This window comes from Triticum dicoccoides, chromosome 1A (genome assembly GCF_002162155.2).
Source record: "Triticum dicoccoides isolate Atlit2015 ecotype Zavitan chromosome 1A, WEW_v2.0, whole genome shotgun sequence".
In the NCBI taxonomy this organism is placed as follows: Eukaryota; Viridiplantae; Streptophyta; class Magnoliopsida; order Poales; family Poaceae; genus Triticum; species Triticum dicoccoides.
In genome coordinates, this window is record NC_041380.1 from 563328410 (window position 1) to 563395465 (window position 67056).

General features: G+C 45.2%; 3 protein-coding genes and 3 non-coding genes across 6 annotated transcripts; 1 reads left to right on the forward strand and 5 right to left on the reverse strand.

Annotated features, from left to right (window-relative positions):
* The first annotated feature begins 14729 nt into the window (after positions 1-14729).
* Positions 14730-25289, forward strand: LOC119290597 (general transcription factor 3C polypeptide 5-like). The gene is made up of 14 exons (XM_037569227.1): positions 14730-15094; positions 15186-15375; positions 15641-15739; positions 15829-15919; positions 16627-16693; positions 17827-17869; positions 19401-19572; positions 19682-19780; positions 21061-21126; positions 22726-22861; positions 23222-23417; positions 24161-24285; positions 24360-24396; positions 24905-25289. Exons 1-14 carry the CDS (start codon positions 14912-14914, stop codon positions 25078-25080), a joined length of 1680 nt encoding a protein of 559 aa, XP_037425124.1. The 5' UTR covers positions 14730-14911; the 3' UTR covers positions 25081-25289.
* A 744-nt stretch (positions 25290-26033) lies between these two features.
* TRNAH-GUG lies at positions 26034-26105 on the reverse strand. Its single transcript has one exon. It is a non-coding gene; the product is annotated as a tRNA-His (tRNA).
* A 2235-nt stretch (positions 26106-28340) lies between these two features.
* On the reverse strand, positions 28341-28412 carry TRNAH-GUG. Its single transcript has one exon. It is a non-coding gene; the product is annotated as a tRNA-His (tRNA).
* A 2764-nt stretch (positions 28413-31176) lies between these two features.
* On the reverse strand, positions 31177-31248 carry TRNAH-GUG. The gene has a single exon. It is a non-coding gene; the product is annotated as a tRNA-His (tRNA).
* Positions 31249-38314: 7066 nt separating this feature from the next.
* On the reverse strand, positions 38315-39653 carry LOC119290613 (beta-1,3-galactosyltransferase pvg3-like). Its single transcript, XM_037569231.1, has one exon. It carries the CDS (start codon positions 39467-39469, stop codon positions 38459-38461), a length of 1011 nt encoding a protein of 336 aa, XP_037425128.1. The 5' UTR covers positions 39470-39653; the 3' UTR covers positions 38315-38458.
* Positions 39654-40162: 509 nt separating this feature from the next.
* LOC119290623 (guanine nucleotide-binding protein subunit beta-like protein A) lies at positions 40163-42510 on the reverse strand. Its single transcript, XM_037569243.1, has 2 exons — positions 41541-42510; positions 40163-40499 (listed from the first exon to the last, which is right to left on the reverse strand). Exons 1-2 carry the CDS (start codon positions 42429-42431, stop codon positions 40383-40385), a joined length of 1008 nt encoding a protein of 335 aa, XP_037425140.1. The 5' UTR covers positions 42432-42510; the 3' UTR covers positions 40163-40382.
* Positions 42511-67056: the final 24546 nt, after the last annotated feature.

Genomic DNA, 67056 nt, shown 5'->3' on the forward strand with positions numbered 1-67056 from the left:
TAACCGCTGGCGAAGGTATCAACGATTCAGTAAAAACAGGCAGCCGGCAATGGTGGAAGTGAGGTTGACCAAACGATTGAATAATGAGATTCACCGATCGGCTGGAAGTTATAGGGAGCCAGGTCATCTAGCATCTGTTAAAGGGGAAGAAATTGGAAACCTAGCTTTAGGTTGAAAACAAAGACCGTTCCAAGTTGAAGCACCTAGTGGATCGTGCTTAGTGTTGAAGTAATTGAAGAAAGTTGCAAGAGAAAATTGTTGTAGTTGACTCTTTGATATAAAGAGATATCCAGGGCTCAACCTTTATGAAAATGATACTATTTGTGTAAGCAACAATTATTCCTATCAGAGGGAAAAGCTAGGGCTGTTGGTTCCAAAAAGACAAACATGAGATATAGTCTCGTTGATACTTAAACAAACAATTTCATGCGTAAAGATTAAGCCAAAGACAGCAAGTTTACTTGACTAGATGCTGCTGCTGATAGCAATAGCCAATAGGAGAGCTGATCAAGCTCAAAGGGCAGTGGTAGCTGGGTGTGAGCTGCTACGTGTTTATCTGATAAGTCAGGATCATTTACACAAAATGCAGCACTCCCTTCGTTCTCAAATTCATGCCATTTTAGCTTTAAATATTTGGTCCTACATATACATATCATTCTATGATTTTGAGATAAGCTCTGCACCACTTGTTCCATTATATACTCATCCCTCTTCTTTATTTATATTCCACATTGCAGAATTTACAGCTCCAGCTCACTACCGAGAAGCAGAAACTCGTCTGACATCAAAATGTTGTGGAGATTTCACAAAATCTGCTATATATTCCAACAAATCTGGGCTGACATCAAAATGTTGTGGACCCTTCACAACCATCAGTAATTATACCTAAGTAAGAAAGCAACAGGTGGTGTAAAAACAAGAGCACTACTGGAAGACTGAAGTGGACCACAGTGTCAAAATCAGGTGGGTTAAACTATGAGTTGTGAACATCATGTTAAGTGAGTCGGATGAAAAGGTGTAATAGCATAATTATATGGCAATGCTAAGCGGCACCCGGCTGATCCCCAGCAAGGATTAGCAGGCTTGCGAGCCGTCCGACTTTGAGACGTATGTGATGCTCGATCAACCTTAAATGTCCCACGGTTTCCACCGGCATGCGACATGTGGACACTCCAGAAAATCCATCTTTCAAGCGCCCTTGGTAGTAGTAATTGCAACCATCCCGCCACGCAGCGCAGAAAACAAAAGAAACCCATCTACTAGCCGGTTTCTTTGAGCCGATTATGAAGAATCTGGGTCTGGTGGATTTGAGTTGCTGCGGGTTCATCTTTTCCTCCCTCGCTCAAGGAAATCAAGTTTTTTCTCCAGCAAGAGAGATCGAGTTTTATTCCGGTGAGGTTGGATCCAGGCGTAGGGCAACACCTACGTCAACCAATGCAAGGAGTCCTACTAGGACATTCATTTCGAGCACCGGGACAAGCACACACAGGATGTTTTAGTTTTTTCATTCATGTGCATCTTTTCGCAAAACATAATTCGTATTTTATTAATAATTAAATCCTGTCGGAGTTGACTCAAAATATGAGGAGATCCACAAAATATTCAAAACGCCACTTTGTTAATCGTTTTCATATAAATACATTTGTGAAAAACTATAGTGTATTTACTTCTACAATTATATAGTATAAGTTATTTTTCACGGCAAACCGGGTATGTAATTATTACTCTGTATCAAACTTTTAGGACCACGCTACGCGTCGACCGAACGATCTTTTGCAAAGATCGGCCTGTTAGTGTTAGATTTACTGTGTGATAATCGCCCGATGCAGCAGGCGGATGTGTGCAACATGAACAATGTTGTGCTCAAAGGTTTACAACATCACTCATGTTTTTTTTTGGAACGAAGGCTCAAGAAGAGCCTGGCTTTGAATTAACAAAGCCATCAACCGGTCAAGAGTACAAGACTGCAACTCATAACAAAAAAAAAGAAAGCGGAAAGAAAAAGATACAATGTGCTCAGCAGAACAACTCGAAGGCAAAGCGCACACACCACTCTTGCCATCGGACGACGCCAAGCCAAAAACTAGCTAACCTACGAAGGCACCAGGAGGAGGGCACCACCATTCATGATGTGTGTCGCTGGCTACCACCCGAGGGATCAGACAGGGCAAACATGATTTGACTCCGCCGCTGCAAAGGGCCCCTACCCTACCACTCGGGTTTGACGGGTGCCGCACCGGCAGTCGACGGAGTGATTCACCCTAGAATCCAAATTAGAGTGCCCCGACTGCCAAAGGAGAGGCACAAGGGACAGACCCACATGAAACGGAGAACCGACCACCAAAACACCGTCGTCGGCAGCAGCAAGGCAAAACACCGAACATGAGTTATCGGACGCAGACCCTAAAACCTCAGAGAAGGCCAAAAAGGATGCGACACCAAGCCCCTGGTCAAGGATAGGAATCGCCACGCCGAAGGCCTACCACCGGCATGGAGGCAGGGACCCCAATCCCCTCGAACCAGCGGCTGGAACCCTTCGCACCTGGACCAGAGAAGGATGCCGTTGATGAAATCAGGCCACCACATGCCACCCTCGAACCACACCCAACTCCACCACCACTCGAGCCATCCCCGGACGACACCCTCAAGAAGGAACACGCTACCAAAATGTCGTTGTCGCCAGGAAAAGGGGGCCTGAGGCTTTCACCTGAGCTCTTGGACGGGATGGGAGGAGGAGGAGTCCCACCGAAGCCTCCAACAAGGTAAACGACGCACAAGGTGCCGCCTTCGGTGTGGCCGCCGCGCCGGCTAGGGGTTTCCCCTGGATCCGCCCCCAAGCACCAGATTCGCGCACCCGACGCCGAGATCCGGCGACCAGAGCCGCCAGAGGCCGAGATCGGCACGAATCAGAGTAGATCGAGGTTGAAGACGCCACTTCTCTAGGTCGCAAAACGACTGGCGAGGAGTCGCCGCAGCAGCCGTCGTCCGCCGCCTCCGCGCCACCCTCATGGCCAGGGAGGCGGCCCACCTGCACCCGCTGACGCCACCCGCCGCACAGACCATGTCGCACGCCGCCGTCCGGGGCCGCCGCCCCAGAAGCCGAGGCCCTCCACACAGGGTGAAGCCGCCGAGATCCCCGCCGCCACCTTCATCAGAGCATCGCGGGCTCACCGAGGTGCTCCTCTAGCGGCAGCGGAGGGGGAAGGGAGGGGAGGGGGCTAAAGGGTGGCGGCTAGGGTTGGCCCCCGAGTCGCCTCGGAGGAGAAGATGCGGGGGGGAAGCTTTCTGGATCACTCATGTTGCGCTTGGAGATTTGTAAAGACGAGTGTCTCGCAACATGACGAGGCGAGGGTGTCCCGATCTTTCGATGAGATGATAACTATCGATTTGGTGGAGATGACTTTGACGATCTGACTACAAACGTGCACGACGTTGCGCCTTAGCAATCGCTAAACCAATCTCCTGAGGTTACTGACGATGCCGGAAGCACGGTCAGCCTGACCACGAAGGTCTATTCCTGCAAGCAATCGAAGAACGAGCAAGAATATGATAAAGCAATCTGAATATTGCAAATATATATAAGGTATTGGTAATGGTGGGGATCCGTAAGCGGTCTTGGTCTGGTCGTTGGACACAAACGAAGTACACGAAGTTGCGTTGGCTAACTTTTAACTAAACAAATCCCAAGGAAAAGCTACTAGATGGATCTACTTATATAGTAGCAAGGGGTGGCGGCCAAGGAGGTGGGAGGACGTCCCAAGGCAGCCTAAAACTAAATCTAGGTCGTACAAGGCCAATGGGCCCAAGTGGAGGTGATGTAACACCTTTGGACTTGTAGTTTGACTCGGATTCTGCTGCAGCATCAGATTGTTTCGTCCACAACTCAACGCTCCGGACGAATTTGAAGGTGATTCCAATTGGCTTGGAAAGTGCACGAAATCTAGTTTCCAACAAAAAAAGAATCACCCAATTCGGAGTCCGTATGAAAAACTTGTGTGTGTTTTGAGTCAGGTATGTCTGTGCAGTCCGAATCTGAATCCAGAACGTGAGAGACTTGGACTCTATCTTCTCTTGGGCCAAAAGTGACGTGAGAGAACTTTTTGAACAGCAAATAAACATCTCTTTCTTCCTTATCTTCATATGTGAATTGTACAAATGTCCCATACACCTGCAATTAGACAAAACACAAAAGTGTGTGAAGTATTTTTGTTCTGGATAACATAAATGGATTATTGAATAGTTTGCACTAGAAATCACCTGACAAATATGCATATATGCAATATTTTTGGTCATATCCAAGGTAGTCATGTCCTCATCATCCTCCCCTTCTTGAAAATAAAGCCGTCCTCGGTGTTGTTTAATCTGAAATGTGGCTAACAAAAGAGACAAGGTGTACATGTTGTATATGTATATGTCATCCATTTTTACTTCCCTTGATTTTTGCATATATGACACATGAATAGATGAGTAACTTGCATAGTTCATAAAATCTAAAGTCAAAAAATTAGCACAAGAAGTAGAAGGCATGAAAATATTGCAACTCAGTTTGCACATATAAGTGAAGCTCTTATTCATTTCAAAAGATTGACAATGTTCATCATTAAACCATCCCAACATTGGTGAATAAACCTTACTTGCATCAAATTTACATGCTACAACATGCTTAAATAAGCAAACATGCAATAAGTCATTCAACACAGAATCATCACCAAGATTAGAGGTCATATCAAAATGATTAAACATTGGTTCTTTTGCATCAATAGTTAATTCAATGGGTGCACTCAAAATTGTTGGTATTTCAGTTGTTTGATCACATGGCAAAGTCAAATTATCAACGTAGTCCTCTAAAATAGGTGGTGTGATCAAAGTAGTGGATAGCTCATCAGATGGTGCATTCAAATTGACAAGGCATTCATCATTCTCATGTGAAGTTATATCATCAAGACCTTTACTGTTACCTCGCAGAGATGTAGCTGATGTAGGTACGGACATTGACAATGTACCATACTCTTGAGATGATATGGCGCTCACAATCCGAGGTGGGGCTGCTCTAGTAGGTGCAATAGTGGAGTAACCAACCGGCGGTGGTGAGCATGACCCATGTTGCGCTCGGGTTCGCAGCATGACCCATGTTGCAATGAGCTGCTGTTGTGAGAGAAGAAAAAAGAAGTTACGTAAATGAAGGATGTTTCGGAAATAAATACGGGAAACTCCATAAGCTCTGTCCCGTCTGTTCCCGTCCTCTTTCCCCAATCCTCGAATTGCACCGAGGTCCCAAACCGGCGGAGCCATGGAGGTGGGCGGCGAGCGCACGCCCCAGATCAGCGACGACGAAGACGAGATCGTCATCTACTGCGCGTTCTCCGAGCCCGGGTCCAACTCCGACGCGCCCCGCCCCAGGCCCGACTACAACAAGCCCATCCCGTGCGTCCCCGCTCGCACGGTGTTCCAGGAGCCGGACGGAGAGATGAAGCAGGCGATGGAGCGCGCACACGCGCAGGCGGAGCGCCGCCGCCAGCGTCAGTATGCTTCCCCCGTCTCTATGCTTCTAACAAGAAGCGCCTGCCAGATCAACCCAGTGCTCTCTGAATTATTTTCGGACGTGCCATGTCTAAGTACCTCGCTCGAATCAAGTGTTTATCTGTATGCATCTATGACTATATATGAATATGTATCTCGTCAGAAGTCCTACTTGTTTACGCCCCTTCGCGTACCAGGGAACCTTAGGACTCGTCCGGGCAGCAGCGTTGTTGTCGTCGCGTTCCTTCTTAAAGGTGTTGCTTGGTATGCGGAGGTGTGAGGTGCTTCGAGCAAGATGGAAACTCTTCGATGGGCGCGGCGGTTGCGGGTCATCATCGTTTTCGTCGACTCGACGCTATTGACATTAGTTTCTTTGTTCTTTTCTTTTGGCATGCTTGTGTTGTTTGTCCGAGTATTGAACTCATTGTTGTATCGGATGGTTGCTATATCTTTACTCCTAATGTCACAGTACGTAGGTCGTGGTTTGTTTTTGTTCATTTCTCCCACCTCCCCCCATCGATATGTCCTTCGATCCCCTCGCACGATCACCTCCCCTCCGTTTTTTTGGCCCAACCGGCCAGTCTCCAGTCCAGCCTACTCAACAACACAAAACGGAAAAACCAGCCCACCCCTTCGGTTCCTCCTCCCCTCTCCTATATCTTTCAAAGTCCTCACTCCACACATAGCTTCATCACTAGATTCATTGACAAGCTTGATATGATAAAGGTCAAACCACCACAGGGGACTGGTGTTGGTGTGGCGACCAGGAGCGGTAGGCCGATAGCTCCTCCTCAAGGCCACGCAAAGATTAATGTGGATGCTGGCGTCCGCAAGGGTAGTAGGGGGACAGCATCGGCGGTATGCAGAGATGGAAATGGCGCCTACCTTGGCAGCTCGTCCCTGGTGATTGCAGGACTTGATGATCCCGTAGCTTTGGAAACGATCGCTTGCCGAGAGGGACTGGCGTTGGCGGCCGACCTCCAACTACACCATTTTGTGATCTCCTCCAACTCCAAGCAAGTTATCAGCGACATCAACAAGGGTAGTAGGGGCAGCACTGTGTCTGTCATTAGTGAGATAAAAACTCTAGCAAACTCTTTTCAATGTAATTTCATTTTTGAGTCTCGTGCATCCAATATGGAGGCACATAGTCTAGCCAAGTCATCCCTTTCACTGGGTCCGGGACGCCACGTTCGGTTTGGCCAACCTTATGACCTAAGATGTATCCCACAGTTTGTGGTCTTTGATAAATAAAACTTGGTTACTCCCTAAAAAAACATGCGCGCAGAACCATCTAGGGTAAAAACCACACGCGTACATGCCACTGCCGCCGTCGCCCCATCCTCCCCCCTGGCCCTCCATCTCCAGCCAAGTCCTCTCTTCCGTGCCAGGGGCCTCATCCGGTCTGATGCATCACTATGGGACGAGTCGTGGCGACAGTGACGGCGGCCGGCATGCCGTGGGGCTGCCTAGTGGGGACGGCAGTGCTTGACCGCTCGTGGCGGGGCGCGCGGACTGTGCTTGCGACAACCGCTGATGGTAGAGCACAAGACCTGCAGTGGGTAACCAGCTGCAAGATCAACATGATCGTTCACGTGACTGTCGCCGTCGCGAGATTCGTTATCAAGGTCCATGTCGTCCCATCTGATTCCGGCTTCACCCTCTCCCATTCCTCTTCGAATTCGTGTGTTGATTGAACAAGAAATTAAGTTTCTCTATTTCTGAATTCCTAATGTTTGTCTCTTGAGTTCACGTGTAATGCAATATTTTATTTATAAGTTCTGAACCTGAATTTTGTGCATATATCTGCATACTTGCATATACTGCAGTGAACCACACACATGACTGGGAGAGGAGGGGAAGAAGAGAATGCATCCCGAAGACAGAGGTTGAGAAGCTTGCGGAGGCACGGAGATCGGGTACAAGGTGAGAATCTCTATAAACCCGTGTTCGCCGTCATCTTGGCACGCCTTGCCCCTCACTGCTCCATCGCCAGGGCCTCCAACTTCCTAGATCCCGCCGTTCCGTGATGAACATATAATATCAGTAATGTTGTAGGGTGTTTTCTAATAGCAATTGTTGTACGTACATTATCACTGAAAGATTCTAAGATACTCCCTCCGTTCCTAAATACTTGTCTTTTTAGGCATTTCAACAAATGACTACATACGGAGCAAAATGAATGAATCTACACTTTAAAATATGTCTACATACATCCGTATGTAGTAGTCATTTGAAATGTCTAGAAAGACAAATATTTAGGAACGGAGGGAGTAGTTAATATTTTCTTTTGGCAGCTGCTACAAATCATCCGACAATCAGTCGGGTCGGTGGCCATCCGATCCATCCTACATAAGCTGTTGGATGGGTCAACGCTTAGTCGCTTCCTTCCTCCCCCGAGTTAGTCGGCCCGTCGCTTTCTTCTTCCCGAGCACACGCAACAGTTCGCTGCTACGTCGCCAACAGTAGCAAACGCCAGTGAGGGCTGCATCATAGCACAGGCGGCCTGCGACGGATGTTGCATCTCAATGCAGGCGGCCAGCGACGTATGTTGCATCGCAGCGCGCGGCGGCCAGCCATGGCGGATGTTTCGACGCACACGGTGATGACGGCGGAAGCTACGACGCAGTGTGGGGGATGCTGCGTTGCAGCGCCGAAGACAACAGCGGATGTTGTGATGCAGCGCCGGCGGCGACAGGTGTTCCGACGCAGTGTGCGACGACCCATAGCGGAAGCTGCGACGAATCATGGTGGATCGTGTGATGCAGTGCCGACCGCGATAACTGTGGCGACGCAACGCGCGGTGGCCCATGGCAGAAGCTGCGATGCAGCGCCAGCGAAGACAGGTGCTGTGATGGAGCACGTGACGGCCATGGCGGAAGCTGCAATGCAACGTGCGGCGCGACGGCGACCAGAAGCTGCTATGCGGCGTGCGGCGGCGACGGCGAACGGCGACGGCGGAAGCTGCCATGCAGCGCCGGCGAAGACAGGTGCTGCGACGGAGCACGTGACGGCCATGGCGGAAGCTGCAATGCAACGTGCGGCGGCGACGGCGACCGGAAGCTGCTATGCAGCGTGCGGCGGCGACTGCGACAGCGGAAGCTGCTATGCGGGGAAGCAACGATGCAGCTCCGGCAACGGCCATGGCAGAAGCTACGAACGCAGCGCGGCGACGACGATGAAAGCTGCTATGTAGCGTGCGGCGACGATGACGGAAGCTGCTATGCAGCTCCGGCGGCTCTACGATGCAACCACGGCGGAGCTTCGATGCAGCCATTGCCGACGGGTAGTCCCTCTCCTCCACTGCGGTGGCGTTGGTTGTATGCTGTCTCTCTGCTGCCTGACGAACGAGAAGAGGAAAAGAAGCTGACGAACGAGAAGAGGAAAAGAAGCTGGTGGACAATGGACTTCGTGGAGAAGATAAGGTGGAGGGGAAGCAAGCGGTAGGGTGGGCCTAGGGACACGTGGTGCGCGGAGAGAGAGGTTTACAGGAGAGAGATTTCATCCGGCTGAATCTAAACGTTTTTCTTTTCTTTTGATAGATAATATTTTGTAGTTAGATAATATTTCATTGATATTTTCATACTTCTGTCCGTTTTGCAGATTGCGGAGGTTTTAAAATTAATTATTTGATGGATTGGCTTTTGATACTTTGTTTCTATATCATCTTCTAGATAGCCAGACTGAATCTCTCTGCAGACTAGCGGATCCACTAAATTGGTGCACTGGATGCTAATTTCCAAGGCAACACCAATATGAGCATAAGGACCATCAAATATATCGCGTATGATTTGTTCAAAGAATACTGGACTATCCTCCCCGCAGAAAGGACTATCAGAGGTTTCATGTTGCATTGTTGCGAGACGGCAAGTCGGACCAATTGTTGAGATCTATGTGAATAACCATTATGGTAAGAAGTTCACGCAGAGGGTGACAAAAGGGTTAGGTCAAAAAAATTACATGTATTATTAATTAGATGATTAATCAATAGCAAAAAATTGGATCCCAGGTGTTCAGATTCCATGGAGGTTATTCTTTTTAATGGGCAACATGAAAAGCTAGAAATGATGAAAGACATTGCAAACCAAGGTTGATTCCAGGTTCTTCAAGTGTCTTAATTTCTATAATTTACCTTTCTCTAGTCTTATGATTTTGTCAGTTAAGCTAGACCTTTTCACTTGTTCATTTGATAGAATCCCTTTCATTGGCAGCCGTCCAGGACCATGCCGACATCTGGTTCAAGACCTGCCCAACCGCGGCCCTTCCCAACCACCCGATGTTGTGTTCTTCCCTAACTGTTCCATCTTCTGGTCGAAGTTGTGTTGAGTGTTGTCTTCTATTCACCCTGAGAAGCACAAGTATTGCTCATTCGTGATCATAAATTGATACTATATGTCATTATTGACTACATTTGTAGTTGGTTGCAAATTTACCTTTCTCTAGTCTTATTCGTATGAGTGGGTTGCTCAACGATGGCCGTCGGCAGCCACAGAGTCATGTCCCCCCGGTCAACTGGGATTGGTGGGATTGCAGACGTGGGCGCCCCGACGATGGTGGCGCTGACCCTGGCTCGATGGCTGATGCCGGGCTTCTCCTGCCGCGGTTTGCGCATTTTGAAGCGGGCGGTGGGCAATGTCTCGTGGCTTGGATGTCGGGGCGGCGGTCCTGGAAGGTCGTCCGCTTGGTTGGCTCTTCGGCGGGCGCCATGGCGGCGGTGGTGGCTATACATCTTGGTCGTGTGGGCGGCAAGGGGTGTAGCGGTGGGTGGCTCAGGCGAACCATTTGTCTTTGGCAGTGGCGGCGCCCCGATCTGGATCTGGGGATTTGGACTCGCCACACGCTCTCTTGAAGACCTCATGGTGGCATCAGGGAGCTGCCGAGCGAAAGCTCTGCGCTTTGTCGCCGGCTATGGCAACGCTCGTGGGCGCCGTTATCTTTTTGGAAGTTCGTCATCGTGGTGCTCCTCTTTGTGCCTAAGTTCCGGGTGAAAACTCTTGTCCTTTGGACTCAACAGCGGCGACTCATGGCGCCGTTCCCCCTCAGGGTGTTGTCGTGGAGCCTAGGTGTTCTAGGGTGTAGTGTAGCGGTGTTCTCAGGTCTTCCTGTGTTATCTTCTGGTTTCGTAGTCTCCTGCGGTCTGCGTTCCCGATTATCCTGAGATCGGTTTTATAAGAGGGTTACCTCACCACTTTGTATTGTTCGGCCGTGTACTTTGTATAATTGTTGCTTTATTTATAAAGCGAGGTGAAAGCCTGTTTCGAGAACAATTGTATATGCCTTAATCATTTCTTTGATCATTTATATGCATCGCAGGCCTGTAGCAACGCACAGGCGTTCTACTAGTCTATATAACAGAGCGAAGCCTATTTCGTCAGTTTTTGTGAAGGCGAGTGTTTGGCAACATATTTCGCAGAGTAAAGGGTCCTGAATCAGGACCGGTTATGTACAAAAGGATGTTTCGGAAATAAACGAGGGAAAACTCCATAAGCTCCTCTTTCTTTCCCCAATCGTCGAATCACACGGAAGTCCCCCAAACCCTAGCCGGCGGAGCCATGGAGGTGGGCGGCGACTCTCAGGCCCGCGGCGAGCGCACGCCCCAGATCAGCGACGACGAAGACGAGATCGTTATCTACTGCGCGTTCTCCGAGCCCGAGTCAGACTCCGACGCGCCCCGCCCCAGGCCCGACTACGACAAGCCCATCCCGTTCGTCCGCGCTCGCATGGTGTTCCAGGAGCCGAACGGAGAGATGAAGCAGGTGCTGGAGCGGGCGCACGCGAAGGCCGAGCGCCGCCGCCAGCGTGAGTTGGCCGCCGCGGCGGAGGGGAGGGTCGTCAAGCGGCCCAAGATCACCATCCGCCGTGCCTTCGCCGGGGCTCCGCGCCTCAAGGGACCCCAGATCCCCCGTCTCTACGGTCGTATCAAGAAGCACCTGCCAGATGAATCCAGTGCTCTCTGAATTACTTTCAGACGTGCCATGTCTTGCGTGAAGAAGACCTACAACCGAACTTAGTCAGGATTCAGGTAGCTAGCTCTGAAGGACAGGCGTAGCTGTCGATTCAGCCGTTTATCAGGTACTCCAGTTATTGTTGTTGGATGATGATAGTATGGCACATTGTCTGATATTTCCTTGCGCAGAGTGGGACGATTCATCGGAATATATATTTTGGAAATCTGATTTTGATACAATATTAATGCAGAACTCCAACTTGGAATATAAATTGTGGAACTTGATTTTGGTACAATTCATAACTCCAATGCATTCATCATGTATGTAATCTACTATAAAGAAAAAGTGTTCACGTGCTTTTGTTAGTACGTCTGTTATCTTTACTATGATTGCTACTCGTAGATGTTACGTATTTTGTAGCTTGACCGTCATGCGCCTGGTTTCATGAAACTTATCATACAGTTCTGAGTGATGCATGGAGGCCAATGGTAGCTGCATATCAAGTCATTCTTATATCTGACAAAAGCAAATAGTAATATGTTGCCTCCTTGCGTGACCACCGTGGACTTCATGTACTGATCTTTTGGGTAAGCATCCGTGGGGAGGCCCAATCATCGAGCCCGCGCCCTGGCTCACGCCATCTCTTCTTCTAGTGTGGTCACAGTTGTTGGTGCAGCTTGCATTCCATCGTTCAGGTTGAGCGGCTACTCTTTTTGACTTCCGATGCAGGGTAGTAATTGATCGGCGGTCGGCGGATCTTGTGGCTTCATGGCTTCGCTGTCCAGTCAGATCTTTCCAGACGGTAGTAGCATTGTTGATGTTGTATCCTCTTCCATCATTTACTTTCACGTGTCCTCAATGCCCCGAGGATTTAGAGCATCTACGGCCGCATCTAGAGTTTCTTCAAATGTCTGATGATTATCATTGCTATTGACAACATTGTTGCCAATTTTTTTTAAGTGCCTAAATTATTTTGTTAGGATTTTTTTTTGACATGAAATTATTTTGTTAGGATTTGGCATAAATGAGAGGGGTCTCACCCCGCGTGTTTGGGCGAGAGATTGATGTTTGTGTTCTTTTCTCGTAGATTCATTTTTCCAAAACAATTTATCTCTCGTATCATGCCCCCAAATCATGAACAGTTTACACTATTGCATTTCTCGAGTTAAGGTTTTTGAAAGTAGATCGCATGTTGATAGGTTTCGACAAACCTATTTTAGTCAAATATGTGCTCCCAACCAGTAGTAATTGTGCTTACAGTGTTGTACCCTCAACTAGGACTAAATTGTGCTTTCACAAGAAGAAACACAACTTTATTCCCGCGAGAAAGCACACTTGTGCTCCTCGCGGGAGTGCTCCCGTGGTGGTGAAGCAAAATAGTGTTCCCAACGTAAAGTAAATTGTGCCCCCAATGCAAAGTAAATTGTGCTTGGTGAGGAAACACACCTATGCTCCCATGCAAAGCATACTTGTGATCCCATGGGGATGAAGCACAACGATGCTTCGGGTGGAAGCACATTCTGTTTCACGCTGAAGCACAACACGTCGACGCTTCTGATAGACAAAAACCAAAAAAATGGAGAAACAAAAAAGAAAAGAAAAAGAAAAACCTTGAAAGCCGAGAAAAAACAAGAAAAAAAACAATGTGCCTAACTGGGAAGCGTTTAGCGTGCAACATGTGGCGGCGATAGGACACACCACCTAAAGCCGCTGGAGCGCTTCCGTGCGCAGAGACTGACCCCGCACGTGCACCCCCATTGTTTAGAAAGTGGTACACATTTTTTTACAACAATAGAACTTTATTCATCAAATAGCAAATGGTCATTTACAAGCATAGATGAAAAAGGAAACCCAATTAATTGCTCCCAGGGTATGATGATTGCCGTCGCCAAGTGAATATCAAACGGGGGCACCTAATCAGGGGTGCCCCTGGAAGGCTCCCACAACGGACGTTTTGGTGGACTGCGAGCGCTTCAAGTGGTGCGCCCATCCACAACCAAGTGCCGCACGCCGGGCGCACCAGCGGGAGCATACTATTTTCATGGCTTTTTGGTTTCTGGATTTTGCATCCTTTTCTATATTTTTTCATGTTTTTTTGGTTTACATGTGCTTTCCGTGTGTGTACAATGCAATTTCGGTAGTCATTTTTCATTTCAGTTGGAAAATGAAGCTGGATGTTTGGGATACTATAAGTGATCAAGGGGTGGCAACTCATATTACAGGGGAAAACTTTGCATAGAGTTTCATTACGATTAATGGGTGGCTTCGCCATTGTATACGTCATTAGTCCGATTCTTCGTAGGAACTACCCTCGCGTGAAAAGCATGGTCATGCTTCACATGAAGCGCATTTGCGATTTTGTGCCTCCCATAAGTGAAGCACGGATATGCTCCCGCGTTGTGCTTCATAAAAAAGTGAAGCATGATGTGCATTTGCATCTTTTTGGTTTCTTGTTTTTTGGTTTTTTCGATTCTGTTTTCTTCATTTCCCCTTTTTTGTCTTTATTTTTTACTGATTCCTGATTTTTTGGTTTATGTTTTTTCTTTTGATTTTTTGCCTGTGGATTTTTTCTCCTTTTTTTTTAGTTTTTTGGGGGTCTTCTGGTCTTCTGGTTTCTTGGTCCTCATTTTTCTATTTCCGCATGAAAGCGCAATTGTGTTCCTCGCTTGTAAGCTCCAACCACGCTTCCTCAAAAAAGTGAAGCACGCCCTTGGCAAAAAGCACAAATTAGTTTACTTGGAAGTACGTGTTAGTACAGTTTGTAAGCACAAGTTACTACTAGTTGAGAGCATAGATATGCATAAAAATGTTTATCAACATAAGATCTAGTTTCAGAAATCTCGATGCGAGAAATGCAATGATGAAGACAGTTCATGATTTAAACACACGATTCAAAATATAAAACATTTTGAAAAAAGAAATCTACGAATAAAAACACAAACAAAATCACCGTGTCTCTCGTGCCCGGGAGAAATCCCACCAAAAATCCTTTGAAGGGGTACTGAAAGTCAAATCTGAAAAGAGAAAAGGAAAACAACGAAAAATAAAAAAACCGTAACAAAAAACACACACAGAAAACCCCCCCCGAAAGAAACAGGAAGGAGGGAACGGACGCGCACGCTGCCTCCTGGGCCGGCTCATTTCCCCCCAGGCTTTTAGATGACAGCCCACCTTTCTCAGGCCCACAGCCTAATGAGGCACTCCTGAATGGGCCAAATAAGTGGGTTCGACGAGAGAAGCCAGCCCAAGAGGCCCCGGACACCCTCGTCCTCCACCGGACCACCGCGGCGCCACTCCCCTTCGTCGGCCGCCACCCTCTCCGCCGGTCCCCTGCCTTCGCCTCCACTCCGTCCGCGAGCCCGGCAGGCGACGCCGGAGGCCAAACCCCACCGCCCGCCCCTCCCTCCGCCCTATCAAACACCCCCTCTAACTTTGCCTCCCAGATGGTCTCCTCCAGCCCCGCCCCCACGGGGGCGGCGGTGCTCGAGTCACCGTCCACCATCACGGACGGAGCCGTCAGCGGCACACTCCCGCGGACGGAGGCCTTGGCCGTGCACTACCCCGGATACCCCTCCTCTCCCGCTCGCGCCACCCATACCCTCGGCGGCCTCCCCGCCATCGCCAAGGTACGCACACCTAGAACCCTCACCCCTCTCGCTTCCATCAGGCAGCGCAAGCGGAGTGACCTACTTCCGCTTGTTCTCCGATCCCCCGCAGGTCCGGAGTTCCGACCCCGGCTCCCGCCTCGAGCTCCGCTTCCGCCCGGAGGACCCCGATTGCCACCCGACCTTCGGCGAGCCCCGCGCCTCCACCGGCCTGCTCCTCCGCCTCTCAAGGCCCAAGGGAGGCTCCGCGCCACCGCGTGCTGAGGTGGTGGCGCGCGTCCGGACCGCCTACCATTTCGATGGTGAGCGCTTGGCCACAACCTGTTCGATGAAATGCCTTGGTCTTTATTACGCTTTGGAACGGCTGTCATGTTCCAAGGCTCGCCTCTTTTGACCAGTTGGAGCAACTCTAGCTAGTAGCTAATAGATTATGATATGGTGTTTACCAGTATGATACACTATGTTGGACTATGGATGTTACAAATATAAGATTTTATTTGGAGGCAATGATGTGTTTGAATGCAGAATTTTGTACACGCAAATTTGCTCATACACAAGTTTATGCAGGCATGGCAGATTTTCAGCATGTCGTCCCAGTTCATGCTGCTCATGTGAGAAAAAGAAAACGGTTAGATTGTCCCAATGTTAAAGATGATTTGGGCACTGGTAGAATACCTTCGGACTTTCTCTACTTTGATGATGCAATGGCTTAATGTTGCCATTTCTGATCACTCCTTTCCCCTTCTGCATGGCAGATAAGGCAGGAGGTCTAGACATGGATGATGGAGATGTCATGATGTTGGTACCACCGCTCTTCGCAATAAAGGATAATCCAACAAACATAGCGTAAGTGCTCCTAGTTTCACAGTTTACAATGACGTTGAATTTGGGTGGGTGGTGTGTGTGTGTGTGAGTATTTATCAGTATCTGATTTGCTGCTGGTACCTCAAATATCTGCTGGATATATATAAATAACCATGACTATATCTGTGGCTTGAAATATTTGAAGTCAATGCTAACCTAAACAAGCTTTGTAAATTTGTTGTGTTCATCTTCTAGTTGAACAACTCAATTGTTGAAAGTCCTTTTTTTTTCTCAAATCATCTCCAGTGACGAGTCTCTTTTGCTTTGTGCAATCATCATGTTTTTTTTCTTCGTCACCTGTAAAGGAATGACAGTAGGTTCGGTTTCCTATAAGTGCCGCACGATTTTTTGCCGACAAATGCCTTTCATCAGCACACTCATTCACATGGTCAACGTTGTAGCACCAGTTGTGTGGGCACATGAATCTTCACTAAGGCACCGACAATAATTTCAGAATTGATCAGAATGCTCCCAAATATTATTTTTATCTAGATAAAAACATGTTATTCTTACTTTCTCACCCTTGGAAAAGTGGAGCTAAGTTGTCTGCGTAGCTTCCGGGATTAGCTCCACTAGCTTTTAAAATTTTATTTCACCATTATATATATATATATATATATATATATATATATATGACAAATAATATATCATTAAAATATTGCTTAATAATATTTACTGCAATTTTTTAGGCTTCTACCATCGACCAATGCACTATCCAAGAGCATGCAAAGGGGAGTTGTGCGGCATCGGTGGGAGGTTGATCCTCCTTGCATGGACCTTTTCTGTTGCTTATCTGTTGCAGTGATTCTAGGTTCTCATGAATGTCTACTAAATATAATTGTGACATTTTTCTCAGTTTACTCTTTTGGGTAAACTGTACTCGGCCCTACATTGCTAACCAACACTCTAAATAGCAGTAAGCGGTAAGAGACATGCCGCTCGGTCTGAAAGCGGTTTAGCAGTTATAGATATGACTATTTATGTGCAGTCAGGCTTTACTTAAAAGGTGGAGTTGGTGAGCGGTGGTACTCTCAGCATCTCTCCTTCTACCTTCCTTAAATATATGATATCTACAGGAGTTACAACTGGGATATATGATTTCTATTTATCCATAGCAACGCATGGAAATACGGCTAGTCATAGAAAACACACAACTGAACATTGAGTTCTGAATTTTTGTACTGTTTCACCTGAGGGCATTGCTAAGGGTTTACTCTACATCATCTGTCTTAAGTGGTGCTGTCAAACCTGCTTCCTTAATAGTTTCTTGAGGAAGCGCTCATGAATCTTAGTGAGGATGCCTCAAAAGAGCAAGTAATCCTTCTACATGCTATGTGTATAGCGTGAAGATAGACCTGTGGCTAACTCATAGTAGCTGCTATCATCGTCGCAAAGGCTGTTATTTAGAACAATGTTACTCCCCTGTCTTGATTTACCCTATATTTTGTTGTATTGCACTACATTATTTGCTGAATATGTACATATGTTACACTTTGCAATAAGTTCAGCTATATTTGTTGCTGTAACATTTATCCCTTCGAAAGCGGCTAATTAGTTACTAAGTCTCTATCATATCTTTGCTGCTTTATGTTGATAGTTTTGTGAGGTATGATCAGTTGTTGTGAGATAGGCTGCTTCCCACCCATCATTTTCAGAGGAAAATGGGAGCAGCCTTCATAGCACAACTTTTTGCCATATGTAGACATTCCACTCAAGTTTTTTATATTGCTCTCATTGCACCTTTGGTTACCACGCTTACTTGAATAGCGGTTAGGACATTTTTTTCTGCTACCTCATTCAATGCCTTCTCTTGGGAGATGTGTCCATTGTAGTTGGTGTGAAATAGCTTATTGACTGCATTGGTGATGACTGTTTTTCTTTGCTTGCAGATGGATATTGAACCAACCCTTGCACTTCCTTTCAACATTGAAGATATCCTTTGTTTAGTGTTATACCATCAACTTTGTGTACTTTCTTAATAAACATAGGACAACATCTTACATGTTACTCTGTTTTATAAAATGTTTGGATCTGTCACCTGACTTCACGTATTGTATTGAGATTGCCATCAGAAGCATCCGTAACTAGTGTTAAGTGCCACTTTCAACATTTGAGGATAGAAAGGGACCAAAATGCATTTGATGGTGGAGCTTGGTCTCAGGTCAGGTCCCATGGGCAGGGGCAGGTAAGGCACATGACATGGCCGGGTTGTAGGTGAGCTCGGCCTTAGGTAGGGGCATTGCCGCTGTCCTCAAATCAAGTCATGGTCAGCACTATGTAATCATCGAATATGGGTATTCTGAGCGCTGACCATTGGAAGTGAATCACAACACTGGTGACATCTGTTTCATGTGCGCCACTGCAAAATACGCAAGCATAGGTGGCAGATCCAACATCTTTCTTGCACACTTCAAGTGGCATATAAGATATATTGCCATTTGCGTGTATGATATTAAAGCAGTTGGAGCTTATGGTTTTGAGCCAAAATGAAGGAATATTGAAGTAAGCTAACAAGGAGTGAGAAAATCAAGAGCTAAAAAATAATTTAGAGCTAGGCAAAAGAACGGAAGAGACCAAAAACAGGAAAAGAGAGAACATTTTGCACGAGGAGGTTAGTATGTTTATTTAGGTTCCATCAAGAGACGTACTAGAGTCTTGACTTTGTGTTGAGGGGCAGAGTTCTATATGCTTCTTGGGAAAAAAATTCTTTTGTTTTCACAGTTTATCTGCCTTGCATTAACATTTTACTCTTATCTCAACTCATATTAGCAACTGCCATGGTGTAATTAAGGAATTTATATTATTATTTCTGCATAATTTATGGGAATCCTTTTTTTAATCTTTCTGAATTATATCCATTTTTTATTCCGGCGTGTCAGTATCCTCATAAATCCACAACCTTGATGTTTAGCTTCCCAACTGGTAGTCGGTTCCCTTTCTCCCGGATCAATGAAGAAGGGAGAAGTCAATTGATTCTTCCAAAAACCCGGAAGCGAAGTGCTATGCTGGGGTGAGGGTGTTGGTTATTTCAGAAGTTGGAATGACAAGCAACCCAGTAATAGCACTCCTTTATATTTCTCCAATATAAATAATTGTGCTCCCTGTCAATGCATTTATTTTACACATAAGTGCCTCTCGTACAGTACTGTGGTAAAAGAGAACACCAGCAATAACAATGACACCACCCATATTTTCTGATAATTTTATGTATCCTTTTGTATTTGGAGATAGAACAATGCAGTGGTGACATGCGATGGTAGTATAATTTTTTTGCCATAAATGACCCTTTATGTTTAAAACTTGGTGTTCCATTATGACCTATACTCTGTTATTCTGACGTGGCTATCCATGAATTTTCCTCGTAAGAGGATGTCTTTGCAAAATCTTAGATAGTGCTCCGAGGAAGGAAATTATCTTCCTCATTTCCTCAAGCATATCCTTGTTTACCTTAATTGCCATTTACCTGTCCCCAAGAAGGTTAACTGGGAAGACCACATACCAAGGAATTCGTCAGAGTGGAATTCGCAGATGGCTGTGTGCAAATTATTTGACGAGCGTCCTGTGTGGCCAAGACAGTCACTTTATGAACGTTTGATTGATGATGGTGTGCATGTGTCAACAAGCCAGTTCAAAAGGTATCGTTGTTTCTTTAACTCCTGAATCATTTAGGCCTTTCAATATGTCTTAACATCTTCCAACTATCATCTCTTCATTCATTTTGTTTCTTTTTGTGTGCTTGCTCAGCCTTTTGTTTAAAGCTGGATACTACTTCTCTACTGGACCCTTTGGTAAATTCTGGATCAAAAAAGAATATGATCCTCGTAAAGATCCTGAGTCACGAATGTAAGCACTGCTTTGTTGAACTATTTGCTTATTTGACATTCATTAAATATTCTTTTGAGAGCAGAGCCTATTACTTAAATTGTAAGGAATGCTTCTGATGTTTCTTTTTTCAGCTGCAAATATCAATGACCATAAAGTTGTCATATCAGAACCTATGAAATATGAGCTACCCTAAAAAAAATATTTGAAATGCGAACTCCATTATCAAACATTGACAAGTCTTATCTTTCTGAACTACACTACATTAGCCAAATGGTTTTTCCTTTACAGTTGAATCATTAGACTACTGCTAAATTTAAGAGAAGAGTGCAAATGCAATTCTTTTAGTATATGGATAATGCGGTGATGGGCTACTTAATGAGAAAGCGAGATGAGAATGAAAAATATATATTACTAGATTGCTTCTCGGTAAAAGTATGTAACTGAAATACATCCTCTAGAACTTATAAGGGTTACATCTGCTGTCTGGGTGTTGGATTGTTGGATAGGTCTGGGTTGGTTTGGAATTCAGATCAGCATATCTCTATCTCCTGTTGACCTGTTGTCCTGGCCCCACAACTTCTCTATTCCAAGGTTAGTAACATTGTTAGCAATCATATTATAACGCTACAACCAAGGTTAAATTGTAGAAAAAAACAATCCAATCAAGTAACATCGATGAGGATGGGCTGGATGCCGGTTCTGGGCACCGACCTTATTGATTGGTGATCTTCTCGGGAATGTGAGGGCCAACTCTCAAGGGACGTGAGAACTGCGATCCTGCTCATCTTCTGGACACTTTGAAGGCACTGAACGGAAAAAGCCTAGCCAGCCACCAGCTTCACGCCTCCCCCTGTATCTCGCCCAGAACCATTTCTCTCGCAATGTAGCCAGAAAAGGTCAAACAGGAGATCTTGGCCTTTATTCCCTGCTACTATGTGTCCGTCTGGATGTATCCTTGAAAAAAAAAGTAACATCGATGATCAAATCTACTTCCAAAAGAATAGTTCATCTAACTAGAGACAACATCCATCATATTCTCAGAAACCTTCTTTGAGGAGTTCCTATCCTGAAAATGTAACTTCTTCCATGTATGAGGAGAAGAAACTTTATGACAATCATGCTTTAGCTTTGCAGTCAAATGTTAAAATAACCCGGAGTAACAAACTTGTAGAAAGGAGAATCTCTTAGCTACATTTCTTGCGACCACAATCTTTCTTTACCTATGCATTTCATTCTTGTCTTGGAACTCTATTTCTTGGCTATCTTAGAATCTTTTAAAAATGATGTTCTTGTGCTAGATATCAGCGAATTGATTTTCGCATGCCTCCTGAGCTAAGGAATCTTCAAACGAAAAGGCACAATGGGTGAGTCATATATTTCTTTTTGCTTGCATTTCGAGCCACTGTTATATCATTGCATTATTTAAAAGATCTGTCTCTCAACTTCCCCGTTGTTTCCTATATTAGTGTCTCGTTGTTAAAAATACTTCGTAATACTATATAGTTACTAGCCTTTTATTACTGGCGAAAGAACTTGGTGATCAAAAGATGCACACTCTACTCCGTGCCCATGCCCAAAACGGGATACACCTAGTAAATGTAATACCTTTTTTAAACCTCATCATGAATTCCTGCCACACCTCGTGTGAATCCAATGGACGCCAGTGCCCACTGTATAAGATTTTAGTTGAATATAAGATACTGATTTGTTTGCAATTCAACTAAAACGTTTGTGTCCATTTTTCAGTACCCAAAACAGTGAATGTATGTGCCAATTCTTAACATTAGCCTGCTGATTTGAGCAATAATAAGCATGTTTCTGTTACGTAGATTTCTCAGAAGTACGTAGTATTTCTTCACTGAAATAGATAAATATATTAATTTAGCTTGATTGTGGGAAAAGGTGAACATGGTAATAGTAGGAGCTGTTCTGGAGTTAAGTTAGGTACTTGTTATGGTGCGTCAAACTTCACGCTGCAAAGTTTTGTCATAGTGATAGTGACCATAATTGATTCCACCTTCTAACTGCAATTGGGTGGGACTTTGTAGAGGACTTGATTGTGATTAAATAGTGAAACTTCCGTAATGAGAATTTAGGTCATACATCCAGGTGCAATTCTCAAACACTACATGTGCATAAAGTGTTGAAGCTTCATTACTGATAGGAAAATAAAATTGGCTTTGGCATATTCTAGTTCTCCACTAAGGGTTTCTATCAAAATACTTTTGAACTGTAGATGTAGTAATGCATGTTCCACTATGAGTGTTTTCAAGGTTTTCTGTTGAACTACTGGGTCACTGGGAAGAACTAATCCTATATACCTAAATAATTGATCCCCACTAACTCTAATTCTCTCAACATACAACTATGCCAAGTCACCATGCCACCATGCATGGGAAAAGACCCACGCTAGCATACACCATGCATGCTACTCATATTCAATAAATATTCTACAACTATATAATAATTAAATAAAATAAAAAAATTGATAAACTTCTTCTCCTTTATTCATAATGTTAATATAAATACTAATGTTTCAATTCCATAATGTTAATATAAATACTAATGTTTCATACTATCAGATCTCATTGAAATAATTGCATCCAGTTTCCACAGCAACACACGGGCATCATCTCTAGTATGAGCACAACACGAACCATGTAATAATCCTGACAGTTTCCCGATATGGTGAACAAATGCTTAGCTCTTCACTTTTATTTGTGTCAATCCAGTTGAACATTTATGGGGGCAAATCTGCCGTAACATATTTAGTTCCTCACTTCATATCTCCAGATGATTGTGTTCTCTGGTGCCTGGTGGTGTCATTGTCTGTTCACAAATAAACTTGGGTTATGAATGGCTTTGTTTAAATGCTGCTCTCTTTGAATAAGAAGGCCTTTACATTTGCTGCTTGTTCTTCTCCCTCCTGCTTATACATTTTTTCTTTTCTTTTGACATGTAAGATCTGAGAAGTGGTCAGAGATGTGCAAGCTTGAAAGGATGCCATCGAAAAGTTTCATCTTCCTGCAATTATTTGAACTGAAAGATGACTTCATTCAAGCCGAAATTAGAAAACCTTCTCATCAATCAACTTGCTCAGTGAGTAACTAAATATTTGTTTTGATGCTTTTTTGGATAGAAAGAACATAAACATTGTATGGGCATAACATATCAACTGTTACTTATCTACTCGTGTATCTGACATGAATTAACTTTTGTGGCATTTTGCTGGCCTTCAGAAATCTCACTGTACAATCATTGTAAGTGTCTTGTTGAGGGAAAGTGTCAGACTACGTAGTTTTTCTGTTGCAAGCAGCTCTGCTTGTGTACCTTCATCGACCACTTTTAATCATACCAAGTTCTCCCAAATTTGCTGTGATCATAATCTGTGTAATAATCTTGATTCATTGCTTGTAACAACATTTCTTTGCATGCATAAACTAACTAATCCCTATGTAGCATTCGACAGGTTGGTTTTCTAAGCCAATGATTAAAAGTTTGAGGTTACAACTATGCATAAGGTTCCTCTCATTATGTCCTAATGAAGATGCCAAAACCCTTTTGAGAAGTTCCCATCAACTTCTTGAAAGGTCCAAAAAGCAGGAAGCTATTTGCAGATCTGAGCAACTGAAGGAAAGAAAAGATGTTGATGAAGGTTTAGTCTCATCTACTAGTCAAATGCATATTTGTTTAATACTTATGGGCTCTGGCCGCTGGGTACCCTGCAGACATAGTGTATGTTTCGCTTTTCGTGATTTGTAGACCTCTTACTGAGCAGTATGAACTTGCTGCGTACCTGCATCGTTCAAAACAATTTTCATTGAGCTAATTATATACTGCTTCGATGGCTTTATTAATCTAATTTTGTGAACCAAGATTCATTTGGAGCTATTTTAGGTTTGACTACTTATGAGCTCACGAGAAATTCCCAAAAGGTTTATAGTACTAGAACATGATAGAAAACTTGACCTGTGAGTACAATATTCTCTTTGTTTGCACTGGACATATTATCCACATTCTAACTTTTTCTAGCACTATGCTATCTTTAAGGAAATTCGTAGAAAATACCCAAGTGCACTATCTAGCTTAAAAATGCTTATGAACAAGGTTCATGTTTCTATATCCCATTTTCGTGCATGCTAGGTTTGTACTTCTGTTTGTATGGGCTTTGATACAAGTTCAGGTCAATTGGTAGCTCGTGTGTTCGATGAACAAATGTTTGTTCTTCTTCCTAGAGAGATACTTAAGCACATCCATAAAAAAAAAGGGCAGCCCGGTGCATGTAGCTCCCGCTTGCGCAGGGTCCGGGGAAGGGTCCGACCACTTTGGGTCTATAGTACGCAGCCTTCCCCTACATTTCTGTAAGAGACTGCTTGTTAAATCCTATTTATTCTGCAGAAGCTCCTGCTGAACATGTTGGATCTGAGGATCAGATGGACACTAACAACTCTGATAGTGAAGATGCTGATGACGAGGAAGAGGAAGATAAAGAGGAATCAGATGGTTATGATTCTCCAGCCATGGTATGTGTCACTACTTGCACCTTTGGCCCTATAATATGCTCTACAGTAACTAATTGTTTACTATATCTATGTAGGCCGAGGATGTTCCTGATTTCGCCTTACATGAGTCCTGTATCCTTAATACAATTCATTTTATGAAATTTGATTTCTCATGGGGAAAAAGTACCAGGCTGTTGCAACTTTGTGCCCATTCCTCTCTGTGCCTGACACTCATCTTTTTCCTGTAAGGAAGGTAGCAGTAAAAATATTACAATATGTTGGTTAACAAAGAGTACAAACACAACAAGTTGGGCTACGGTTTCACTCATTTTCTGCAGCAGTTAATTCATGACCTGGGGAGAAGGGAACTGGGCTAGTTCTGGTTGCTTAGTGTAAACTTGGTGATTTCCCTTTCTTGCAAATATTTCAAATGAGTTACCAGATTTTACATTTTTGAGGTTGGAGTAACAAGAAGCAGTACTTAAGGTTGCGATTACTAACCAAAGTTTCTTTTCTCAATCCTTGAGTCGGCTTTTACATGGTTAAAGAACCTTTGCATTGCATTAATTTTTTCCCTTTCTCTTTTAATATATGAGTGTTGGAAGTTGTGTTGCTGGTGTTTTCCTATAAGATGTATCAGACACACTTGGAGAAGGCTTCTCCACTGGATACCTTGAGGAGGTTTTGCGCAGCTTTCCACTGAATGAAGACGGCCAGAATAAATCAGGTGATGCCCTTAATAATGGTGAAGCAAGTGATGGGGAGTTTGAAATTTTCGAACAGCCTAGTGACGATGAAGAATATTCCGATGGTTAGTGGGGCCTTTTGGGGAGTGGCAAGATATCCTCAGGTTATATTTTATGGGCCGTTGTTGACAGTACTTTGTTCATTGGATTTTAGGCTCTAGGGTTGTTTAGGATTTCATAGCAGGTTGTTTAGCTATCTATGGAGCTAGATATTTAGCCTTGTTAACATGATGTTGGATGTCACTAGAAGCTAGTTCACTATAATTGTCCTGTCAGCTACTCCCTCTATCCCATAATATTATGATGTTATTACATCCAATATGTGAGTATATTGGATGTAATAGCATCTTATATTATGGGATGGAGTATTTCTTTAGTGCTTTGTATTTCCGGCCCGTGCGTTTTCAATGGAGTGTGGTTTCGTCGTAGTGTATTGCACTGTTCTTGTATTCCGCCCGTGCGTTTTCAACAGAGCGTGGTTTCGTCGTAGTGTATTGCACTGTTGTGTTCGTTACTAGTGTACTCTGGGTGCTGTCAGAGTACTACCCTAAGAAAAACTGTGAAGGTTGCTTCCAGTTTGACACGATTTCTAAACGGGAGCTGCGACACAAAAAATCAAGTCGTGTGAATTGGGTATTCATATGTTCGGTGTTTTCTTCTTTGTGCAAAGGATCCAAATAGGCAAGTGCATTTTACTATGTCCTTGAAGGTGTTCCATAGATAAGCAAAAAAGGGGTTTCATTTTGGATTCCCCAATTTTGAAAAATTGCATATTAATTTCCTTCATATGAACAGAAAAAAACGATGACTCAAAGAAGTTCTCTACTAGAAACTTTGTATCGCGCACATGACTTAGCAAAAGAAATTAAGATAAAGATCGTCGGGATAGCAATATTTTCCATCCGGGTATTACTCACGTCAAGAGATTATCTAGACAATTAGCAAAAGAAATTGCGTGTCTGAATTGCAAGAAATCTACTATAAAAAGGAAAGAATGTGGGAAAAAATTAGCAAAAGAAATTGTGTGGCTGCTGGGATTCGAGCCCAGGTCTCCACGGCCACAACGTGGAATTCTCACCACTAAACTACAGCCACAATCATGTGCAATTTTAGCGGGAACCCTCTCTACACACTTTCTTCTGTTGATATCACACTACATAGGCCCGTGATAAAACCTAATTAGAGCACAAGTATTTCCCACTAAAAAATAAACCTAGGGTCAAATTGTTGGCATGTAGACAAAAAAATGCTAAAACCTAGAGAACGAGTGTTTCCCACAATTTTTTTAACATACTTAACCACTATCTTAATACCTGTAAATAAACTAGAGCATGCCACAAGTCACCAAAGAGCAGACTATGGACGTACTCCCTCCGTCCCATAATATAAGACGCTTTCTGACACTACGGTAGTGTCAAAAAACGTCTTACATTACGGGACAGAGGGAATAGTTGTGAAGCCGAGGACACAATGTGTGCACTAAAGGCCGATAGACAAGCCAACATATTGAGGCGGTTTTCGCAAAATAAAAAATAATTGAGGTGGTAACAACTGCTTAAGGTGCTCAAACAATTAGAGCAGGAACAATGCAAAAAAAAATTGAGTAGCAACGGACAATAGGGAAAGGAACAATGCAATTTTTTGCTTTGAACATTAATTGAACTGCGAATAGCAGCTTATTTACATCAGCATTTGTCCTTTTTTCTTCAAATTCTGACTTGTAATTTTGTGCTGCCCTAGATACACCTTGTATATCGCTCGATTGCACCTAATTGCATGGCACTTACTCCCACCACACAGCCGGCCATCATCTACTAAAACAACACCCTATCGTTGGCTTCCCTAATTTCCATAGCAATGGGTCCCAATCTGGGCTACGATATTAATTAAGTGTATCTCTGGTAAATAAATTGTTCTTTACATATTGTCTTCGCCTTGCAAATGGAACCTTATTTCCCATATTTCATCATCCAAACTAAAAACAAACTTTAGTAAAATAACATAATTAGTTGCTACCCCAATCCCATAATTAGTAACACACCTGAAGCAAATAAACTAGTCACTAACATCCTTGATACCATGTTTAAGAAATAATATATAAGCTTATTTAACACTAATTGTAATAGCTTCAATGTCAAGCATATAAAAACCAAGATCTAATTCCCGACATACATATATTACTACACGCAGATAAACATATGCTCCCTCTGTAAAGGAATATAAGATGTAAACGCTCTTATATTTCTTTACAGAGGGAGTACTATGCAAATAACTAATTTCAGATAACATGTTCAAAATGAACATACATATAATTTGACTATCCCCAATTTTAAAACACTAACACTGAACCAATGCCCAATTTTAGAGAACATGCTCATCCTATTGCACTAGAACTCTCTGTATAGTGGACATGTTCATCCAGTTTCAGAGAACCTTGTACATACATGACATGTTCATCTAATTTCCCCCACAATTCGTCCCAAACCCTAAATCTCTATTTCTCCTATTACCCTGAAATCAAAATAAAAAAACAACAGAGAGGAAAGAGAGAGCGGTTGGACTTACATGCCGCTGCCGAGTGGGGAAGCCCAGGTGTGGTCGCCGGTCAGATCAACCACAATCACTCTGGCCAAAGACGTCACCGCACACTATATCGGGACGACTAGGGCGGCTCAAAGGTGTTTCATTGATAATTTTTCATTCGGATATTATACTCATGTAAATAGATTATTTAGACAATTGGAAAGAGAAGCAAAAAAAACCTAACTTTTTCTTTTGAGCCGTAAAACAAAACTAACTAGACATGTTCTATTGTGGCCATATGGGCAACATATCTCTTTAGCCTTTTCAATGATCTTAAAGGCTCCAAATCTCTAATAAGCTTGTCACGGTGCCTGAGTACTTGATAGGAAAATGTCCCTCAATCCACTCTTGTTTATTTTTTTTAAATACTCTTTTTCTAATTTATTCTCATCATAGAAACTTGCTCAAAGCAGGTTACAATCCATTTCAGATTAATAACAACTGAGATTTTTTGCATGAAAAAGAATAATCTAATCATTTGGCAGTGCAAGAAGAGTACTGTGAAAAAGAAAAATGTGAGAATAAAAACCTAGCAAAACTCTTGTTTATTTTTTTTGAAAATACTCCTTTTCTAATTTATTCTCATCATAGAAACTTGCTCAAAGCAGGTTACAATCCATTTCAGATTAATAACAACTGAGATTTTTTGCATGAAAAAGAATAATCTAATCATCTGGCAGTGCAAGAAGAGTACTGTGAAAAAGAAAAGGGACAAAATGTGAGAATAAAAACCTAGCAAAACAATTATGTGGCTGCTGGGATTCGAGCCCAGGTCTCCACGGCCACAACGTGGAATTCTCACCACTAAACTACAGCCACAATCGTGTGTATTTTGAGCTTCAAATTACAAGTAGACAAATGTCTCCTTCAAGACCTTTACACACTTTCTTCTGTTGCGATATGATGTTGGCATTTAGATCAAAAATGCTAAAACCTAGAGAAACAAAAACAAACTTAACCACTATCTCAATACCTGTAAATAAACCAGAGCATGACTGCATGCCATCATGCTTGGCTCCAGCTATTCAGCTTTATATTTACCTTCTTTTAAATTTCATACCACTGCACCATTCCCAGCTAATTCTCTTACTCTGTTTTGATTGACGCCTTGAGCTTCAGCCTACAAAGGGAAAAAGGAAGTTAAGGGTAACTTTGATCAGCCAACATAAGGCCCTCTTTGTTAATCTCGTAGCCAACAAAATAAAAGTACTCCCTCTGTCCCAAAATAAGTGTCTTAGCCCTAGTGTAATTTTGTACTAAAGTTAGTACAAAGTTGAGACACTTATTTTGGGACGGAGGGAGTATAACCATATTTCCTGAACCATCATAAAAACATTTCAAATTTTCAATATTTCCTGTTATTTTAGGGCAAATTATATATGTGCATTCTTCAGATTTCAGCATGGTATTCTTTCTACCAAGATTCCATCCATCTTCTCACAAATATTTTATGACAGATCATCAAGCATTCAAGCTCACCTATACACTTAAACATTCAGAAACAAACTTAATTTAATGCTAAGAATGTTTTTGTCACCCAATAAAAAAGGCTATGCTCACAAAACATGGAAGAATAGACGTGGTTAAAATTGAGCAAGTTGAATTATCTGCTCAACACATAAAATTGAGCAAGTTGTGGCAAGGAAAAAAAATAAAACACGTGTACATAGTGAGAAGCCTCTGCATCACCATCCATACCTCCTGTGTTCCCATCCTCGCCTCAACTGCAACCATTTTGGACTTCTCCCACTAAAGATGCAGGGTATCTTCTGTTGGGTCCTGTAGAGCATTTAAAATCAAAGTCAAATTTATGTAAAGAACAGAAGTTATTACAGCTAGATGATCAGAACTCTTCCTAATCTAGTAACCAATGTGTCTAGCTTAACTCTGTTCTCATGGCTGATGGAGATGATCAGAGCATGGTCATCGCAGATCCAGAAATAAATGCTAGGAAATCAGCACTTCCCATTGCACAAAAACTCGTTTCCCATCTCTCAGTTATCGATATGAGGTCTGTATCATATAAAGATCTCATTGCACAAAAAATATTTTCCCATCTGCCAAAACACTGAGTTCACACATTCAGTTTCAAATTCAATTTGACAAAACAGTGGAATAAGAAGAAAGCCACCGGGGGTGTATCCTCCTTTTCAAAAAAAAGAAGAAGAAGAAAGCCACCATCCTCCGCCTTAGCATGGTCTGGCCATATTGGCAATATACCTCTTTAGCCTGCAGACTTTTGATGATCTTAAATGATCCAAATCTCTAATAAGCTTGCCACAGTGGCAGAGTACTTGATGGGAAAAATGTCCTTCATTTCACTCTTGTTATATTCTTTTTTTGAAAAAATATACTTGTTATAAACTTGCTGAAAATAGGTTAAAATCCATTTCTGATAATAATAGCTGATGTAATTTTTTGCATGAAAAGAATAATCTAATCATCATGCAGGAGCAATTACATGCAATCAGACATCTAGATTGCAATGAATGTACTGTCAAAAAAGAAAAAATGTGGGGAAAAATAGCAAAAAAGAATTGTATCCTCCTTTTCAAAAAAAAGAAGAAGAAGAAGAAAGCCACCATCCTCGGCCTTAGCATGGTCTGGCCATATTGGCAATATACCTCTTTAGCCTGCAGACTTTCGATGATCTTAAATGATCCAAATCTCTAATAAGCTTGCCACAGTGGCAGAGTACTTGATGGGAAAAATGTCCTTCATTTCACTCTTGTTATATTCTTTTTTTGAAAAAATATACTTGTTATAAACTTGCTGAAAACAGGTTAAAATCCATTTCTGATAATAATAGCTGATGTAATTTTTTGCATGAAAAGAATAATCTAATCATCATGCAGGAGCAATTACATGCAATCAGACATCTAGATTGCAATGAATGTACTGTCAAAAAAGAAAAAATGTGGGGAAAAAATAGCAAAAAAGAATTGTGTGGCTGCAATATACCTCTTTAGCCTGCAGACTTTCGATGATCTTAAATGATCCAAATCTCTAATAAGCTTGCCACAGTGGCAGAGTACTTGATGGGAAAAATGTCCTTCATTTCACTCTTGTTATATTCTTTTTTTGAAAAAATATACTTGTTACAAACTTGCTGAAAACAGGTTAAAATCCATTTCTGATAATAATAGCTGATGTAATTTTTTGCATGAAAAGAATAATCTAATCATCATGCAGGAGCAATTACATGCAATCAGACATCTAGATTGCAATGAATGTACTGTCAAAAAAGAAAAAATGTGGGGAAAAAATAGCAAAAAAGAATTGTGTGGCTGCAGTACACCTCTTTAGCCTGCAGACTTTCGATGATCTTAAATGATCCAAATCTCTAATAAGCTTGCCACAATGGCAGAGTACTTGATGGGAAAAATGTCCTTCATTTCACTCTTGTTATATTCTTTTTTTGAAAAAATATACTTGTTACAAACTTGCTGAAAACAGGTTAAAATCCATTTCTGATAATAATAGCTGATGTAATTTTTTGCATGAAAAGAATAATCTAATCATCATGCAGGAGCAATTACATGCAATCAGACAGATGTGGGGAAAAAATAGCAAAAAAGAATTGTGTGGCTGCTGGGATTCGAGCCCAGGTCTCCACGGCCACAACGTGGAATTCTCACCACTAAACTACAGCCACAATCATGTCTATTTTGGGCCACCAAGCTACAAGTATAAAAATACCTCCTTCAAGACTTCTTCAAGACTTCAAAACTTAAAGCACTATCTCAACTCCTGTGAATAAACTAGAGCATGACACAGGCCACAAAAGAGCATGAGGGCACAGTGTGTGTCACTCTTGGCCAACAGACAAGCTAACATATTGAGGCAATTTTCACAGAAATAAAAAATTTAAAATATTGAGGCGGTAACAGCAGCTTAAGGCGATCAAACAGTTAGAGCAGGAACAATACAAATTCTGCTTTGAACAACATTTGAACTGTGAATAGCAGCTTATTTACATCAGCTGGCATTTTGTCCTTTTTGCTCCAAATTCAGACTTGTAATTTTGTGTGTGTTAATATTGCTCGATTGAACCTAATTGCATACACTTACTCCCGGCAAACAGCCGGCCAACGTCTACTAAAACAACACCTGACGTTGGCTTCGCTAATTTGCGACCTTTATACTGTATATAGGCTGCTCAAAACTTGATCTCATCTCATATGCTTGGATGGATATTAATACTAACTCCCTAACAGATCAAGGCCTTGGTACACTGCCACACTGGTAAATCTTGGTCAATCTGACAGTCACATCCCACTACTTCAGTAGACTATCTGGTCACATATAATCTTACAAAACCGCAATGTATATGGGAGAAACGGCGGTGGTACAGTGCAGAATACAGATCATGGGCTACCGGTGTCAGCAACACAGCTCCAAGCAGGCACCTTCTGCGCATCCATCACTGCCATCGAGCGTCTAATATGCTCCACCTCAGGCCATCTATCACCACTGCCTGCTTGCACATTACTATACACCACATGGTAGCCAACATTATCTGGTTCCAACTCCATAAGTTTCCGAGCCGCAAAAGATGCCAGCTCGACATTTGAATGTGTTTTGCATGATGCAAGTAGAGCACCCCAAATTCTTCCGTCTGGCTTAACATTCATGCCACTGATCACTTGGGCAGCTTCATCTAGGTTACCTGAACGGCCAAGGATGTCCACCATGCAAGTGTAGTGGCCTAGCTCCGGTGTGATGCCAAACTTCCTAACCATGCAATCAAACAATGCACGAGCTTCAGTAACAAGCCCTGAGTAACTACATGCTGACAGCAAGCTCAGGAAGGTCACTCCGTTTGGCATTACTCCTTCCGCAAGCATTTGGTCAAACAATGCCAGAGCTTCCTTGCCATTGCCATGAATCGCGTACGCTTCAATCATTGAACTCCATGCGACAATGTCTCTCTGCTGGATGTTGTTGAAGCACCGGCGTGCCAAATGGATGTTCCCGCATCTAGCATAGAATTTAACAATGGATGTCTCCAAGTAACAACTATTCTCATATTGTGCAGCATGGCTGTTCCGTATGATGTATCCATGAGCTGATTTACCTAGCCGCGAAGCACCTAATTCCATGTAACTGATGACTAGTCCTTGAAGCATGTCAGCATTGATAGCTAGCTGAGAGTTCAACATTCGCCCAAACAGATGGACTACCTGTAAGAAGTGCCCATGGTGGATGAGACCCCACATCATGGCTGACCATATGCAGCTGCCTGTTCCCTTGAATTCCTCAAACAACTTGGCGGAAGATTCCATTTCACCGCATTTAGCATAGAAATCCAGAAAGGATGCCACCAAGACTGGATCAGTAAGCCCGCTCCTAATTACGAAACAATGGAGCTTTTCTCCTTGCTCAAGACACCTGTGCTTGGCAAATGCAGCAACCAGGGCAGTTAAGGTCTGGCAGGTTGGACACACTTCCTCTCTTCTCATCCTCTCAAACATGTCAATGACTTGAGCAACGTTCCCCTGCGACGAAAACTCCGAGATTATAATGTTCCAAGAAACCGCATCTCTTCCTCCCGGGGACAGCTCGAACAGCCTCACCGCGTCGCCCAAGCCAGACGCCGTCCTGCTCAAGTGCGTCAGTATTGAGTTGAGAACCAGCGGCTCTTCGCTTAAACCGCTCTTCATCGCATAGCAGTGCAGCTGTCTCCCCCCAGGAACGTCCCTCTCGGCAGTACACAGACGAAGCAGGACGGCGAGCGTCACCGCACTCGGCTCGCACTGGTCCATCCGCATCTTGGTCACCAATCCGGACACCTCCCGTCGGTCGCCTGTGCCGACATAGGCAGATATCAGAGAGGTCCAGGAAACCACGTCCCTTGCAGTCATTTCGTCGAACAGCTGCCGCGCGGAGGCGACCGCGCCGTGCCTCACGTAGGCGTCGACGAGGGTGTTGCAGAAGTACAGGTTGAGGGCGAACCCGGTCCGGACGCCGACCGAGTGGGCGGCCCCGACGAGGCCAGCGACGGCGAGCGAGGCCGCCGCGCGGTTGAGCAGCGGGAGCGTGAAGCCGTCCGGGCGGGCGCCGGCGCGGAGCATGGCGGCGAAGGCGGAGACGGCCGCCGCCGGGAGGCCGGAGTCGAGGCGGTCTCTGATGGCGGCGTTCCATTGGGGGGCGGTGGCGCAGGTGGAGGTGGCCGGAGGCGGTGAGCTGGGGAGGAGGAGGCTGCTGCGCGGGGCTATCAGCAGAGCGGGTGTTGGGCGAAATGCAGAAAAGGAACGTGGAGGCATCTTGGTTCGACTGCAACAAGCCCGCCGTCCAGTTCGTCCCCGCCGGCACGCTGCTCCAGCAGCCGGGTAAAGCGCATCTCCAGCCACGCCCCCGATCATTTAATCGGCAACGTACACTTTCGATCCAATGGCACAGGTTCTAGTTTCCATCCTTCCACTGAAGAAGAGTTTCTACCAGATACTTTGTCTGTATTAGCCGGCTGGCCGTAGCAGGCGCCTTGAATATAAGCTTCCATTTGGTTTAAAACCGACATACTTGGTACTCCCTCTGTCTAGATGTATAAGTCATTTTAGCTTGTGCATCGCGATCAAGATAGAGGGGAAACGAGAGAACTTAATGTTTTTTTCTAGTTAATAGCATTGCATGCAATGAATAAACCACTGCATGTCATGTTTGAAAATCTCAAGTCATTGAAAGCATGCACGGTCACATCTCTTATTGGTTGATATGTCACGAAACAAGAAACGTAGAGGAGTTAATGTATCGTATCTAAGTGTTTTGGGATTACTTGATTTTCATAAGATGACTTACACACCTAGACGGATGAAATAAGTAGTGTATGCGTGTCTGATTTCAAGAATTTACAGTGTGCGAAACGAGCCGATAAATAATAACGTTATAATTAAGACATAATTAAGTATAACATGCTTAGGGCATCACTAGCTGATCTCCTAAATTTTTGAGTAAACACCCGAGTAAACTTTAAAGTAATTTCATTTCTAGCCAAACTCCTAAATTAAATTTAACAGAGTAAAAAATTTGAGAGGCATATGAACAGAAATTCGGTGCTAAATTAGGTTCAAACTAGTACATAAAACATAGTTAAACGACATTGGGTGCAAATCCTAAATATTTTACATAGAACTTAAAACAAAATTTGAAACTTTAAAACATAATCTGATTCTTTCTCGGCCGCCTTCCACTCAGCCCTGCTCAAACCGCCGATCACTAGGTCCGGCCGTCGTTGCCGTCGTCACCTTCATCGCTTGATAGATCATGACTTTGGTCTTGACCGCCATGTACTCTGCATACAGGCGGCGCTACGCCTCGACACGCTCCAGGTAGTGTTGGTGGAGCTCCGCCATGTAGGCCTCATCGGCTTGATCCACCGCGAGACGCTCGTGGGCTTCTCAGTCCTCCTGCCTCTCGTGTGTGGTGCCCACCCGGCGGTCCATTGGCGACTCCGGTGGCAACAAATATCCCGGGGGAAAGTGCACCGACTTGATGTCGTATGCACGCCCGCCACTGCCTCCGCCGAGTGGAAGGATCCCAACAAGTGGGTCTTGCCAGTGTCTCGGTCGTAGATTTCGGTGACCCATGTTCCCCACAGCCACTGCTGCACGACGTGGTATCTCTGCACTGGCGGCGGCGGCAAGAGGTCGGGGAAGGTTGGTGTGCCACCTGCTCGGGAGAAGGAGGCGCCTCCGCGACGTGGATCCGCCGGCCGAGCGTTGAGGATGGGTGGCGGCGAGGAAGGAGGGGAAGGGGGAGGTGGGCGGCGTTGGCCAGATCCAGTCATCATTACCGGTGCGCGTGCGACGGATTAGGCGTGGGTGCGACGCGTAGGTGGATTGGGCGGCGACGGCCGTCGATGGGTGCAGCCCGTGGGAGAGGGGATTTACTCGGCGTGTGGGGTGTACATTTACTCATTGGCCGCCGCTTGGAGTAAATATTTTACTCCTCTAAGGCCTTATACAATGGGAGGTGCTTAGAGAAATAAACCAGAATTTTCTTAAACACCGGCGCTTATTTGTACAGGATAGAAGAAAAAAAAGCGTCTTTTCTATAGAAATAGGCACTGGTGCTTCAGAAAAAACCTGGTTTATTTTTCTAAACACCTCACTAAGCATCTCCCATTATATAAGAACTAACCGGTTTAGGGGATCGGGGAATTGCTAGATCCAGTTTAAAGTAGTAAACCGAAATTTTTACTCCTCTAGCCGGTTTTAAGGAATCATCTAGAGATGCCCTATTGCCCTTACATGCAGAAGGCCTCAACAGTGTCATCGCGACCAGGCTTAGTTGGAGCTTCACGATGGCATGGTTTAGACCGTATCTTAATTAGCCCGGCGGACAGTGCTAAGGCGTGCAAGAACGGCTGCAGAATCGAACCCGGCCCTGCGCGTACTGGACGACGAGTCCCTGGTCAGGATCGAGTGTCCCCACTGCATGGAGCCCGCCCCCGGCTGCGGCTTCGTTGGCGCACCGCCCACGCTCTCGCCGGCCACCTCGACGCCGTCACGTGGTGTGGGTACCTAGGGTCCAGCAGTACGGCAAGGTCAACCAGCCCCAGGTCCCGGCGCTCGGTGCCGTGGCTGTTGCTCCTCGGCAAAGACGACAACCCCCTGTTCCTCCTGAGTCCTGACCGTGGGTACGGCCAGGGCGCCGTGGGTGTGGCGTGCATCAGGGCAATTGCAGCGACGCGGTAAGCCGGACATCGTCCTGGTGGAGAGATACAGACGAGGAGCAGCACGCCGCCGGCGCGATGGTTGCCGTAGACAAGCCAACGTTCCTGCCGGTACCGGTGATGTATCTGGTTCGAGGAGGATCAAGGACGGGCTGGTGTGCACAAAGATGGAAACCAGAAAACAGTTAGGCGTGCGCATGATTGGGCTGCCAAACTAGTGGCGAAAGTTCTCCGCGCCAATTTTGGACTCGGATTGAAGTGAAGATACTGCTTGGACTCGGATTGGAGCCAATTTTGGCTCGGATCGGTAAGAGTAAAGATACTGCTGGGTACGTATCCATGAGCCAGGCCGGATAAATACAGCAGGAAGAGCAGAAGCTCTCCTCCGTTTGCAATCTTCATATCTGAACTAAAACCCAAACCCTAATCGCCAGCGCCATGGAGGAGGACGGCGACCACACCAAGACCCGCCGCAAGCGCACCCGCGACGTCACCCCGCCCGGCCTGAAGCGTCCGCCCCCGCCCCGCGAGGAAGGCGACCCCTACGACGAGCTCCTCGACTACGACTCCGACACGTACGAGTACCGCTGGGGCTGGGAGCGCCCGACGCGAAGGTACAAGCTCAGCGACTTCGTCGACGGCGGCACGTGGTCCCCGCCTACGGCCGACGAGGCGAGGAGGGAACACGAGCTCACGATGGCCGAGCGCCGCGATTTTCTGTCCCGTGGCGCCGAGCCGCTGCGGATCAACCGCCGCCCCCGGTTCCTCGGGCTCGGCGGCTGCCCCCAGGATCGCCTGCCCACCATCTATCGTCAGCCGGCCTCCACCGCTCAAGGAACTGATGTCGGCGCTGGTTCCACACAATAATTAGTGTCTCCAACTCCAAGGCGCTGATTCTTAAACACTTCAAATTTTTAGAACAATGTTGTCCGCCGTGATCTATATATATAGTTTCTCTCGTCTGCTGTCTGCTGGTATGCATGTATATTTTGGAGCTCCTCTGCATTTTAAAGTGTATATGCATGCCATCAACGAGTCCATGCATGCATGATGCATGTGCGCCCTGTATCCTCATATTTGCCTTATCATCAGCTTATGTATGTCAAGTGTGCTACATATGTCTATCTGTGCCCCTCTCTCTCTATGATATGGTATTTTGTTGTGCACTAATGCTCCTAGTACATATGATGTTCAAATTATATGTAGTTACTTGTGTATGTTGTTGTGGTTAGTATACGTAACTGCTACCAATAACTATTGATTCTTTTTTTTTTTTGAAACGTATAACTATTGATTCTTAAATTGAGTTGTGTCAACATGTTCATTTATATGAAATCCATTATGAACACTTGCGCCAATATATTTCGAAAAACTATCTTCATCTGGATACTTCTTGCTTCACTTGGTATGGAAGTTTTCTTTTTCTTCCAAAAAGTTCGAGATGGTAGTACCATCAGAACACATTGCTGATGGTTTCAAGTGAGTTATTCGTCACATTTAGGCAATCGTGTCAGAAAGAGGGTTTTTCTTTGGCCAAAAGATACTTCGAACTAGGAACGAGCATGAAGAGATTAACAAGACTTCACTGCATATGTTGACTTTCTTTTTGGACGATATCAATTTATGTACTTCGTTGAATTGTTTATCAGGAAAGAGTTGTGGGGCAAAAGAAATGTAGCAACACCATGCACACGCGTGTATATCATATATTAAAGGAGAAGACGTGTATAGAAACCCGAATCACCAAGGTACCGACACCATGAAAGTATGTAGTCCCTCCTTTTTTTTCTCCGCGAATTAGGTTTGTCTGAAGTCAGATTCTTCAAGGTTTAACCAAGTTTATGCAAAAAATTGTTAGCATTCACAATACAAAATCAATGTCATTAGATTTTTTTTTGCGGGTAATATCATTAGATTCATTAATGGCGTATATTTAAATATAAATTTGGTCAAATTTTATAAAGTTTGAATTTAAACAAATCTAGTATGTGAAGTAAAAAAGAAACGAAGTGAGTATGTACTACGAATGAAATACACGCACTGGACAGAAACCATGAATGTATGTATCAATGTATGACGTACAAATGGACGTGTCAAATTATCCTCTTCTTATCCAACAACCACAACCACCCGCACAAATTCAACGCACACTGCCGACCGGGTCGAGCCAAGAAGCAAAAGGAGGACCGTTTCAAGGCAGGTGGTAGAGGCCGGACGGCGGCAGCGCGGCGGTGGCGTTGAAGTAGGCGAGCGTCTCCGCCCACCGGCCGGCGTCCTTGAGCATGTGCACGGCGATGGTGTCCGGGCGGAAGCCGCGCCGGAAGCAGTTGGCCGGGGAGCTCCCCAGGTAGTTGTACATCCTGGGGGCGCCGTCGTACCGGTTCTTGGCCTTGCCGGCGACGTTGAGCCACCGCCCCGTCCACATGTCCTCCGGCCCGACGCGGTCGCGGCGGCTGACCTCCGACCGCGCCACCCAGCGCACCAGGTCCCACGACAGCGCGTACCCCATGCCGGACATGAAGGGCGGGAACGGGTAGAAGTTCTCGCGGTCGCAGGGCATCTGCAGGCCCAGGTACGCGTCCTCCCGCGCCGCGCCGGCCATCCACGCCGCCAGCGCCGGGAGCCGCAGGTACGTGTCGTCGTCAGCCTTAATCACGTAGTCGTAGGCGCCGTCGGGGAAGGCGCGCGCGGCGGTGGCGAAGAAGTCGTACGTCTTGCCGCCGTCCATGTTCTCGGCGCAGTTCAGCACGATGATGTCGCCGTAGCGCATGATCTCCAGGGCCACCAGCACGGCGTCGACGGCGGAGGTGACGTTGCAGAAGACGAAGCGCACGTCCACGGCGCCGGCGAGGGCGGGGTGCTCCTGCAGCTGCAGCGCGTAGACGGTCCGCAGCAGGTGCCGCCGCTCGTACTTGCCCGGCATCGTCTGGATGCCGATCAGCACGCGCACGCCGGGGTGCTCGATCGGCGCCTTGGCCGGCGTGGTGGCGTCGGCGTGCTTGACCGGCAAGAGGACGGCGTCGTGGGGCGGGGAGCCGGGGCAGCCGCCGGAGAAGAAGGACTGGAGGCGGAAGTCGTTGGGGTGGACGACGAAGACGGTGAAGGCGAGGAAGCCGGCGCCGAGGACGAGCATGAGGAGGTGGGAGGCCGTGAGCGGCGAGCCGGCGGCGCCCAGGCCCAGCTGCTTGTACAGGGAGGACATGGCTGCGCTCTGGGATCAGGTGCACCGGCGTGGTGCTTGCCGAGGGAGAAGGAATGGGAGCGCTGCGTCTGCTACTTGGCTAGAGAAGGAAATGGAGCGCCTGCTTCTGCTGCGTTGGACATGGACCTGGTCGTGGGCACGCGAGGCTGCTGATTTGGTCGACGACGGCGAGGTTGCGTGGATGGCGAAGAGACTGATTACGCATTGAGAAATTCGCAATCGGGAAGGGTTATAAAATGGGAGAGGCTGGGTTCAGAGATGATGTCAGACGGAGGTGACAGATTGTGACTAATCCAACTCGAGTCATGCTTCGGGCTTCCACGGGGTATAATCAATAACTAGAGGGCAATTGCTAATCGACAGATGCTCACAGGGTACAGCGAGTTAAGCAACAAGTGCTCAAGACATTGTGCAGCCTACACTTGCTTCGGCAAAACGAGGCTCCGTCCATTTGTTTTGATCCGAATCGCACTCAAGATGAGCTCTTCTTACAGAGAAGGAGCTGATGACAGTCATACCAGAGGAAAGAGACTCGAAGTTGATGAGAATAGCTCCTCCATGCAAAGCGCACTGAACAAGTGCTGCAAGACAAAGGGGATCACCGGAAAACAACACTCCACAGTTCACAAACAATCAGTAACTCACAAGGGCAACGCAAACGACAACCAGTAACCCGCAAAGACAAATACGATCAGGCGCGGCTAAGTAGTTGCAGTATATTGAAAGCAGCAGTCAAAAGCAAAACCCTGGTGCGAAACAGATCGTCTTCCATAGTACCTCATAATGTGCTCATCAACAAATCACCTAAGCAGAAAGTAAATAGTAACTCAAGCTGAAAGTACCAGGCAGACCAAGTGCCTCAGAACAGTCAAAAACTTGACAGGCATTACAACCTCTTCGGCCAGCAAGACTCCTACGCGTACCCGGCGAACCCGGCTTGGATCTTGAAGACCCTGATGGTTCCGTCGGTGTATCCGGTGTAGAGGGTGCTTCCATCGGCGCTCCAGCTCAAGCTTGTGCAGTACAGCATCTACATAGTTGTAACAATACACATGTTAAAAATGACAAGTCATAAAGTAGGTTCAAGTAGACTGTTAAGCTAATGGAGAATACAATAGTGCAGATCCTCTCCAACAGAAGATTATACAGATTGCAGACAGTGTAACAAATACTTACACAATTGCTCCCAATATAAACTGTTGAAACAAAATTACATTCATGGTAGCAGTAAAACAGGATCAACAAGACACAGCAATGTTCAGATGTGCAGATCACTAAAAAGAATGATTTCGACACATTTTACGAACATCTGTAAACAAACAAACCAAATTGGACATGACAGCATCATGCTTCTGCTACACTTGCAAATTTAGTTATGGAGCTTCAAGATGGAACTGAACAGCAGCAAATTTGAACCACAGGGTACTAAAACATGGTATCTATCCATAGACAGTTGATACATTATAGATCACAAGGGTATCTACTATGAACAGTTCAGTGTACGACAAGCGAGCATAAAGACAAATAAAGACAAGACATAAATTCCTACTCCCTCCGTTCCTAAATATAAGTCTTTGTAGAGATTTCACTATGGACCACATAGTGATGTATGTAGATGCATTTTAGAGTGTAAATTCACTCATTTTGCTTCATATGTAGTCCATGGTGGAACCTCTACAAAGACTCATATTTAGAAACGGAAGGAGTAATTAAGTTCAACCCTAGATTCATGTGAGCAGAAAGAACATGAAAGCTTTTAAGGCAAGCTAAGCCAAGCCAATCACATTATGATTCAAACCAAGACATTATCATATTAACTGAAACAAAAAAAATCACTTCCACTTTCATCACAATGTAATAATTAGTGATATCGAATTATCAACAAGCCATGAAGTTGCGCAGTACAATTAACTAGCAAGATACCCTACTGCATAATTTCAAGGGGCGTCATGTTGTGATTGGCCAAAATGGAACTATCCCAGCAAATATCCAGTGACGCATCATAATCAAACATCACAGCAGATCTAACAAGCAGGTTAACGATCCAGGAAAAGGAAAACAAGCAGGTTACCTGGTTCTTGGAGACCTGGACTTCTGGCTTGAGGTCCTGCACGACATGCTTGGACTCGAGGTCCCAGATCTTGACAGACTCCTCTGTCGCGGCACAGAGCCAGTAGCGGTTGGGCGAGAAGCAGAGGGCATGGATGATGGAGCCGGCTTCCAGCTGGTACAGCCTCTTCCCCTCGGACAGGTCCCAGAGCAGAGTGACGCCGTCCTTGCCGCCGGAGGCGCAGAGCGAGCCATCGGGGCTGACGGCGACGGCATTGACATAGCCACCGTGGCCGGCGAGGGTGGAGCGGAGCTTGCAGTTGGTGAGGTTCCAGACCTTGACGGTCTTGTCCCAGGAGCCGGAGACGATGGTGGGCTGCTGGATGTTGGGGGAGAACCTGACGCACGAGACCCAGCCGGTGTGGCCCTCGCCGCCGCCCATGTCGCCGCCGATGGTGTACTTGCACTCGCCGAGGGTGTTCCAGAGCTTGATGGTGTTGTCGCGGGAAGCGGAGACGATCTGGCGGTTGTCGACGGAGAAGGCGACCGAGATGACGTCCTTGGAGTGGCCGACGAAGCGGCGGGTGGTGAGGCCGGTGGAGAGGTCCCAGAGGCGGAGCTCGCCGTCCCAGGAGCCCGAGAGCGCGAACTGGCCGTCGGAGCTGATGACCACGTCCTGGACGAAGTGGCCGTGGCCGGTGAGGCGGCGGAAGGGCACGGCGTAGTCGGTGCCGACGGTGCCGTCGCCGAGGGACTGGACCGGGTTGGTGAGGTCCCAGACCAGCAGCGACTTGTCGCGGGAGCCGGACACGATGTAGGGCGAGTTGTCGATCGGCGCGGCGATCGCCGTCACCACGTCGTTGTGGCCGCGCATCGTGCCCACCAGGCCGAGCGACTCCTGCATGTTCGCCATGGCTGCCGCGGGGAGATTGGGGGGCGGGGGTGGCGGCGGCGGCGGCGAGGGGGTGAGGGTTGGGAGAGAAGAGGGCCGAGATGGAACGTGGAGGATTTTATAGTCTGGGGAAGGTGCGGCTAGGGTTTTGCAGGATCAGAGATGTGGCGCTTGGATGGTGGATGGGAAGATCGCCACCGTTCGTTGCGTGTGATAGTCTTTTCCTCTAAAATGGATACTAAATTAGTAGAGAAAACTACATTATGATATGATTTAGGCGTGGAAAAAAGGTGTGGTTTCCGATGTTATTGTTCTGCTATGTGAATATTACATGAAAACTCTGAAAGTTACAGAAATATCAAATTAAAGATTTTGAACCAATTATGAAAAAAAAAGGCGATGTGATGATTTTATACATGTTTGACAAGTCAATTTGTGCTTAATAATATTGCTGGGAGATTAAGAATCCACATTATTAGAAATGGGATTGCTAAGTCTCGGTCGATGCTATATTTGTGGATCTTACGTGGAGATTCGTGCAATTTTTTTCTTTTAGTTTTATTTTTTTTTCTTACTCACATGTTATGTCACTTGACTTAGACTTGGGTAAGTCTTTTTTTTTTGTGGGATTAGACTTGGGTAAGTCTGAGTCTACTGAGATCTAGCCACACCCTATCAGAAAAGTTTGGCAGTGGCAGCGCTTAATTTTAAATGTTGAAGATCATGTTCAAAAAATCCTATGGTGACTAATTCTATTATAATGTTTCCTCGAGTGTTCCTCCCCGTTCAAGTGGAGGTGCTGACAATCAACTTGTGTTACATGGATCCGGTCAGGTGGTGCCGCCTAGCTCGTTGCCTAAACAAGACCTCAAGAGGACCAAGGCAACTCAATTACACAACAAAATAAAAAAAATGTGTTAGTAATGGTGGCCTCCCAGCAGGAGCGCCACCGAGACCAATGAATCTACTCAGCTAGAACTGCTGGGGGGGCTCCTGGACAGTTCGTGTGCTTGTGACTTTGCTACAGTCGCATTCCCTCGAGATTGTGTTTCTTTATGAGACTAGGCAGAAATAATAAAATATGAAAAGGTTGAGATGACGAATTGGACTCTGAAGCTTTTCTAGCGTTGATGATAATGGCTTGAGCGGACGATAAGCTTTGTGTTGGCATGAATCTTTGATGATGGGTGTTAAAGATGAAGTTGATCGTTGTATTGATGCTCTTGATTGCACCTCAGACTCAGATCTCTTGTGGCATTCAACGTGTGTTTATGGTGCGCCAGGAGTGAATGATAGCCATCTCACGTGGTCTAAAATGCTTGACTTGAGCACTTCTCAGCCACACTAAGGGTAGAATCGCAAATTTAGGTTTTTTTAGATACCTTGGAACTATGTTCTTAATTGATTTGGGCTTTTCAGGAGTCCCCTATGCATACGAGGTGCCACCAATTTGAGATCATGTGGGAGAGAGATCTTGTTCTTCCAAAAGTTATACAAGCTTCATGAGATGCTTTCAGTAATAAAATGGATCTTGGATATATTGAGGCTGCTATGTGAAAGACTGTGGATATCGCCTAGAGGGAGGGTAAATAGGCGTTTTAAAATAATTACGGTTTAGGCTTGAACAAATACGGAATTAACCTAGCGGTTAATTTGTCAAACACAAAACGTAAAATAACTAGGCTCACCTATGTGCACCAACAACTTATACTAAGCAAGATAAGCAACTATGAGATAGCAAGATATATGACCAAGAACAAGATGGCTAACACAAAGTAAAGTGCATAAGTAAAGGGCACGCGGAGATGACGATGTATCCCAAAGTTCACACCCTTGCGGATGCTAATCTCCGTTTGGAGCGGTGTGGAGACACAATGCTTCCCAAGAAGCCACTAGGGCCACCGTAATCTCCTCACGCCCTCGCACAAATGTAAGATGTCGTGATTCCACTAAGGGACCCTTGAGGGCGGTCACCGAACCTGTACAAATGGCAACCCTTGGGGCGGTCACCGAACTCGTACACTTTGGCAACCCTTGGGGGCGGTCATCAGAACCCGTCAAATTGCTCTGGGCGAACTCCACAACCTAATTGGAGACTCCGACGCTTGCCCAGAGTTTTACACCACAATGATTGAGCTCCGAACACCACCAACCGTCTAGGGCGCCCAAGCACCCAAGAGGAACAAGCTCAAGGGTACCAAGCACCCAAGAGTAATAAGCTTCTCAACTTGTAACTGTTGGAGATATGCCCCCAAGAGTTCCAAGCACCCAAGAATAGGAGACTACAAATTTTAATCTTTCTTGTAGATTTTAAGGCTTAGCGGATAAAAGAGTTCACTAGATATGCAACTAGGTGAATGCAACCTATATGACAAGCAAGCTCCAAGAAGAAAATCTAGGCAACAAACTACTTAGCAAGCCAACAAGCATACAACAACAAAGAAAGGTGTGGGAAAGGATTAACCACAAGTGAGATGAGGACGCGGATTTTAACCTGAAGTTCAGTCTTCCTTGGGGAAGAGCTAATCTCCGTTTGGAGCGGTGCCGGAGCCAAAGCTTGCGGAATGCCACCAAAGGCTCATCGTATTCTCCTTCGAGTCACCCCAACGGATGAGCCTCGAACCACTCGGGGTTGGTCTTGAAGGCGACCACCACACCTTTACAAACTTCTCCGGAGCACACCACAAGCAAGGAAGCTTCCGGAGGAACCTCTAACCACCTAGGAGCCCAAGCTCCAAGAGTAATAAGTCAATGGGGAAGAAATGTTGCGGGGAACGCGATTTGGTTTGGTCAAGTTGTAGATCGGGTCTTGCTCTCCCAATCCCCAAAGTTTTAACAAGTTTGGGTAGAGGGATTGAGATTATTGAGCAAAATGGGGTGTAGCAATGGTGGAGCTCAACAAGACATTAGGGTTAGGGGTTGGAGGAGGAAGAAAGGCCTTTTTATAGTGTTCATGTGAGGGTGAGGATTTCTGCCCGTTGGACCTCGTGCGCACGGGCTAAGTCAGCCCCGTGCGCATGGGGTATCCAGAGACAATCGCACCACCCCGTGCGCACGGGGGTCAAAAGACCCCGTGCGCACGGGGTATCCAGAGAGTTACATAGTACCCCGTGCGCACGGGGGTCAAAAGACCCCATGCACGGGGTACCCAGAGAGTTACCCAGTACCCCGTGCGCACGGGGGTCAAAAGACCCCGTGTGCACGGGGTACCCAGTAACTTACTGTTGCAACTTTCTGAGTACCATAGCACACACACTAGGTTCATATGAGGTGGTTGGAGTGGGAAGGGTAAGAGAGTAAGGCTCGGCAAAGGCATTCCCACACAACATTTGTCCACATAGACCCCTCTTAATAGTGCGGTCTTTCCTACGACTCTAAGCAAACCAAAACTAAACCTTCGAAGCGTCGACAGACCACGCCTTTGTCCTTTTTGAAATGGGGGGTCGCACATCTCCATCGCGGGCATTTAGAACCAATAACCTGAGATAAACTTTAGCAACCGATATTAGTTCAACTAACCACATTGTCATCACACCAAAATATAGCTTAAGTGCCATTAGCACTTTCAATCTCCCCCTTTTTGGTGCATTCATGACAACGTGGTTAGAGCATGGCAAAGAGGATAAATAGATAGAAGGCCATGGAACAAATAATGATCATGATAGCTCCCCCTATATGTGTGCCCGAAAACAAGAATGCATCTAGTACACCCATAGGAGGTTCGACCAAGATCATTATTGATAAGTCATGAGATTCATCAAAATAAACCTATACCGGTGCCTAGATCTCATGACACAGTGTGGTGAGCAAATAATGAGAGACCCAATAAGCATACGAAGATAATAGCAAGGTTCAATAATAAAGCTAGAGTCTCACAATAACGCTAGAGGCTCACAACCACACAGACAGAAAGGAAATAAGAGTATCTCAAGCCGACTAAAACCAACCAACAGCGAGAAACACGAGGCTTGAGATCTCAACACACCCACGAACACACACACTCACGAACACACACCACCACACACACCACTTCTCCCCCTTTGTCATCAAGACAACAAAAAGGAGACAAATGGCGACACGAGACCCACTAGACAAAAGGAGGAGCACTCGAGGCATCATCATCATCATCAAAACGCCACCCGGCCATTGGGAAAGACCGAGCAGTGGCCTCACTGTTGACATCCTCAGAACCTGGACCGACCTCCTCACCAGCCGCAGCCCGTGCTGCCTTCTGCTCACGCCGAACAAGCTTCTCCTTGTTGATTTCCTTGATCTGACGACACTGAATCGACTGACACATCTTGAACATGTTGCTCAAGGTCTTGAACAACGACTTCTTCTCTCCCTTGGCAAAGATGGCCTTAGAGCCAACAGACTTGGCCTTACCACGAGGGATCCGTACAGTAGAGGACATGCCTGGAGTGTAAGTAGCACGATCCTCAAGCCTAGGGTTGCACCCCTTCTTGATGGGCACATAGGGAGCAGGAGCAGCTGGGATCCAGTTGGAGTTGCGCTTGGGAACAACAGTCTTGAAGCTCACAATGTACTTTGCTGGACAGACGGTCTCAATCAACGCCTGTATGAAAGGAGCATAGATCAAGGACTTGTTCTCTTGAACACACTGACGCAGCTCGTAGTACATGAAATCCAGAACATCCACTTTCTTCTTCTGATGAAGATACACAAAGACATCAAGCATGGAGCTTCGAATGTTATGGGAATCCCCGGCCTTTGGAGTGAGGGTATACCGTAGGATATGGCGCATGGTGTCATAGAGGGGCAAGAGGTCTTTGATTGACCCAGTGACAAACGACTTCTCTTGTTTGTAAGCAAAGGCAATCTCATCCTTAGTGCGCTGCCCACTTTCCCGAACAATGCCAAACTCATCAGAAACAGTCTCTTCATCCATGAATGGGTAGGGAATGATCTCGGAGAACTTTGCTATAGGAGCTGAACACTGATACGTTTTGGACATCCATGTGAGGGTGTGAGCATAATCATTGGAGAAGTGCAGAGTGGCAAAGAACTGCATCACAAGATCTTCATTGTAGGGGTGGTTGAAGGTGACAAACGGAATCAGACCCAATCGTCCAAGAGCGGAGTACACACCGGGATACAGATTATCATTGTCGCGCAAACTCTCAGTGTTGACTTGCTTATGAGGAGCAAACTTCTTTGACTTGGTCATAAGAAGCTCATGATAGATTCTTTGCTGAAATCCATTCTTGAAACGGGGATCCATTCCCATACTCGTGGCCTTAACATACGGATGGTTCTGTCTCTCAGCCCAGATCTCTGGCTTGGTCCACTTGACTCCTCTCCCTCTTCTTCATCTTCCTCATCACGATCATCTTCTTCATCTTCCTCATCACGATCATCATCTTCTTCTATCTCATCATCTTGTGATTCATATTCTTCCTCAGATTCATCGGAAGCCTCAACAACGGGCCGCTTTGAGGCTACACGGCAAGCACGGCCCTGACCTGTCCCAGACCCCTGACCCATGCCTTCAGACGGCTGACGACGAGCAATGGTGAAATCTTTTGAACCTCCTTTTGCACGCTTGCGATGAAGCTCAGACCTCTTGTTAGCGGAGTCTGAAACACACACAAAAACCCAACAACACAAAGCACGAGGCACAAATGAGTACAAGTGCAAGATAATTGGCAAGGAGATAGACAAAAGTCTAGGCAATAGTTCCTGGATAACCCGTGTGCACGGGAGTTTAGACCCCATGGGAACGGGGGTCCTGTGCGCACGGTACAGGACCATGGGCACGACCCCCGTGCGCACGGGGTCAAACACCCCATGGACACGGGGATCTCCCAGCGGCAGCCACTACCAGGAAGAGCTCCGAGAGTGGGTGCAGCAGAGGGACCAATGGATCTACGCACTAGACTTCTATCTACGAACTAGTTGAGGCCAAACGAATCTAGGGAGCAAAGAAACCCTAAAGCTAGAACAAAAGGGGGGAACTCAAGGAGATGGAACAAGAGGAGAGGACCAACCGGAGGAGGACCCCATCAGGACCCAGATCCACGGAGGAAGAACTCCGACAAGGCCCGGAGGAGCTCCGGCGAGAGAAGGCGACGGCGGCGGCGCTGGAGGCTTCCTGGGGAGTGGAGGGGGCGAATGGGTGGGAATGAACCCGAGCCCCCCACGCCCCACCTCTTCAGGACCAGAAACCGCAGACTCCGTGCGCACGGGCTAAGTGAGCCCCGTGCGCATGGTACAGAGCCCATGGGCACGAGGGCCCCGTGGGCACGGTACAGGCCCGTGCGCACGGGGTATTCAGGAAATTTGACATGAGTGGATTTTTAGATACAGGGTTGAGTGTATACTCTTACCCCTACTTCATAAGGCACTCGGTCTACGTTCCTGAACATGCCGCGAGGGAAGTCCTATCACTATGGAAAGGGTATATGTGGAGCACTTGTACCAAAAAGAAGCGAGGAGTGTTGGAAATATGCCCTAGAGGCAATAATAAATTAGTTATTATTATATTTCCTTGTTCATGATAATCGTTTATTATCCATGCTAGAATTGTATTGATAGGAAACTCAGATACATGTGTGGATACATAGACAACACCATGTCCCTAGTAAGCCTTTAGTTGACTAGCTCGTTGATCAATAGATGGTTATGGTTTCCTGACCATGGACATTGGATGTCATTGATAACGGGATCACATCATTAGGAGAATGATGTGATGGACAAGACCCAATCCTAAGCCTAGCACAAGATCATGTAGTTCGTATGCTAAAGCTTTTCTAATGTCAAGTATCATTTCCTTAGACCATGAGATTGTGCAACTCCCGGATACCGTAGGAATACTTTGGGTGTGCCAAACGTCACAACGTAACTGGGTGGCTATAAAGGTACACTACAGGTATCTCCGAAAGTGTCTGTTGGGTTGGCACGAATCGAGACTGGGATTTGTCACTCCGTGTAAACGGAGAGGTATCTCTGGGCCCACTCGGTAGGACATCATCATAATGTGCACAATGTGATCAAGGAGTTGATCACAGGATGATGTGTTATGAAACGAGTAAAGAGACTTGCCGGTAACAAGATTGAACAAGGTATCGGGATACCGACAATCGAATCTCGGGCAAGTATCGTACCACTAGACAAAGGGAATTGTATACGGGATTGATTAAGTCCTTGACATCGTGGTTCATCCGATGAGATCATCGTGGAACATGTGGGAGCCAACATGGGTATCCAGATCCCGCTGTTGGTTATTGACCGGAGAGTCATCTCGGTCATGTCTGCATGTCACCCGAACCCGTAGGGTCTACACACTTAAGGTTTGGTGACGCTAGGGTTATATAGATATTAGTATGCGGTAACCCGAAAGTTGTTCGGAGTCCTGGATGAGATCCCGGACGTCACGAGGAGTTCTGGAATGGTCCGGAGGTAAAGAATTATATATAGGAAGTGCTATTTCGGCCATCGGGACAAGTTTCAGGGTCACCGGTATTGTACCGGGACCACCGGAAGGGTCCCGGGGGTCCACCGGGTGGGGCCACCTGCCCCGGGGGCCACATGGGCTGTAGGGGGTGCGCCTTGGCCTAAATGGGCCAAGGGCACCAGCCCCTAGAAGCCCATGCACCAAAGGGACAAGAGGAGGGGAGAGTCCTAAAGGGGGAAGGCACCTCCGAGGTGCCTTGGGGAGGATGGACTCCTCCCCCCTTGGCCGCACCCTTCCTTGGAGGAAGGGGCAAGGCTGCACCCTCCCCCCTCTCCCTTGGCCCTATATATAGTGGGGGGAAGGGAGGGCAGCCCAACCTGAGCCCTGGCGCCTCCCTCTCCCTCCCATGACACATCTCCCTCCTCCCGCAGCACTTGGCGAAGCCCTGTTGGAATCCCGCTACTTCCACCACCACGCCGTCGTGCTGTTGGATCTCCATCAATCTCTCCTCCCCCCTTGCTGGATCAAGAAGGAGGAGACGTCGCTGCTCCGTACGTGTGTTGAACGCGGAGGTGCCGTCCGTTCGGCGCTAGGATCATCAGTGATTTGGATCACGACGAGTACGACTCCATCAACCCCGTTCTCTTGAACGCTTCCGCGCGCGATCTACAAGGGTATGTAGATCCACTCCTTCCTCGTTGCTAGATAACTCCATAGATAGATCTTGGTGACACGTAGGAAATTTTTGAATTTATGCTACGTTCCCCAACAGTGGCATCATGAGCTAGGTCTATGCGTAGTTTCTATGCACGAATAGAACACAAAGTAGTTGTGGGCGTTGATTTTGTTCAATATGCTTACCGTTACTAGTCCAATCTTGATTCGGCGGCATTGTGGGATGAAGCGGCCCGGACCGACCTTACACGTAGTCTTACGTGAGACTGGTTCCACCGACTGACATGCACTAGTTGCATAAGGTGGCTAGCGGGTGTCTGTCTCTCCCACTTTAGTCGGATCGAATTCGATGAAAAGGGTCCTTATGAAGGGTAAATAGCAATTGGCATATCACGTTGTGGTTTTTGCGTAGGTAAGAAACATTCTTGCTAGAAACCCATAGCAGCCACGTAAAACATGCAAACAACAATTAGAGGACGTCTAACTTGTTTTTGCAGGGTTTGCTATGTGATGTGATATGGCCAAAAGGATGTGATGAATGATATATGTGATGTATGAGATTGATCATGTTCCTGTAATAGGAATCACGACTTGCATGTCGATGAGTATGACAACCGGCAAGAGCCATAGGAGTTGTCTTTATTTATTTATGACCTGCGTGTCAACTTAAACGTCATGTAATTACTTTACTTTATTGCTAAAGCGTTAGCCATAGTAGTAGAAGTAATAGATGACGAGACAACTTCAAGAAGACACGATGATGGAGATCATGATGATGGAGATCATGGTGTCATGATCATGGAGCCCCGAAGATGGAGATCAAGAGGAGCAACATGATATTGGCCATATCATGCCACTATTTGATTGCATGTGATGTTTATCATGTTTATACATCTTATTTGCTTAGAACGACGGTAGTAAATAAGATGATCCCTCATTAAAATTTCAAGAAGGTGTTCCCCCTAACTATGCACCGTTGCGGAAGTTTGTCGTTTCGAAGCACCACATGATGATCGGGTGTGATAGATTCTTACGTTCACATACAACGGGTGTAAGACAGATTTACACACGCGAAACACTTAGGTTGACTTGACGAGCCTAGCATGTACAGACATGGCCTCGGAACACAAGAGACCGAAAGGTCGAGCATGAGTCGTATGGTAGATACGATCAACATGAAGATGTTCACCGATGTTGACTAGTCCGTCTCACGTGATTATCGGACACGGCCTAGTTGACTCGGATCATGTAATCACTTAGATGACTAGAGGGATGTCTATCTGAGTGGGAGTTCATAAGATGAACTTAATTATCCTGAACATAGTCAAAAGGTCTTCGCAAATTATGTCGTAGCTCGCGCTTCTGTTCTACTGTTTAGATATGTTCCTAGAGAAAATTTAAAGTTGATAGTAGCAATTATGCGGACTAGGTCCGTAAACTGAGGATTGTCCTCATTGCTTCATAGAAGGCTTATGTCCTTAATGCACCGCTCAGTGTGCTGAACCTCCAACGTTGTCTGTGGATGTTGCGAACATCTGACATACACATTTTGATAACTACGTGATAGTTCAGTTAAACGGTTTAGAATTGAGGCACCAAAGACGGTTTTGAAACGTCGCAAAACATATGAGATGTTTTGAGGGCTGAAATTGGGATTTCAGGCTCGTGCCCACGTCAAAAGGTATAAGACCTCCGACGATTTTCTTAGCCTACAAACTAAGGAGAAAAGCTCAATTGTTGTGCTTGTGCTCAGATTGTCTGAGTACAACAATCGCTTGAATCGAGTGGGAGTTGATCTTCCAGATGAAATAGTGATGGTTCTCCGAAGTCATTACCACCAAGCTGCTTGAGCTTCGTGATGAACTATAATATATCAGGGACATATATGATGATCCTTGAGATATTCGCAATGTTTGACACCACAAAAGTAGAGATCAAGAAGGAGCATCAATTGTTGATGGTTGGTGAAACCACTAGTTTCAAGAAGGGCAAGGGCACGAAGGGATACTTCATGAAACGGCAATTCAGTTGCTGCTCTAGTGAAGAAACCCAAGGTTGAACCCAAACCCGAGACTAAGTGCTTCTGTAATAAAGGGAACAGCCACTGGAGCAGAATTACCCTAGATACTTGATAGATAAGAAGGCTGGCAAGGTCGATAGAAGTATATTGGATATACATTATGTTAATGTGTACTTTACTAGTACTCCTAGTAGCACCAGGGTATTAGATACCGGTTCACTTGCTAATTGTTAGTAACTCGAAATAAAAGCTACGGAATAAACGGAGACTAGCTGAAAGGTGAGATGACGATATGTGTTGGAAGTATTTCCAAGGTTGATCAAATATCGTATGCTCCCTCTATCATCGAGATTGGTGCTTGCGTTGAGCATAGACATGATTGGATTATGTCTATCGCAATACGGTTATTCATTTAAGGAGAATAATGGTTACTCTGTTTATTTGAATAATACCTTCAATGGTCTTACACCTAAAATGAATGGTTTATTGAATCTCGATCGTAGTGATACACATGTTCATGCCAAAAGATAGTAATGATAGTACCACCTACTTGTGGCACTGCCACGTAAGTCATATCGGTATAAAACGCATGAAGAAGCTCCATGTTGATGGATCTTTGGGCTCACTCATTTTTGAAAAGTTTGAGACATGCGAACCATGTCTATTGGTGTATATGCATGAAGAAACTCCATGCAAATGGACCGTTTGGACTCACTTGTTTTTGAATCACTTGAGACATGCAAATCATATCACATGGGCAAGATGACTGAAAGCCTCGGTTTTAGTAAAATGGAACTAGAAAGCAACTTGTTGGAAGTAATACATTTTGATGTGTGCAATCCAATGAGTGTTGAGGCATGTAGTGGATATCGTTATGTTCTTACTTCACAAATGATTTGAGTAGATGTTGAGTATATTTACTTGATGAATCACGAGTCTGAATTATTGAAAGGTTCAAGTAATTTCAGGGTGAAGTTGAAAGATCGTCGTGACAAGAGGATAAAATATCTATGATATGATCATAGAGATGAATATCTAAATTACGAGTTTGGCACAGAATTAAGACATTGTGGAAATTGTTTCACAACTAATACAGCCTGGAACACCGTAGTGTGATGTCCGAACATCATAACTGCACCCTATTGGATATGATGCATACCATGATGTCTCTTATCGAATTACCACAATAGTTTATGGGTTAGGCATTAGAGACAACCACATTCACTTTAAATAGGGCACCACGTAATTCCGATGAGATGACACCGTATGAACTTTGGTTTAGAGAAACCTAAGCTGTCATTTCTTAAAAGTTTGGGGCTGCGACACTTATGTGAAAAAGTTTCAGGCTGATAAGCTCGAACCCAAAGCGGATAAATGCATCTTCATAGGACACCCAAAACAGTTGGGTATACCTCCTGTCTCAGATCCGAAAGCAATAAGGGATTGTTTCTAGAATCGGGTCCTTTCTCGAGGAAAAGTTTCTCTCGAAAGAATTGAGTGGGAGGATGGTGGAGACTTGATGAGGTTATTGAACCGTCTCTTCAACTAATGTGTGGCAGGGCACAGGAGTTGTTCCTGTGGCACCTACACCAATTGAAGTGGAAGCTTATGATAGTGATCATGAAACTTCAGATCAAGTCACTACCAAACCTCGTAGGATGACAAGGATGCGTACTACTTCAGAGTGGTACGTAATCCTGTCTTGGAAGTCATGTTGCTAGACAACAATGAACCTACGAGCTATGGAGAAGCGATGGTGGGCCTGGATTCCAAAATGGCTCGAGACCATAAAATCCGAGAGAGGATCCATGTATGAAAACAAAGTGTAGACTTTGGCAGAACAGCTCGATGGTCGTAAGGCTGTTGAGTGCAGATGGATTTTAAAAGGAAGACGGACAATGATGGTAAATGTCACCATTAAGAAAGCTCGACTTGTCGTTAAGATGTTTTCCGACAAGTTCAAGGAGTTGACTACGATGAGACTTTCTCACTCGTAGCGATGCTAAGAGTTTGTTGGAATTACATTAGCGATTACTGCATTATTTATGAAATCTTGCAGATACGATGTCAAAACATTGTTTCCTCGACAATTTTCTTGAGGAAAGGTTGTATGTGATACAACCGGAAGGTTTTGTCAATCCTGAAAGATGCTAATAAGTATGCAAAGCTCCAGCAATCCTTCTAGGGACTGGAGTAAGCATCTCGGAGTTGGAATGTATGCTTTGATGAGATGATCAAAGATTTTGGGTGTATACAAAGTTTATGAGAAACTTGTATTTCCAAAGAAGTGAGTGGGAGCACTATGGAATTTCTGATGAATGTATATTGTTGACATATTGTTGATCAGAAATGCCATAGAATTTCTGGAAAGCATATAGGGTTATTTGGAAAGTGTTTTCAATGGAAAGCCTGGATTAAGCTACTTGAACATTGAGCATCAAGATCTATAAGGATGGATCAAAACGCTTAATGGTACTTTCAAATGAGCACATACCTTGACATGATCTTGAAGGTGTTCAAGATGGATCAGTCAAAGGAGTTCTTGCCTGAGTTGTAAGGTATGAAGTTAAGACTTAAAGCTCGACCACGGCAGAAGAAAGAGGAAGGACGAAGGTCGTCCCCTATGCTTTTATCATAGGCTCTCTACAGTATGCTATGCTGTGTACCGCACCTGAAGTGTGCCTTGCCATGAGTTAGTCAAGGGGTACAAGAGTGATCCAAGAATGGATCACAGGACAGCGGTCAAAGTTATCCTTAGTGACTAGTGGACTAAGGAATTTTCTCGATTATGGAGGTGGTAAAAGAGTTCGTCGTAAAGGGTTACGCCAATGCAAACTTTGACACTAATCCAGATTATTCTGAGTAGTAGACTAGATTCGTATAGTAGAACAGTTATTTGGAATAGCTCCAAATATAGCGTAGTAGCTGCATCTACAAGATGACATAGAGATTTGCGAAGTACATACGGATCTGAAAGATTCAGACCCATTGACTATAACATCTCTCACAAGCATAACATGTTCAAACCCAGAACTCATCGAGTGTTAATCACATGGTAATGTGAACTAGATTATTGACTCTAGTAAACTCTTTGGGTGTTAGTCACATGGGGATGTGACCTTGAGTGTTAATCACATATCGATGTGAACTGGATTATTGACTCTAGTGCAAGTGGGAGACTGTTGGAAATATGCCCTAGAGGCAATAATAAATTAGTTATTATTATATTTCCTTGTTCATGATAATCGTTTATTATCCATGTTAGAATTGTATTGATAGGAAACTCAGATACATGTGTGGATACATAGACAACACCATGTCCCTAGTAAGCCTCTAGTTGACTAGCTCGTTGATCAATAGATGGTTACGGTTTCCTGACCATGGACATTGGATGTCATTGATAACGGGATCACATCATTAGGAGAATGATGTGATGGACAAGACCCAATCCTAAGCCTAGCACAAGATCATGTAGTTCGTATGCTAAAGCTTTTCTAATGTCAAGTATCATTTCCTTAGACCATGAGATTGTGCAACTCCCGGATACCGTAGGAATACTTTGGGTGTGCCAAACGTCACAACGTAACTGGGTGGCTATAAAGGTACACTACAGGTATCTCCGAAAGTGTCTGTTGGGTTGGCACGAATCGAGACTGGGATTTGTCACTCCGTGTAAACGGAGAGGTATCTCTGGGCCCACTCGGTAGGACATCATCATAATGTGCACAATGTGATCAAGGAGTTGATCACGGGATGATGTGTTACGAAACGAGTAAAGAGACTTGCCGGTAACGAGATTGAACAAGGTATCGGGATACCGACGATCGAATCTCGGGCAAGTATCGTACCGCTAGACAAAGGGAATTATATACGGGATTGATTAAGTCCTTGACATTGTGGTTCATCCGATGAGATCATCGTGGAACATGTGGGAGCCAACATGGGTATCCAGATCCCGCTGTTGGTTATTGACCGGAGAGTCATCTCGGTCATGTCTGCATGTCTCCCGAACCCGTAGGGTCTACACACTTAAGGTTTGGTGACGCTAGGGTTATAGAGATATTAGTATGCGGTAACCCGAAAGTTGTTCGGAGTCCCGGATGAGATCCCGGACGTCATGAGGAGTTCCGGAATGGTCCGGAGGTAAAGAATTATATATAGGAAGTGCTATTTCGGCCATCTGGACAAGTTTCAGGGTCACCGGTATTGTACCGGGACCACCGGAAGGGTCCCGGGGGTCCACCGGGTGGGGCCACCTGCCCCGGGGGCCACATGGGCTGTAGGGGGTGCGCCTTGGCCTACATGGGCCAAGGGCACCAGCCCCTAGAGGCCCATGCGCCAAAGGGACAAGAGGAGGGGAGAGTCCTAAAGGGGGAAGGCACCTCCGAGGTGCCTTGGGGAGGATGGACTCCTCCCCCCCTTGGCCGCACCCTTCCTTGGAGGAAGGGGCAAGGCTGCGCCCTCCCCCTCTCCCTTGGCCCTCTATATATAGTGGGGGGAAGGGAGGGCAGCCCAACCTGAGCCCTGGCGCCTCCCTCTCCCTCCCATGACACATCTCCCTCCTCCCGCAGCACTTGGCGAAGCCCTGTTGGAATCCCGCTACTTCCACCACCACGCCATCATGTTGTTGGATCTCCATCAACCTCTCCTCCCACCTTGCTGGATCAAGAAGGAGGAGACGTCGCTGCTCCGTACGTGTGTTGAACGTGGAGGTGCCGTCCGTTCGGCGCTACGATCATCGGTGATTTGGATCACGACGAGTACGACTCCATCAACCCCGTTCTCTTGAACGCTTCCGCGAGCAATCTACAAGGGTATGTAGATCCACTCCTTCCTCGTTGCTATATAACTCCATAGATAGATCTTGGTGACACGTAGGAAATTTTTGAATTTATGCTACGTTCCCCAACAAGGAGAACCAACCAACAAAAAAGAAACACCACACCACACACATGAAACAAACACGGACAAAACCCTCAAGCAAGGGAGGTGGTCGAGGCCACCATGTTTGAGTTTACTTGGTATGGCACCGCGAAGATATGAACCTTGGGCCCAAGACCAATACTCATCTTTGAAGCACAAGTACCACCTAAAGTGGCTTATGTGAAAGATTGTGTTTGTTTTATGCACTTCTAGGATAAGATAGCTCATGAGTTGAGCTAGCTCCCCCTAGACATGTGCCTACATTTAAGCAAGATAGTACATGAGTATATGTGTGCAAGCAAGAGTTTCAACCGAAGTTACTAATATCCACGATATTTAGCTCATGCCTTAACTCGCGGAATCTTGCTTCGTCAAGGGGCTTGGTGAACATGTCTGCTAGTTGATTCTCGGTGTTGACATGGAGTAACTCAATGTTTCCCTTGGCCACATGATCTCTAATGAATTGATGACGAATCTCAATATGCTTGGTCTTGCTATGTTGAACCGGATTCTCGGCGATCTTGATGGCACTTTCATTGTCACACCAAAGAGGCACTTTGTCACATTTGACACCGTAATCCATCAAAGTTTGCCTCATCCATAGTAATTGAGCACAACAACTTCCGGCAACAATATACTCGGCTTCGGCTGTGGAGAGATATATACAATTTTGCTTCTTTGAAGACCAACTTACCAACGATCTACCTAGGAATTGACATGAGCCGGATGTGGACTTGCGATCAACCTTGTCTCCGGCCCAATCCGAATCTGAGTAACCCATTAACTCAAATGATGATCCCTTGGGATACCAAAGGCCCAATTTTGGGGTATGAACCAAATATAGAAGGATCCTTTTCACTGCCGAATAGTGGCTCTCCTTAGGAGCGGATTGAAATCTTGCACACATACACACAATCAACATAATATCTGGCCTAGATGCACAAAGGTAAAGCAAGGAACCGATCATAGAGCAATATACCTTTTGATCCACTTCTTTACCATTTGGATCAAGATGAAGTTGACCATTTGTGGCCATGGGTGTCTTCATTGGCTTGACTTCTTGCATTTTGAATCTCTTGAGCATGTCTTGGATATAACGAGATTGATTGATGAAGGTTCTGCCTCTCAATTGCTTCACTTGAAACCCGAGAAAGAACTTCAACTCTCCCATCATGCTCATCGCAAATTCCTTAGTCATAATATTCTCAAACTCAACGTTAATAGCATGGTTAGTTGACCCAAAGATAATATCATCAACATATATTTGGCAGACAAACAACTCTCCCTTTACCCTCTTCGTAAAGAGAGTGGAATCTATTACCCCAATCTGGAACCCCTTCTCGCTTAGGAATGCCGTAAGGTGATCATACCAAGCACGAGGTGCTTGTTTGAGTCCATAGAGTGCCTTATGGAGTTCATAAACGTGAGAGGGATGATCGAGGTCTTCAAAACCGGGAGGTTGCTTGACATACAACAACTCCTTAAGAGGACCATTAAGAAATGCACTCTTAACATCCATTTGATATAATTTGAAATCATGATGAGAGGCATAAGCAAGCAAGATGCGAATGGATTCGAGACGGGCAACGGGGGCAAAAGCTTCACCAAAGTCCAAACCTTCAACTTGGGTGAAACCTTGTGCCACTAACCTTGCCTTGTTTCTTATTACTTGTCCATATTCATCTTGTTTGTTCTTGAAAATCCACTTTGTTCCAATGACATTATGAAATTCCTTGGGTCTTTCTACAAGGGTCCACACTTTGTTGCGTGTGAAGTTGTTGAGTTCTTCATGCATGGCATCTATCCAATCCGAATCGTCAAGGGCATCTTCCACCTTAAGGGGTTCAACACAAGAGACAAACGAGTGATGTTCACAAAAGTTTGCCAAACGTCTATGAGTAGTTACCCCCTTTTTGATGCTTCCGTAGATGTTCTCGGTGAGGTGTTGAAGATGTTTTAGCTTGGCGGACACTTTTTGCTCTTTGTGGTCAAGTTCTTCTTCACTTGGTTTTGGACTTGATGAAGAAGCTTGCCCTTGAGATTGCTTTAGCCTTGGAGACACCCTTCTCTTTGCAACCATAGGTTCTTGCTCAGTAGGAAGTGATGACGATGAAGACACTTGTGGTTGGGGTTGATCTAGATCTTGATCATGACTTTGAGCTTGATCTTGAGCCTCAACGATTGGTTCTTCATTATTCGGAAGAGTTTGCTCTTGATCTTGCTCAGGAATATGAGGGTCTTGATCTTGTTCTTGGATAGGTTCATTACTTCCCAAAGCATCTTGTACAAGAGGTGTCGGTGATGACTTCCCTTGTGGAAAATCCTCAAGAGGGGCTCTTACTTCTTCTTCTACTTGGACATGGGGTGTTTCTTGTGGGAGAATGTGGCCTATCCCCATTATCCTTATAGCTTGTGAAGGAGCCTCATCACCTACAACACTAGGAACAATTTGCTCCACGCGGGAGCCGTTATCTTCATCAAACTCCACATTTACTGTTTCCTCAATGCATCCGGTGGATTTATTGAGAACTCGGTAAGCATGAGAGTTTGATGCATATCCAACAAATATGCCCTCATAAGTTCTAGACTCAAATTTAGCTAACCATGATTTTTTGTTTAAAATGAAACACTTACAACCGAATACCCGAAAGTATTTGACGTTGGGCTTTCTCCCAATTAGGAGCTCATAAGGGGTCTTGTTCTTGAGCTTGCGAAGATAAAGCCGGTTTGAAGCATGGTACGCGGTGTTGATGGCTTCTGCCCAAAGCTTGTATGGTGATTTGTACTCATCAAGCATGGTCCTAGCCATCTCAATAAGAGTCCGATTCTTCCTCTCCGCAACACCATTTTGTTGGGGAGTATATGGTGCAGCATATTGGTGCTTTATCCCCTCTTCACTCAAGAATTCATCCATTGTATAGTTTTTGAACTCGGTGCCATTGTCACTTCGGATTGCCTTGATCTCACAGTTATGTTGACGTTGAGCTTCTTTGGCAAAGTTGATGAAGGTTTCTTGAGTTTCATCTTTAGTCTTGAGAAAGAACACCCAAGTATATCTTGTGAAGTCATCAACAATGACAAGGCAATATCTCCTTCCTCCCAAACTATCATATGTTGGAGTCCCAAATAGATCCAAATGGATAAGCTCGAGAGGCCTCAAGGTGGTGATGATAGTCTTCACTTTATGAGCTTTTTTCATGAAGCTTTCCGGCAATGCAAGCACTACAAGGACGATCTTTGGCAAAAGACACATTGGTTAGTCCAAGAATGTGCTCCCCCTTTAAGAGAGCTTGTAAATTTCTCATGCCCATGTGGGCTAGCCTACGGTGCCATAGCCACCCCACGTCGGCCTTGGCCATTAGGGATGTTGCAAGATGAGTTTTCTCTTTCAAGAAATCAACCACGTAAAGGTTGTCTTCAACATGCCCAACACAGACCACTTTGAGATTGCTCCTCTTAAAGACGGTCACATGGAATTCACCAAAATGTGAATCATATCCGGCACGAGCCAATTGAATAGTTGAAAGTAAATTGTAGTGAAGGGATTGGACAAGCATGGCATTTGCAAGAGATGAATCATTAGAGATTACCACCTTGCCCAAATCCAATACCTTTCCCTTGCTATTGTCACCAAAGGAGATGTTCAAAGAGGCCTTGAGTGAATCAACAAACTCCACAAGCATCTCCCTTTCTCTGGTCATATGATTGGTGCATCCACTCACTACAAAAAAAATACACTTCCGTGATGATACGTGTTTGTCACAGTAGGTCGCTTTTTTGTCATGCATGTACATCCATGACAAATTTATGACAGAATCAAGATAGTCATACCTGTGCTGTCGTAGAAGTGTTCCATGACATTACCAAAATTATCATCACGGAAGTGTCCACTTCCATGACGATAAATCGCGCGTCACAGAAGTGCTTTCGTCAAGGGTGACCGACACGTGACATCCACCGTAACGGAACACCATTAAGCTACCGGGTCGGGTTTTGGATCCGATAACCCGTTAACAGCCTCGACCAATGGGGATTTTCCACGTGTAAAATCATCATTGGCTAGAGGAAACACGTGTTGGCTCATCGTCGGGACAAATGTCATCCACTCACTGGACAGAAGGCGCCTATGATACGTCGACACGTGGCACGGCTCAACAAGTTTAAATGGGCTGGCCCAACTAGAGGCCCACAAGATTTTGTGGACCATAATGGGCCAGCCCAGCTAAAGGCCCATGAAATTTTGCGGACCATAATGGGCTGGCCCAGCTAAAGGCCCACAAGATTTTGCGGGCCATAATGGGCCGGCCCAGGTAAGGCCCACGAGATTTTTTTGTGCCATAATGGGCCGGCCCAGGTAAAGGCCCACAAGATTCTTGTGGGTCATAATGAGCCGGCACAGCTAAAGGCCCACGAGATTTCGCCGACATTAATGGGCCGGCCCAACTGTAGGCCCACAAGATTTTGAGGACCCTAATAGGCCGGCCCATTAACTGGCTGCCATGTTTTGGGCCAAATGCCGGCCCATATTTGATCCGGTCCATTAATGGCCTACCACGCTCCGGGCCTAATAGTGGCCCATATGAGATCCGGCCCGTTAAAAGCCTACCACGTTGTGGGCCAAATTACGGCCCAGATCAGGTCCGACCCTTTAAGAGGCTTTGGGCTCAATTATGGCCCATATCAGATTCGGCCCGTCAACTGGACACTATGCTTTTGGGCCCACTTGCTAAAGGCCCACTTAGTAATTCGGCCTGATATTAGTTTTGGCCTGTTAAGGGCCCGTTTAACATTTTGGCCCTATATTAAATTCGGCATGTTAAAAGTCCGTCATATAGTTGGGCCTAACTACGGCCCGGTTTGCATCCGGCCTGCTTGCAGCCGATATTTGATTGGGCCAAACAAGGACCTAGACAATTTTGGCCTGTTAAAAGCTCGTGATTTGATTCGCACAATCATGGGCCGGGGTTCATTTCGGGCTGCTGCGTAACTAGTAGAAATTAAGAACAAACCTAATCTATACAATAAAGAAATTACGACATAGTAACTAAGAATAAACCTACACTACACAATAAAGGATTTAAGGTATATTACATCCACTGGGCATCAAAGTTCGCCACCAGTGATCATAGAGCACAACGAAGAAGCAGATTACAAAAACTGGGCACCATTGCAGCGTAACAAAATAATACTGAACCGAGACCACTTCCAAGATAGTTCGAGAAAGGTTAGCCTTGCGGGGGAACTGCTGCGCAAGCTGCTGAGCAAGGCTGTGAGACCGGCCTAGCATGTCGGTCATAGCTTCCAGGTGTAGCTATTTAGCGATGAGGTTCTTATTGGTGTTCTCCGCAATCTTTCTTAGAGATAGGACTTCAAGTCAAAGTTGAGTTGCAGAATGCCTTTCTGCTAGAACTTGGGACTGAAGAAGTCAAACTGATTCAGACAATGAATTCTGTGAGCTTGTCTGACTGTTAGTCTCAAGTAACTTGAACACTGCATCAAGACAAGACTTTGGGGTTGTCTCGCTATCTTCAAGATGTTTTGCCTTCTTTGCTGCAATATATGTTCACAGCCTTCAGCAGACTTGTGCATGCCATCAGGCATATCACCCTGAAACAAAGCAGAGAGATGACGGGTTTTGCACGTGTATAAACAAAGATGATAACTGTTCTGTCAATTCTATCCAATTTCAAATTAGAAAATAAAGAGTATGTTCAAAATATCAATAGCATAATTTGGCATTGTTCATAATGCGGGGAGCTTCACCACACTACTGGATTACCATGTCAACATAACAAGCATAGATGAAGGGCAAAGAAAATCATTGTATCTATTTTGGATAATGTGCATGGCATGTTGTTCATATCATCAGCCACAGCAGTAAGATAAAACAGGAGATGACAAGGTGCAAACGTGGGCTGCTTCACCACACACTGGATTATAGATCCACAAAAACAAGCATACATATAGGGAGTATTAAGTAATGTGCATGGTATGAATAAGGAATTTGGTTTTACAAGTAAAACTTAGAACTTACGGTTCTTACGAACATGCATTTTGGTAGAAACAACAGTAAACGATAGGGAGCATGAGCAAATTAAACATCAGTTGAGGATAAAGGCTTTAGAAGGACTGACTTACATTAACACTTAACACCGGCTTTATAATGCCCTTCTCCATGGCAAGGGAAGGATAACTCAAGAATTTCAGCACAGAATCTTCTTCATAAGCATTGCCTGTACTCTACATTTTGTAGAGAGTAATTATAGATATGATAATACTGGAAGGGATAGAGGATAATGAAGATAAGATGCAGATTGATGCTACATAATCAACTACCAATCCCTGGAAGTACAAGCGTTACAGGACAAAATGTACTAACAAGAGCAATGGGCTACACTTCTGCACTGGCATTGCCTGTGTATTCTACTTGTTGGTAAGATTAAATATAGATATGATCTTTTTTAGTAAATGGTGGGCGAGGGAGATAAGATGCAGAATGCTACAAAATGAACCAATCCCTCTTCCCATAATACAAGAGTGTTTTGAACACTGGTGTACTATACAAAACGTTCTTATATTATGGGACGGAGGGAGTAGCTGTTAATGTAAGTACAGTGATAGACCACGTTCAGTCCTTACAAGAGGACTGCAGAGCTAAACCTCTTCAAAAGCATTGGGTTGATTCTAAATTTATGTAAGAGTCCATACGGATCTTATAATGTCCACCAAATGGACGATTATGAGGCTAACATGTGCAGTGATGCTACATAATCAAACAACTATGAAAGTAAGTATGGTCATACAGGGCAAGAGGTACTCACAAGAGCAATGTAGTGTGCAGTATAGTTGTGAGATTCTGTGGTCCCTTGAGAACGAATGTTCTTCTGCTAACAGTTTTCATACAAGTGAGACATTAAGGCAAATGCAGAAATGTAGTTCAAATTGTGATGTGATATCATAGACAGTATCTTATGCTGCAGCCGAGACCAATGTGTAACAAGATTATTCCAGTCACCATCGGATAAATGTAGCACCGGAGACTTTACAGAATTTTCGTTCAGAGGCTTGCCATCGAAGTGCGCTTGCCTCAGGTAGGAACGATACTTCATCAACGAGTGCTTGAAAAGCGCAACCAACCCTTGCTCGTCATCACAATCCAGTTTGCGCCTCGCCTATTTAAAAGAATGAAATCTTGTGTCTTCTGTCAGCAGAAACATATGCAGTAATGACCATGAATAACATTAGTACATTACTTACGCGTAAGTTGCGGAGGAAGACTGGAAATTGTTCTGTGTCTGCGGTATAATCTTTCCATGAAGGAAAGATGCGCACAAAGTTCCTGACAACAACATAAGCTTCATCTTCTAAACTGGGAAGAAATGGAACAGGGGTTCTATTTGCTGCAATTGGGGCTCTCTCTGGTTCGAAAATGGATTTTGCAACTGGATTTGGTGTACTCTTTGCTGGAATGGGGGTTTTGCGTCGTACAGCTGGTGCTATGTCAACTGGCATAATCATACTGTTTGCTGCAGTTGGGGTCTGCTGAGTTGGGGCATCAGAAATGACCAGTGTAGTAGGGCTAGAGTCTGCTAGAGTTGGGGTATTTTCTGGGTCAGGTGATATTGCAACTACACCTAATGGGCTATTTGATTTATCAGGTGCCACTACCTTTTCCAAATACTTTGCTTGTGCTCCTCCACGATCAACAATCGCCCTCTTCCTTTTGAACGTCTGATACACAAGAACAACATTTGAATGGATAAATATGGTATGATGACAGATGGAATATGTACTGAAAATGGATAGGCAGGGCGTATTCACATACACGATGTGTAAACTAAGCTAATGGCAGTTCAACAAAGTAGAAGCAATGCAAAGCATCAGTTGCAAGATATGTGCGAGCAATGTAACCTTGGAAAGTTAGAGCAAGTACCTTGATGGGTGAATAAGATAGGGCATCTTCCTCTGACTCCTCCACTAGGGAGCTACATTGACTTAGGTCTCCCTCTAGCTCAGAATCGCTGTTATGATCATATTTTGAACATGAATCTGTAGGTGGAGAGTGTTTGCATTGCATTGCATCCAGACTTGATTTTAGTCCCTTAATGCCAAGTTTGACAGCCATGGCATTGTTCTGCTTTATTCTTTTCATGCACGCAAGCTCATAATCATTATGATGTTGTTCAAAATCTGAGATTCATGAAAACATAAAAAGTAGTCAGATTATCTATGGAATGCATTGCGGTTTCAACTCGGAGAGTGTCTCCCTATAAACCCCCGCATATGCAAAGTTCACCTCCCCAACCGTGCTGACCAGACCACACACAGAGATACACACCCGAGCGGCGAACATGCATTTTCGAAACTAATTTAGGAACATTTAGCTGACCAATTAAACAACTCTATTTTAATAATATCAGATTCGTATTTGAACAACTAAGCTTGTTTAGCTTGATGGGTGGAGTAGTGTTATTATGACATGAAGCATGTATTCTGATCGTATAGTGATCATAAAAGGGGGAAACTCTAAGCGTATATTTTTTAGCAAAAGAGGGTTTCCCCTCTGATTTCTATTAAAGAAACCACCACGGAACCAACATGATCAATTAAACCCTAAGCATGATCAATTAAACTGTATTATGGCTGTGCCATGGCAGATTTGAAGCTGCAAACCGGAGAAATGGTATTTAGCATCCATTGTTTGCTTCGAACTAAGAACTAAATTCTAAGAGCTGAAAAGAAAGTAGAGTAACCAAGTTAAGATCTATTTTCTGGTTGAGATCAAAAAGTTGAGGAGATATGAAGTACCACCTCTCTTGCGGCGCCGTGTAGGCATCGGGGGTGCGATGGCTGTCGGTGGCGTTGAAGCAGATCTGCGACGGTAGACGGGTGTGACGCCCGGATAATTAAGCTAGAGTGAACCTCCGCTAATGATGCCACGTCACCATGATTAATATTGTTAACCGCGCAATGCATCAAATCTCATTTGAATTCAAATTCAAAATCAAGCAAACAATAAAAGTCTTCAAATGTCAGCAATCAAATGTTCTAAAGTTGACAAATAAATCCTAAGTAATTATGGTGGTGAAACCACATTTTTATAATATGATTAGATGCACTAAGTGAAATAAAACAGTAGCAAAACAATTAATTAAAATTTCTTTTGCAATTAATAAATGTTAAGACATTTTATTTAGTTTCCCAAAACTAATGGGGCATTAGCATAACTTTAATACTAAATCAAGACTTGCTTTTATATTTTAAAAGACTAAGCTAAAAAGAAACTAAAAATAAAACACTACAGAAAAGAAATAAATAAACAAAAGATAAAAATAAAACAATAATGAATAAAAGAAAGACCCCACCCTGCTGGACCTCGTCCCAGCTAGACACTGGGCTAGCCAGGCCAGGCCCAACCGGCCACCCATTCCCCCCATTACCCCTGCTAGCCCAAAACCTAACCGCCCCATCCACCCACTCCCCCCACGTCGTTCCCCTCCCCCCGATCTAGATCGGGATCGGGGAACGAACCCCGCCGCCGCCCGACGCCGTCACAGGACCGCTCCGCCGTCGCCGGCCTACTTCCTTCCCTGCGCCGGCCTTCTTCGTCCTCC

What these genes read in the sequence shown, in the direction of transcription:
- LOC119290613 (XM_037569231.1), bottom strand. Translation starts at nt 39,469, where the DNA reads ATGTCCTCCCTGTACAAGCAGCTGGGCCTGGGCGCCGCCGGCTCGCCG.
- LOC119290623 (XM_037569243.1), bottom strand. Translation starts at nt 42,431, where the DNA reads ATGGCGAACATGCAGGAGTCGCTCGGCCTGGTGGGCACGATGCGCGGC. An exon ending in TCCAGGTCTCCAAGAACCAG is followed by an intron (nt 40,500 to 41,540) that starts GTAACCTGCTTG and finishes ACAACTATGTAG; the next exon opens with ATGCTGTACTGCACAAGCTT.
- LOC119290597 (XM_037569227.1), top strand. Translation starts at nt 14,912, where the DNA reads ATGGTCTCCTCCAGCCCCGCCCCCACGGGGGCGGCGGTGCTCGAGTCA. An exon ending in AAAGATCCTGAGTCACGAAT is followed by an intron (nt 19,781 to 21,060) that starts GTAAGCACTGCT and finishes TTCTTGTGCTAG; the next exon opens with ATATCAGCGAATTGATTTTC. An exon ending in GTTATGATTCTCCAGCCATG is followed by an intron (nt 24,286 to 24,359) that starts GTATGTGTCACT and finishes ATATCTATGTAG; the next exon opens with GCCGAGGATGTTCCTGATTT.